Source organism: Pollicipes pollicipes, unplaced genomic scaffold (genome assembly GCF_011947565.3).
Source record: "Pollicipes pollicipes isolate AB1234 unplaced genomic scaffold, Ppol_2.1 Scaffold_5724;HRSCAF=6776_pilon_pilon_pilon, whole genome shotgun sequence".
Taxonomy (NCBI): Eukaryota; Metazoa; Arthropoda; class Thecostraca; order Pollicipedomorpha; family Pollicipedidae; genus Pollicipes; species Pollicipes pollicipes.
The window spans coordinates 6569408-6631113 of NW_023596746.1; the positions used below are offsets into that span (position 1 = coordinate 6569408).

The 61706-nt window shown below is 53.6% G+C and overlaps 1 protein-coding gene across 1 annotated transcript; it reads right to left on the bottom strand.

Moving 5' to 3' along the window:
* Window positions 1-41938: 41938 nt before the first annotated feature.
* LOC119103432 (chondroitin sulfate synthase 1) lies at window positions 41939-58573 on the bottom strand (the record flags this gene model as incomplete). The annotated part of the gene is given in 7 exon segments (XM_037226963.1): window positions 41939-44046; window positions 44440-44664; window positions 44982-45143; window positions 45396-45575; window positions 48486-48679; window positions 52782-52893; window positions 58433-58573. Coding segments are annotated over 7 exon segments (1485 nt in total), but the record flags the coding sequence as incomplete, so codon positions are not given.
* Between the last annotated feature and the right edge of the window lie 3133 nt (window positions 58574-61706).

The following is a 61706-nucleotide window of genomic DNA, read 5'->3' on the forward strand; positions in this document are numbered from 1 at the left end:
CAGCTGATCGCAATGTGTGAAGGTGACTTACTTAACAGAAGTAAATTCGAAACGCAGCCGAAGTCATCAAACACAGGTCTCACGAAATTCCTCCACGTTTAAATATATATATATATATATATATATATATATATATATATATATGTATGTATATATATACGTATATATATATACACATATATATATATATATATATATAAAGTTAGGTGTAGTGCGGAGGCCCGTTTTGTTTATCTATGAGACCACTGACAGTTTACTCTAAAGCTCAAAGGCTGAGCTTAGAACGTATTCAAAGCATAGAGCTTGGTCTGTGACTTCAAACTACAAAGCATAAAGCTTGGTCTATAAAGCTCTTGCACTTCAAAGCATAAAGCTTGGTCTATGACTTCACCAGAACTGCCACGCGAGTATTTCACCGACTTAATTTCAATTAACATGTCAAGATTACGCAGCAATTTGTACAGAGCACGGAGGACACGATAATTGGGCACGGACCGATCTGTTGTCGCTGACCGGGGATAGCGGCGAGTTGCGCAATTCACGCCCCTGGCGTTTGCTCCCGCGCCGCCCGCTTCGCGCCGGCACCATTTAGTTGACGACCGACTAACCTTATTTCCCTTATTTGGGTGGGGCCGGCGGGCGGACCTTGAGACTAGGGACTGGGGCGCGTAGAGAGGCTGAATACTGATGGACTGCCGGTCGACGGGGGGTCTACCGTCCGGTCTGGACCGACGGCACGGTACACTGCCGAACTGTGCGGCGGACACTGGGACGCGTACTCTGGACCGCCGGCACGGTACACTGCCGAACTGTGCGGCGGACACTGGGACGCGTACTCTGGACCGCCGGCACGGTACACTGCCGAACTGTGCGGCGGACACTGGGACGCGTACTCTGGACCGCCGGCACGGTACACTGCCGGACAGTGCTACGGACACTGGGACGCGTACCCCGGACCGCCGGCACGGTACACTGCCGAAACTGTGACTACGGACCACTGGACGGTACCTCTGGACCGGCCGGCCACGGCACACTGCCGAACTGTGCGGCGGACCCTGGGACGCGTACCCCTTGGACAGCCGGGCACGGTACACTGCCGAACTGTGCTACGGAGGACGCGGACGCGTACCCCGGACCGCCGGCATGTACACGTGCCGAACTTTGCTACTGACGCTGGGACGCGTACCCCGGACCGCCGGCACGGTACACTGCCGAACTGTGCGGCGGACACTGAGGACCGGCACTGATATGCCGGACTGTGCGACGGACGCTGGGACGCGTACCCTGGACCGACGGCACGGTACACTGCCGGACTGTGCGACGGACGCTGGGACGCGTACCCTGGACTGCCGGCACGGTACACTGCCGGACAGTGCGGCGGACGTTGGTACGCGTACCCTGGACAGACGGCACGGCACACTGCCAGACTGTGCGACGGACGCTGGGACGCGTACCCTGGACTGCCGGCACGGTACACTGCCGGACTGTGCGACAGACGCTGGGACGCGTACCCCGGACTCGGCTCGTCAGGTCACTCGGTGCCTCAGGCGCTGGCGCGAGTCATCTCAAGCCACCGCCTGACCTGCGTCATGACAGATGGACCCCTGAACCGGGCCAGCTCAGGCCCCAGACTGGCTCGGACATCTCAATATACCTCCTGACCCCGGCCATTCAGGGCAGTCTCCTGACCGTGACCGTCTCAAGCCATCTCCTGACCCGGGTCATCCCAGTCACGCGCGACCATCATCTGACCAGGCGTCCTCCTGTCCGGGCTCATTTGCCACCCGAGCCATCCAGTCGAAGAGGCTGTCGGGTCACCTAGTTACAGCTGGCGTCGCGGTTGTCTGCGGACACCTGGAGCTGGCTGACTGCCGGCTACAGGTCCGTTACGCTACCTCGGCCCGACCATACCGAGTCCATCGGCCACACGTCCTCCGCCAGTTCTGTTTATTCATGACTCAGTTCATGCATAAGCAGGACTTTTTACCAGCAGTCCTCTTGATGTCCTTTTTCAAGACACGAACAGAACCAACGGGGTCATGGTGTCGCCACGAACACTTCTTAGCGTTTCACAGCAGGCTAGGTCTTAAGTATTGGACTTCAATCTGCATAGCTTATGAGGGCTTAAGTCGCGGCACAATCGGTAATCCGTTGACTGATCACCACAAGACTGTGTTTCTCCGGCGCTTCGACCCTTCGCCGTGTTCTTCTCGACAAAAGAAGCAGCTTGACCCTGGCGAGCCGCACGCCGCCCGGTGCCGGTGGGTCGGCGGCTCTGTCCCCGGCTGAAAGGGAACGAGAGATAGCCATCTGCCAGAGGTCAGCTCGGAAGCCAGTGAAAGGCTGCCTGTCGGACATGGCAGCCAGTGTCGGGATCGGGCGCCGATCAGCGGAGTCCGCTCAAAATGGAACGTCACGTGACCCCGCGCCGGCGGGAGGCGCGGGCCGTCCTCGGCCAATTAAAACGCCGTCTGGGCGCGTGAGCTGTGGGCAGACCAATTGGAGCACGGCGTTGAGACATCGACCAGAGACATGAATGGAAGACATGAATGGCCATTAAAATCACCCCCATTTTAACGCTCTGACATTGACGTAGACCTGTCCCGACAGTCTTGCTACGCCGGCTTCACTCAGCGTTCCTCATCGGCGTCAGGCCGCTTAAGGCACGGCCTGGAGTCCAGCCAGGCTGGTCGGATTACAGCACAGTCTGAACATGGAGACATAGGCCGGGCATCAGCCGGTTAGAGCACAGCATGAAGACGTGAACCACAGGTGAGCGGCCGCAGCAGAGCCTGGCCACATCGACCAAACGGTCGCCAGCAAAAGCACAGCACAAACACAGGAGTGAGATGTGGCCAATAAGAGGGCGCGTAGAAGTCACCAGAACGATAAGGGTAATGTTCACAAAAATTTGACCCAACAGATTGATGAGCGAATTTGCACGATGTTCACCAGATAAGGTTTTTTCTGTTATTGTGATCAGCATATTACGTACTTTTTGCTTTTAGCATGTTACAAACATCATGCTATTTGTATTGTATTTTATGACATTCTCAAAAAGTCGCTTGTTTTCTCTGCCATCTGAAGGCGCAGAGAATGAAAACCCCAATACAAGCTTACTCTGTGCACGTTAACATGATCTCATCCAGTTAGAAAGGGCATAGTCTCAACATATAAATCAGGGATAGCCCGCTAGGTTTAGACTAGTCTAGTCTGGTCAAACACGGTCCAGGGACGTCATCATGAAGGCGGCGTATTGGAACACGGTCGCAGACATGGACTGCACTTCTGACGGTTGTGGCGGTCTGGAGACATTGACCCAAGGAAGGCGGGTCAGGGCGGTCTGAAGACTTTGGCCAGAGGTGGCCAATTAGAACAGACTAGGGCGACATGGAACAGGGGTTGGTCCATCGGGCACAGTCTGGGGCCATGGACCAGAGGGTGTGATATTACAGCACGTGCTGGCGACGTTGACCAGAGGATATTTCATTAGAGCAAGTAGTCGAGTAGAGTAGTTAATAAGAGCCCACAGTGTGGAAGCATACACCATAGGTTGGCCAATTGGGGTAGAGTGGATAACAGCCCAATGTCAGGATCGAGCTCAGCTGAATCTTCCTTGTCTGATAGCATACACCATCAAGTTACAAGTCCCAGTATACATTGGATGAAGCAGGGCAAGGTAGTTTGGAATCAAAGGTAACGAACTTTAAACTGCAATTGTTATCAAGAACGTCTGCACATGTCGCTGTGTTGTCAAACATCTAAAGTATTCAAATATATAACATATACTATAATCCCCACCCAATAATGCTCGCGCGGCCACGGGCCGCGCCAGCAATATTGGGTGGGAACTTTGTGCTTAAAAATGTTGCTATTCTTTTAAAGTCTTGAAAGACTGTTAGTGATTTTCGGTGAATCACAATCATCACGGGTGAAGCTTTCTGAAAATTACTGGAACGCTCAGAGGTTTAAGGTCGACTCTTTACGCACGACGCCCATAAGCATTATGCTAAAGCTCAGGGACATTAAGGCGGCACTCGGGCCCCACCGAAAATATAGGAAGTTCAATCCATGAACCCGAGAGCAATCTCCGCGACATAGGGGCACGAGCCGCCTCTCGTTATCCGACCGCACCAGACTAGAATTTCGGAACGTGCGAATTGTATGGCCCCAGCGGCATGCAAGGGTCACTTGGCAAGTGACATTAGAGGGTTCGCCCGACATGACGTGAGTGTAACATTCTGCGGCAGCTGAAAATAGCCCAATAGCATGCCTAACCTCGAGGGTGGGAAAGCATCGATAGTTTTATTTGAATCCCACCACATGAGTGGTGGGTACAAGCCCCATGACGCATTGCCAGCGTACGTGCTTAAGCGTGACAGTGGCCGGGCCATGGCGCAGGCGTCCAGAACTGCGATCCAAGCCAATACAAAAACCGCACGTCTATCCGGCACTTTAAACTCCGCTAACGAGAGCCAGACGGCGACTTCCGTTGGCGTGTCTGACATAATGAGAGTGGCGCGCGAACAGGGCGGCCAGACCGGCGGCCGCCTGGCTGCAGGCCGGAAACCCCTGCTTCCGGCCGGCGCTTCCCACCGCGGCCGCCAAGCCGGGACTGTGTGGGAGCGCACGGGGCAGACGGCAGCCGCCGAGGCCCCGTCTCCGGCCCGCGAGCCGACGGCGGCCGGTCGACACGTGCCAGACGTTTTGCAGAGCGTGCTCGCGTCCGGTCGGTCTGGCCGAGTGAAGCCTGTGAGCACACATCGGAGATACTTGCGATTGAACTACGCTCGTTTGACCGCTTGTCGACAGGATCTGATAAAGTCAGTTATCATTACATCTGTAGACCCAGCTACCTGCAGACCCTGCTGGCCGAAGATGGCTGTAAGGTGGAGCGCTGCTGAAAAACTGTCATGCATTCTAGATGACTGGTCATGCTAGTTAGATGATGACCCTCTGTTCCGGACGGTCGCCCCTGAATTACGGCAGACCGGCTCTGAAGGCGCACGCCGGACGGTCCACTGAGCCCGATCTCATCAGGTCCCTGCCTCGAGTCTCCAGCTCTGTCGGCTCTGATCAGACAGGGCCGGGCGCGCCTCAGGCGTCCAGGGCGCTGCGTGGCTCCAGTTCCCCCGGTATGGTTTCGCTGGTTTCGGCTGCCGCGTGAGAACTCGACCGCTTCCAATTGCCGGTAGGTTACCGCTGAACGTCACCGCCGATCGTCGAGGCGGCCGCCCGTCGCTACCGAGGCGGCCTCAGCGGCGCCGATCGTCGAGGCGGCCGCCCGTCGCTACCGAGGCGGCCTCAGCGGCGCCGATCGGCTGAACGGAGCGTCGCGCCGCCATACTGCCGTCCGCGTTCCTGCGACTGCGATGCAGCCCGACAGCTAAGGTAGTAAAAACCAGACGCTGTAGTGCGTTCGTGAGCCGCGGCCCATGCTACAGTACTGGGCCACGTTCTTAACAGTGCCACCGTCATGACAGCGGCCCACGGTTCGGTGCCACGGTCCTCAGAGCGGCTCCCGGTTCAGTACCACAGTCCTCAGAGCGGTTCAGGGTTCAGTGCCACGGTCCTCAGAGCGGCTCCCGGTTCAGTACCACAGTCCTCAGAGCGGTTCAGGGTTCAGTGCCACGGTCCTGACAGCAGCCAAGGACCGCGTTCCAGACAGCGGCCCACGGTTTAGTGCCACGGTACTCAGCAGTCCGTTCACTGCGACGGTTCTCAGTGGTCACGGTTCAGTGCCACGGTCCTGACAGCAGCCCAGGACCGTGTTCCAAACAGCGGTCCTACACTAGCCTCGCCAGTTCTGCCCCAGCTCTGCAGCAGCAGTGTGCCGGTGACACGCTGCTGCTCCGGTGATGGCTGACAGGAGTGGTCGCAGTTTCCCGTTCTGTCCGACCCCAGCGAGAGCCGCTAGAATTTCATGCAGGGTGAAGTGGTTAACTAGGTGTTCTGAAATGTAACTACCTGCTCCCCAGCTCCGAGCCATCAAGGCCCAGATTCATGTAGTGCTCTTCATTCCACGGCCTGTCCCTTGAAAAATGCAGAGCGGGCTCCCCATGGGTTCCGCCTGCGCTGAGCGGCAGAATGTGGCCAAATTATGCTCGGCAGCTTAGTTGTAGAGCAGCCTACTCCGCAGCTCCATAGCGCCCGCCCCAGCAGCCTGCTCCTCAGCCCAAAGCGTGCTCCTAAGCTCTGTCCGCTCTGCAAAACTTAGGCACAAGCTCTGTCCAAACTATGGAGGGCATTGCCGACAGGTGGCCATTGTTGACTCCACGGTCCCTTACTCAGAGTCACACATTATATGCATTTTGCACCCGGTGTTTGTCATGATTTCCACCGCTTGCCGCGTTCTTTATTTACGTCTTTGATGCATGGACAGCCAAGCACGGACAGTTCATCCCCAAGTGTGTTGAAAGCACGCATAAAGTTTGTGTTCACCCAATGAACGAAGACATGAAAGTCCATCGCCAAAGCTGTCCGCGTGTCGAAATGATTCAACCACAAACATTACGGTTGTTCCTACATTGTAAGTGATCGACCTGCTGCCCGCCGGCCATTATTAATTATACGTGTTTTCGGTTGTCTGCTTCGAGCCTTTAATGATCCTTCAAATGCCTACTTAGCCGTTGCTTCTACTCACTGTCGCCAGTTTTGAGACAATAACGACCCACTTCTATTGTGGTTGACCCCTGATGACGCGCTTCCCCTGACTGTGTCAGCTGGCAAGCTTAGGGGCCATGACGGGCAGTCTCTGCGCTCTCTGGTCCCTTCTTGCTCTCACAGTCCGCTGGCCGCCGCCCAGGGGTCCGACGATGAAAGGGGGTGTTAAAACTGAAAAAGCCATCTTGAAGATAATTTGGTGCAGTTCATAGCCTGACATTCTCAAGACCGAAAACTCTCTAGTTTCTGGGCCACACGTCGAAGATGTGCAGACTTTTTCGAAGACTATTTCGAGGTCACCCAAGCATTAGTGACGCCATAATAGCGCTATTCAGGTTTGGTCATTTCATTAACCTGGAACGGCGATCAATGCCAAGAAAAAGATAATTGTCGAGTTGTTCATATTTGCCGCTCGTGAGCACGATTTCCAGATGTAACGACCGTTAATTGACTCTCAATTAATGCTGTGCAAGGCACAATGATGCGTCCAAACAATGGCGTATTGAGAATCATGTTGCTAAATAAAGAAACTGGGTCGGCTAGAGCCGTCTTTTCCACTCAAAAGCATTTAATAGTCATAAGTGAGCTTACTCCGTTATGTCTGATGTTTGCTCCCGTATCCTCAAATGTGGAGCATTCCCTTTAAGCCCGTCTCTTGAGCTGCTCTCGGGATCAGCGATGGCCCGCCAGCGAAAAGTCCCTTCACTGGGCGCCAGTCGCCATGCTTGCGGGGGCGGCCAGCGGCGGGCACCCAGCAGTATTTGCTGGTCCTGACAAGAGACGCTGGCGATCAGCCACACGGCGGGTGTTTGGGCTGACGGAGGCTCCTGTTGTCCGCAGGCACTCGCTGTGCAGGCACAGGCACAGACGTCCGCGAATCGCCAGCATCCAGGATATATGCGCGTCACGTGGGAGAGCTTTGTAAGCGAGGTCTTCGGCCGTCTCGCATTTCCAATCGCGGTACACAATTGTTGGCGCGTGAAGCTGAGGATCGTCAGAGACAATCGCTGATAGCCAGGAATTCAGTTGAGTTTCAGAAAACAACGGCACTGTATTCGCCTGGTGGCGTAAGTGAAGAACACTTTTATGGCGATAGTGTCATCTTTTTGTTCCGGTGCGCGTGAAAACTTTGACTTTCGAATTGCATGAGTACGCTTTTGAACGAAACCGCACACCATTACCCATATCCAAGAGCACTTCAAAGCGCATTCCACACTCCTTGCCTTCTTCTCATCCCCTCCATTCAAACTGCAGGCGCTTTTCGGCAGGTTCTTTTCTCCTGAACCCAAGCGAGGCGCGCCGACACAAACAGCGCCTCCCCGCCGCCAGCTGGCTCGGCCAAAAATCAATCATCTGTGAGCGTTGCTCCCACGCTTCAGAGGCTGGGCTGAACGTCTCACTCGTGGCAGCGGAGAATGCCTTCAGCTGCGTCTGCGGCCCGGGACTGGTCTCGCGGCGAGGGCCGAGTGCGGCGCCCATTGTGGGTGATTGGTAACACCAGTGGTGCCAGTTTGGTGCTGCGACGCTCGCGCTCCACCACCGCAAGCTTCGTCACCACGACGCGCTGTAGCAGCAGCTTTCTCTATTGTTGGGACCCATCTGCCGGTCGGGCGAAGCAACATCTGAGTTGTGTGGAGGGAATGGTCGAGAAAGCCACCGCGCTGCGCTGGAGTTTGACGCTGCTGTCAGGGTGCTGCTATTTGGCGGCCCTCGCGCTTCACAGTGACCAACACAGGGTGTAGCACGTGCACTGTGCGATTGCATGCAGTCGCCACCTTGTTATCTCGAAATGTCATCCACTTACCCAACGCACAACGCGGCCCGCGTTACAAAACATAGGGAACGGGGTCACGCTCAGGCGAAAAAAGCACTAAAAATAATAATAAAAATGACAAGCAGTGAAAGGAAATCCAGCCTGAATAGGGCAAGCATGATATTTTCTTCTGACAGCAGGAAGCCTTCTCTCTGAGGCGTCGCTGGGATACAACGCCTGTCCTTGGAGCGGCCATGACGCGCCGTTTCCATTTACTGGCGCAGATGGTTGGCGCGCGCTCCCGGCGCGGAGCTCTCTTCTGAGCTGGCGCACGCCTCCCTGCCTGGCCCATCCTCGCTCGTGGAGCTCTCTTCTGAGCTGGTGCACGGCTCCCCATCCGGCCCGTCATCGCTCGCGGAGCTCTTAGCTGAGCTGGTGCACGCTTCCCTGCCCGGCCTGTCCCTTTTCTGAGCCGGTGCACGGCTCCCTGTCGGGCCCGTCCTCGCTCGTGGAGCTCTCTTCTGAGCTGACGCATGCCTCCCTGCCGGGCCCGTCCTCGCTCGCGGAGTTCTTTTCTGAGCTGACGCATGCCTCCCTGCCGGACCCGTCCTCGCTCGCGGAGCTCTCTTCTGAGCTGACGCATGCCTCCCTGCCGGGCCCGTCCTCGCTCGCGGAGTTCTTTTCTGAGCTGACGCATGTCTCCCTGCCCGGCCCCTCCTCGCTCACGGAGCTCTCTTCTGAGCTGACGCATGCCTCCCTGCCGGGCCTGTCCTCGCTCACGGAGCTCTCTTCTGAGATGACGCATGCCTCCCTGCCCGGCCCGTCCTCGCTCGCGGCGCGTACCGCCGTGCGAGCTCGACAGCTCGCCGGTAATTACCCCCCGGGGCACCGGCCGGCGGAGCATTTTCCGCTTCGCCACTTCACCGGCCGATGACCTTGAAGTGTGAAGCACGGGCTGCCCGACGCGGCCGGCCGGACTCGCTCGGAGTCCAGACGCTGCCGGCCGGACTCTCTCGGAGTCCGGACACAGCCGGCCGGACTCGCTCGGGGTCCAGACGCAGTCGGGCGGACCCTCGGAGTCCAGACTCCGAGTCTGGACATACATAATACAGGCCATATATACATGTATATATATATATATATATATATATACATATATACAGGCCATATACATATACATAATAAATACAGACCAGACATACGGCCGGACTCGCTCAGAGTCCGGCCGCGCCCGGCCTGGCGCTTCGGGACTCCCCCGATGCCTCGGGTGACGCTGCGTGGCGGCCGACACCCACCCCGCCGCCCATATGGAGGGCAGGGTGGGACGTATGGCGCACCAATACGGGGCACAATCGGCCAAACTGTTCCAATTGCTGTGAAGTGGCTGGGTTGGACAAAAATTGTGACCAATTACCGCATCTGGTCTGTTGGCCTCTCGCTCTCGCCACACACCTGTGAGAGTGGCGAGAGCGACACCCACACCACCGACAGGAGGTGGTCTGGCGTAAAAAGAAGCCGGCCTCTTGCGCCTAACACAATCTACAAAAGACCTGGTCTGTTTTGAAGGCCTGCCTGCCTCAGCAGGCCCCGCCGGCAGGAGACCGGGTCTGGCGTGGAGACCTGCTCGTCGGCTGACCCTGCGCCGGTCGTGATTGGCCCCGCTTGAGGTCGCATGCTTCCATTACCGATTCACGTCTGCCCCAGTTCTGGGCCGGAGGCCGCGATACTGATCTGCCCGCCCAGTGACCTCCCGATCAGAGAATAACAGGAACGAAACATGGAAACCGCTCGAGCAGCCGCCGCCAGCGCGGCCTTTAATATTCCCCTCACTCACGGCAGAATGGTGTAACAAGGCAAGTAAAAAGGCCGCTAGCGAGAATTGGGATAGCGCGTAAAAAACAAGGTGCACATGAATTCCTACGATAACCTACTTACTTGCTTACACATGAGTTAGTGTTGTCATTAGTACACATGTGTACAGCTGGAACTCATCCCAAATGCCACTCACTCTCATTCATCGTACGCAACACTCTTCCATTATAGCTTGTACCAAAGAACACTATGTCATGCTTCAATGAAACATCCAGCGTCGACGGGCATTGATCCAGCCTCCTTATTGTTCGGCAGTTGGCTACCTAGGAAGAGGGGTAGTTTGGGCCTGTCGTAAACTGGATGCCTGAGACACGCACAACACGTGACGTAAGACGGGCTGGTGCCACCTGTCGGTGAAATCATTTCCTTTCCTCGTCGATTTATGATACTCAGCGTCCACCGCATCTCTTTGCGTCGCATAGGCAGCGGGTTTGGCAAGAGACATTTGTGACGTACAGCTTGTGAGCTGTTGTCACCTGCCCATGGCTTTCAAGCTTTATCGGTAAATTCCCCTGGTATCTTTCACTTTCCTCCTGTTACTTCCACTTTGGTCCGTCTTTACAGTCGAGCCCCATCCCCTTCGTCCCCAGTCGTATGGTCGACACTGACTGACAGCGCCACCCCCCCCCCCCCCCCTCGACGGCTGGTGCCCTGGGCCTCCTGGATCGTGCGTCCCATCTCCCCGCTGCTGCCCGCTGGCGGCCCGGCTGGTGGGCAGAGCGGGCAGTGGGCAGCTCAGCCAGCTCAGCCACCTCGACCACACCGTGTGAGGACTGGGCCGATTCATCACGCGCCGATAATCAGGGCCGATGACCCCGCCGCCACCGGGCTTCGGTGGATCGATGGTCGCCGCAGGGAGTCTGACAGTCCGGACGACAACCGCCGCCGGCCAGCAGCCATCCGTGATATATTTAGTCTCTCGAACCTCAAGAGGTCCGACCTGCCCTGGTGCGCATCAGCTGGTCAGCTGTGCCGCAGACCCTTTGACACCCAGGAGTGACACGGTCTGTCGCCGCCGCGTCACGCGGCGTGCCGCTGGCTGGACCGCGGCACAGGTGCGTGAGGTGGACAGAGGCGGCTGCGGGGAGGGCCGATGTTTATGCAGCAGAGAGATGGTCTTAAGTCGGTCGAGCGGTGCCGGACAGTAACTCGGGACTTATCAGAAGACGCGCTGTCACGGCATGCTTCACCGCCTGAAGAGATAGTCAAGACACCGCTTCCATCACGATAATGCATTGTCTTTGTTTACGGCATTGATCGGGCCATGCATCATCCGTCGTTTTAGGTCAAATGATGAGCATAATTCTTCCGTGCGCACATGGGTTGTGGAGAAGGTACAGCGAAAGGAGAAAATATGTGGAAAAACTAACACGTTTGGCGGCGTGAGAAGGGTCAGGTGGTACCTAGCAACCATGAGGCTGTTATCGATATGGACATTATACGTGTATGCAAGTCCAACTTTTCTTCGATCGAACCTCTGAATTTAAGAACAAACGGGACCACACACGGGGAGAAAACCGTTTGTTGGCGTATTTTGGGAGAATGTTCAGTCATTTTTAGAGGGCCCCCAACTAATTTTGCGAATCTACGCCTGTGTTTGTTAATCCTTGCCCTAATTCGCCGTTTTCATAACGCAAAAAGCACCACTGGATTGCATTTCAAAGACATCTCTTGATTGGAACTAGTTTTTTATGTTGTTAGGGCACCCTTTGACCCCATTATGACAGATCAAAAGAAAGAATTTTCCTGAAAATCGTACTTTTCAGCTTAAAACATCATGCAGCTGAGACCATGCATTGTGACACACTCTAAGCAGGTGTGCTTCGTGCTCAATTCTGAGTACAATAATGTATTGTTGTATGTGTTCTGAGCGTACATGTATGATATATAGCTCCGTTAATGTAACAACGTTAGCCAGCCGCGCGTGTTCCGCGACATCCTCGGTTGCCCGCCGACGCACGCGTAGGTCGCAGATCGCCGTGTAGTATTCCTCAAAAATCGCCGCTGCTCCGAAACCAAAAAAGCTAGGAACACATCTACTTGCGTCAAAATACGCGCGGTGGATGCTCATAGGCTAGTGAAATTTGGGCGCCATTTCACAACATGGTGGAGAGGTATTCTAAAAACCTTATTGGGAGAGGTTCGCATCGACCCCATATCAGGACGAAGTAATTGACGGTCGTTGAAGCGCTCTCCTTCCGGAAGTTTAGCAGGTGGAGGCGCACTGACGCGTATAGACCGCGCACAAATATGCAAGTGGCATTGCTGGGATATTGGCCGGCTTTTGGTCTAAGCAGTGTAATGGCCAGCTGGCATTTTGTAACTGCGATGAGAGGAGTGAGAAAAACGTAAATATTTTTGGTAGACATTGGTCACAATGAGTTGTGATATACCTTGAAGTAGTTTTGAAGGTCCAGCTTTTCTCAGTTCGGGACATGGGGCCCGAGTCATTTCATCATCGGGACATTTCGGGAAAGGAGACATTTCTTGATCGATCACTTGCGCACCTATGGGTCTCACAGAAATCGCTGTGATTTGTTGATGGTACGTACACTTATGCGGCACGGCAGGTTTCACCTATCTATCTCCTCTGGATGCTGAGATAAACCATCGGTCTTGAAAACGCCCAAACCGGGCTGATCCGTTGTAAGCTCACCATAGCGTTTGCTCGTCAGCACACATTGGCCCACGCTTTTGCCTTTACGGTTTTCCGTTTTCTCCTCCATCTACATTGATTAGTGGCGTGTTGCTCCGACCCCCGGTAGCCGAGATCTGGACCTGTTTCCTATTATATCCTAACTGTGCTCTTCAGCTGCTTCGAAATGTAGAAATTTCACTTTCCGATTTCAACTCAACCAGAAGGTGACGTAGCGCTATATTGTAATGCAACAGAAATACGCCGTCCCTTCAAATGGCTCGCATCTGAATGCCTGCAAAATGTTATAGCACACTTCTCTAGAATGGAGGCACTTGATGCTGAGAATGTCACGTCTGCACGGAAAGTGTGCATAGATCCAGGTTGACCAGAAGCGTGCCTGTCCGGGTCAGTGAGGCTAAACAAATGTGTTATGTTGGTGTTAAAACTCACTAGGCCTGCAGCCTCAGTGGTAACCAGAGCTAAACGTGTGTCATATGTAGGGAGACAGGTCCTGAAAGAGCTAGGTCAGGTATTGCATGGACTGTTTATGAGTAATCTTTGTCCGCTGAATTCATCTTTTGGCATGAGTTTGCTGTTCCTAAGGTGCATAATCAAGGACCAGAGTTTTTAAACAGGAAAGTGACTCGCTCCAGTGGAACAAAAATGTCTGGTCTCTACTCAAACTCCACCCACCTTAGACTTGAGGCCGTGTCTGACAAAAGTACCCTAACCGATGAGGCCGGTCGGGTCGTTGGTGTTGATTGGTGCAAACGTGAACATTGAACAGGCTGCCTACATGTGATTGCATATATATATATATATATATATATATATATATATATATATATATATACTGTTCAATTTTCATGTTTGCACCAATCAACACCAACGACCCGACCGGCCTCATCGGTTACGGTACTTTTGTATGTATGTATATATATATATATATATATATATATATATATATATATATATATATATATCAGAACACGGAGTTGTGGGACGTCTGTGAAAGTTAAAGACGATACACATGCTACCCATATGCGTCTAACATGGGCTACGAAACCCGGCAGGGGGTTGGGGGGAGGGGGCAGAGGCTGCCGCTCAACTTCAAAATGCGAGTCAGAGATCGGGTGCCTATGAATGACAAATCCTTCAATTGATGCGCTTCTAAAGGTAAACTGGCTCCTACGCCCGGAATGCATTAGCGTACAACCGAGCACATTCTGCTGCATAACAGAACGATTACTGTGCGCATTTTGTTCCAGCGTGCATAACGACTCAATACCTGTTCTTCGTCATTCTGGCCTCGTTTGACCTATGAGCAGTCCCATTCAGCAACTACCATCTGTGCAAATATTATGCAGCAGAATGAGAACCCTGTGCAGGCGCTTTCACGTCGTCTTGTTGCCTTCAGCTCACGATAAAGGGGCACGTCTGGAGCCCGTCAGGGACACGCCGGGGGACAGGTCAGGGGCACGTCTGAGGCACGTCTGAAGCACGTTTGAAACACGTCAGGAACATTTCAGAGACACGTCTGGGGCACGTCTGGGGCACGCCTAGGGTAGGTCTGGGAACATCAGGGACGCGCCAGAGGCACGTTATGCTCCATCAGCGGGCCAACATGAAAACAGACACCCAGTCAAAGATCAAACCACAGGTGCACAAGGCGACCCACGCCGCGTTTCTCTCAAGCCGCCGTGCATCCATTCAGAAGCTAAACGAAAGCAGGCGCTGCGCCTGTCCCGGCTAACTGGAGTCCATCTGTTGGCGTCACATTTCCCACCCGAGGCACGCGGCCGGCTCCGCGGCTGCGCGGCGCTCTCCGCCGGCACCGCGCCGCGCCCGGCGTCGGCCGCACTCCTCGGCGGTCACTCGGCGCTTCCTGCCGACCGGCGGCAGACGCGGCCCACTTCGGAGCCCAGCCGCCGGCGGAGAGGAGGATTGAGGTTGCGCGGGCGGTGGGCGGGCGGCCGTCATTGGCCCGGGGTCACGGCACTCCGCGGGCATACATTGGTCCGGGGTCACGCCGCTCTGGAGGACAGGCACCGGTCTGGGACTACACCACTCTGGCAGCCGCACACTGGTGCAGGACCACACCATTCTGGCGGACGCACACTGGTACGGGACCACACCACTCTGACAGACAGACACTGGTATGGGACCACACCACTCTGGCAGACACACACTGGTCCAGGACCACACCAATCTGACAGACAGACACTGGTATGGGACCACACCACTGGCAGACACACACTGGTGCAGGACCACACCATCCTGGCGGACGCACACTGGTACGGGACCACACCACTCTGACAGACAGACACTGGTATGGGACCACACCACTCTGGCAGACACACACTGGTACAGGACCACACCACTCTGGCAGACACACACTGGTACAAGACCACACCATTCTGGCAGACACACACTGGTACAGGACCACACCACTCTGGCAGACACACACTGGTATGGGACCACACCACTCTGGCAGACACACACTGGTACAGGACCACACCACTCTGGCAGACGCACACTGGTACAGGACCACACCATTCTGGCAGGCACACACTGGTATGGGACCACACCACTCTGGCAGACACACACTGGTACAGGACCACACCACTCTGGCAGACGCACACTGGTACAGGACCACACCATTCTGGCAGACACACACTGGTATGGGACCACACCACTCTGGCAGACACACACTGGTACAGGACCACACCATTCTGGCAGACACACACTGGTATGGGACCACACCACTCTGGCAGATACACACTGGTACAGGACCACACCACTCTGGCAGACGCACACTGGTGCAGGACCACACCACTCTGGCAGACGCACACTGGTACAGGACCACACCACTCTGGCAGACACACACTGGTACAGGACCACACCACTCTGGCAGACGCACACTGGTACAGGACCACACCATTCTGGCAGGCACACACTGGTAAGGGACCACACCACTCTGGCAGACGCACACTGGTACAGGACCACACCACTCTGGCAGACACACACTGGTACAGGACCACACCACTCTGGCAGACGCACACTGGTCCAGGACCACACCACTCAGGCAGACGCACACTGGTACAGGACCACACCACTCTGGCAGACACACACTGGTACAGGACCACACCACTCTGGCAGACACACACTGGTCCAGGGTCACACCACTCTGGCAGACACACACTGGTACAGGACCACACCACTCTGGCAGACACACACTGGTCCAGGGTCACACCACTCTGGCAGACACACACTGGTATAGGACCACACCACTCTGGCAGACACACACTAGTCCAGGGTCATACCACTCTGGCAGACACACACTGGTACAGGACCACACCACTCTGGCAGACACACACTGGTCCAGGGTCATACCACTCTGGCAGACACACACCGGTACAGGGTCATACCACTCTGGCAGACAGACACTGGTCCAGGGTCATACCACTCTGGCAGACACACACTGGTCCAGGGTCACACCACTCTGGCAGACAGACACTGGTATGGGACCACACCACTCTGGCAGACACACACTGGTCCAGGGTCATACCACTCTGACAGACGGGCACTGGGCCAGGGTCAACACCACTCTGGCAGACAGACACTGGTATGGGACCACACCACTCTGGCAGACACACACTGGTCCAGGGTCATACCACTCTGACAGACAGGCACTGGGCCAGGGTCAACACCACTCTGGCAGACAGACACTGGTATGGGACCACACCACTCTGGCAGACACACACTGGTCCAGGGTCATACCACTCTGACAGACAGGCACTGGGCCAGGGTCAACACCACTCTGGCAGACAGACACTGGTATGGGACCACACCACTCTGGCAGACACACACTGGTCCAGGGTCATACCACTCTGACAGACAGGCACTGGGCCAGGGTCAACACCACTCTGACAGACAGACACTGGTGCGGGGTCACACCACTCTGGCAGACACACATTGGTCCGGGGTCACACCACTCTGGCAGACGCATGCTGGTCCGGGGTCACACCATTCTGGCAGACACACGCTGGTCCGGGTTCACACCACGCTGGCAGACACACACCAGTTCGGGGTCATGCCACTTTGGCAGACACACACTGGTCCGGGGTCACACCACTCTGGCAGACACACAATGGTCCGGGGTCATACCGCTCTGCCAAACACGAACTGGTCGGGGTCACAAACTGGTCCGGGCTCCACACCACTCTGGCACACACGGACTGATCCGAGGTCACAGCTTGTCCAGGGCACACTACTCTGGCAGACACGAACTGGCCCGGGGTCAAAAACTGCTCCGGGGTCACAATCTGGCCCGAGGTCACAAACTGGTCCGGGGTCACACCAGTGTGGCAGACGCGGACTGGTCTGAGGGCCGTCGCTGCCGCGGGGGACGAGTCGAGGGAGAACTCCAGGCCATTCCATCCGTTTTCTGAGACCATGGCTAAGCCTACCGCCCACTTGCATGGCATACGTCAAGGATCGTAATTACATTGCCCATCCGGTCTGCTGAGCCATGCACCAAATGCAAAGCTGATCCATATCACTGAAATACTGGTCGGTCTGTTTGAAACTGGCTTTTAGTTGTCTTCCTCAACCCAAGCCTGGCTATCAGCTGTTGACAGTGTAGCATTACCTTAGATCCTTCGTCCACTGATCGCGCTGTTTCCCCTGTGTTTTTGTTGACTCGTCATGCAGCTTGAACCTGACTAGGCCACACCTTACGAGCTGAACTGAAGCGCATCGCTTCGCGGAAGCCGCCGTGGTCCGGCGAGCAATGGACCCAGCCACGCCTGCCGTACCACGCTCGGCTGGCTCCGCGACGTCGCCGAATGGGGTTCGCGATCGGCTTCGCCCCGCTCGTGCCGTCGGCCGCCGGCCGGGTCACGTCTTGGGCTCCGCTCCGGCTGGTTCGCTGTGCCGGGGACCGGAGACCCGGGCCGCCGGCCCCCGATAGCGCACCGCCGCCGCTGGCCGCGCCCGCCAGCACGAGACCCAGATCCCAGGCGCCGGAGCGGCTCGCTCGGTGCCGTGGTGGTGGTCGGGTCCGTCGTTCGGACCGACGCGACGGCAGACTAGGGCGAACCAGGCCAGACCAGCGTGTGGGCCCGGCCAGACCAGGCAAGCGTGTGGTTAACCAGACCAGGCCAAGCAAAACAAACTAGGCCGGACCACACCAGACCAGATCAGACCAGTGAAATAGGCGGTTTGCGGTCGCCGCCGCAGAAGTTCGCTCCGGACCGGGTCCGATACCCGTCACCGGAAGGGCCGTGCGAGAGCTGACCGAGCCAATATTGACGTTACCTAGCGTTCCAAGGGCAGACTACCGTATTGTGAGGAGCGTGCCATTGTGCTAAGTTTGAGGGACGCGAGTTCGCAAGCTGCCACTCAGTCCCGTCCCCCAACCCGTCCCCGTCACCACTTGAGCTGTGCATAGTCTTACAAACTTGGAACAGCATACAAATTCATCCAATGAAAGCAAAAGCAAACATATTTTGCAACAATACTTGGATTTTTTGTTACTGCCCAACGTATATTCTCATACCTGATGGGAGCATTTGCGAACAACTGCATGCGGTTGGCCTACCTGCCGCACAGACCCTCAACTCGTTTTGCGAGCATACACCTCTTCAAGTCACGAATGTTCGCCAGTGGCTTACGGCACCAGCTATCCCGTCGTCGCCGGAACTCATAGCAAACCATCGGGCGAGTGAGACGGGAGAGCGCGCTCGTGTCGCCTGGCTGCCTCGCTGTGACCGGGGACTCCTCGGGTGCAGCGCTGCTCGTCTGGCGCGGAATGCGGAGAGGAAACAGGTCGGTCGGGGCCGGACGGGCGGTGCAGCCGGGCCGTCGAGCCGGCCGGTCGGTCAGATGTGTCCCATTGACCTGCAGACGGCGCCGGTCCCGGGCTGCACCGGCGACCGGCGTGATGAAGGCGCGGTGGCGGGGCGCGGAACCGCGCTCACCGTCCCGTGTCTCACCTCACCTGAGCGCGACGACGCCGGTGCATGAGCCTCGCGCGAGGCCGACGACACTGCGCACCGGCCCGGCGGCCCCACTCTGGTCCACGCAGTTCTCTCCTCACTGACGACGTGCGCCGACCCTTTCCGCAACCCTGCGGCTCCGTCCGATCCGCGCGCTCTGCCGGAGCGACGCCCTCGCGCCGTCGCGTCTCTCTGCGCCGCGGCAGCTCCCACCCGACTAGCGCGCGGCGCAGGCCGGCGTCGACTGCGGCCGCGGCCGCCGCCGGGCCGCCGCGGCCCACATACGCGGCTGGGCCGGGCCGTCGCCGGCGGCCGCGTGCGTGACAGAGCGCCGCTCGCCGCGAGAGGAGGGCGGCGCGGCCATCTCCCGCGGCCGGCCCGCTCGACGCCCCGCCGCCGCTCGCGCTCGGCTCGTGGGAGCAGGCCGCGTCGGTCACGAGCGCGGCAGGGTCAGGTGTCGGCTGTGCGGCACGGAGCACTGGGGCAACGCTGCAGTGGGATTTTATGGTTGTTATGCCCAGGCTTTTAACGTGCCTGTGCTGTGCGACTACAGTTTATCTCCATTTGAATCGTGAGAATTTATGTTAAGTTGGTCATGGAATATGATGTCGTTACATAAGAAGGTCATAACTGGTGGCGCGGTAATGGTATATTGAGGCAATTGGGGTCATTTCCTCTAAATGTGTAATGAACTATGAATCACAGTCTTGTTTCCTCATCACGTTCTGCCTCGCATGATAGCGTAATTGCAAATGCATATATATATATATATATATATATATATATATATATATATATACGACAAATTTGGGATATTTCAGGCAGTTCAAGGAATGCGATGCATGCCTCAAATTCGCCACCATTGCAGGAGCTTATAGTTCTCTGACTGCCTGATTGGTAATTTCCTTGAAGCTAGCGGTTACTAGAGCGTTAATCTTGTGCCTAATTTCCTGATGTTCTTGGGGTAGCACAGCCCACAAGATAATACAATGGTGCTGTACAGCGCATTACAGCTGACTCCAGTTCCTCCTTCAGTCCCGAGTTATGCTCACGACGTGACCGTGACGATAAGTGACGTGACTTGACGTGTGCTATGCTCACGACGTGACCGTGACGATAAGTGACGTGACTTGACGTGTGCTATGCTCACGCGTGACCGTGACGATAGGTGACGTGACTTGACGTGTGCTATGCTCACGACGTGACCGTGACGATAAGTGACGTGACTTGACGTGTGCTATGCTTACGACGTGACCGTGACGATAAGTGACGTGACTTGACGTGTGCTATGCTTACGACGTGACCGTGACGATAAGTGACGTGACTTGACGTGTGCTATGCTCACGACGTGACCGTGACGTGAAGTGACGTGACTTGACGTGTGCTATGCTCAGGACGTAACCGTGATGTGAAGTGTTGTGACTTGACGTGTGCTATGCTCACGACGTGACCGTGACGTGAAGTGACGTGACCTGACGTGCGTTATGCTCAGGACGTGACCGTGATGTGAAGTGTCGTGACTTGACATGTACTATACTCACGACATGACGTGTCTCGTTACGCGACGGTGGACGAACCAATGTTTAGGGTCATGATGCCGCGTGCACACCATGCCGCAGCACCATCTAAGCGCTCGCAGCGGAAGAACCTTGCTCGTTTTCATCTTCACTGGCTTCGATGGTTAACCCACCATGGAGGTTGATAAGACCCTTACGCCAATTCCACGTCTCCTATGCCAGATCATTATATCTTAAACGGACCGTTTCTTCCCAGGTCGTTTCAAATATTGCTAGACTCATTTCAAATTATGCCATCCTGCTGTCTGGCAAGCATCAGGGGCAAACGTAGTAACTTATCAGCAGTTAACACCGTCGAGGGTCTCTGCTATTGGGGAGCCACCGACTTAACCTTGCATTTTCTAACGCACACAATTATGTATTACGGTCTTGAAGCCTGCCAGGTGGACGCTGTTTCCGCTGACTGCGTCGACGAGGAGATGTCGGAACACTTTGGCCCAAATGAGATGCACCACTGGATAGTCTGGTGCATGAGAAGTTTAAAGATGTCCGGTTTGTCACTTGATGTCAACCAGCGACCCCCTCCAGGTCGGGTTACCTCATGGGAGTACTCAGGATTTTTCAGTGGGCGGACGGGACGGAGCCGAAACATTCCCACAAAAAATCGAACTTATTGCGTCAAAATGTGTCTTGGTCTAAAACAACGTAACACGGTTTAGACCTTCATATTCCAAGGGGCCACTGTATGAATGCGCTGCTGCTCAAGCTAATTCTTGCGAGTAAAGGAAAGCATACGAACTTTTAAGCAGGGGGCGGCCATCTTCCGACAAAAGTAGACAAACAGTCGTATTTTGAATCAGACTCAACGTGAAAAGTGACCTTAGACCGATCTAAGGCCGAGCAAAGTAATCAAAGGTCAGTGACAACAGCTGACCAAGGTAAAGTCATTGATCAACAGAGGTGTTTCACATGCCTTCGAGCAGCCATTCTGTACTGATTTTGCGTCCAACGCTGTCGTTTGCTTTAATGAAATAAAAATGCAAGGTTAATAAGGCTGGGCGTGCTACGCGTGCACATACATGGAGCTCACTCATTTTCTAGAGATCATATTAAATCCTGTGGTTTGAGGCAAGTGTTTGGGAACAACAGGCAAAAAAACACTCAAGTTGGCTGCTAAATACCATCAAAACCAAGCACAGGCTTAATTCCTAGATTATATACGGCTAGAAGCCTGGGCAACATAATCCGCTGATGGCTGATGACTAATGCATAATTGTTTTCTTTGTTATAAAAGAGTACAAAAGATCCTAGCATCCAAGATATGTTAAGAGCGTGATGCACGAGTACAAGCGTCAAACACTCAGCAGCGACGTCATGCACGAGTACAAGCGTCAAACACTCAATAGCGATGGGAAGTGACACATAAAATGTCAGAAGCAACATGCAAAATTACGTTCGACAACTGCGCGTAAAATCATCGGCGCATATCCGACTGCTGCTCTAGCGCTAAAGCACCAGTGCCGGGAGGGACGGAACCTGAGCTATCATGGGTGTTGCAGAAGGCTCCCGTCAACAAGTATGGGTTCCTCAAAGTAAAAGCGAAAGGCAAGCAAGCAAGCGAAAAGAACCCAACGCCAACTTAGTGGACCCTTAAACGATCGGCAGTGCCCCGGCAGGCTGACACATAAGCCCATGGACAAAGCTCAGGATCCTATGAACAAAGAGAAATTACTTAAGACCATGCAAAAATGCCCCTGTGCGATCAAGAGTGCCCGAAAATGTTAACAGAAAGAGCCTCGATAGAAGTAAAGAGTCCTCCGCAAATGAGGTCGAAGGGAAAGAGCCCTCGATCAAAGTCGGGAACCCCTGAGCATCGAGTGTTTCGGCGCGTTATCTTGTATGAGGCCTCGTAGCATAATGCCCTCCAAGCAAGTGGAAAGAGCCCGAGACTAAAAATGAAGGGCCTCTAAGCACCTGAGTGTACTCTGGCGTGTGGGGCCCCGGAAAGAGCGCATAGAGCCTTTCAGGCGCATGGAAAGAATCCGTGGAGGTAAACCCGCTCGATCAACAGAGTCCGGGCGTGGAAGTAGATAGCGTCCCAACAGCAGCCTTGGGCCCTGCGAGAAAATGCAAAGAGAAAATCAGATTGTAATCAGATTACTTAGTAATCAGATTGACCCGGCAAGTGAACATATATGCCCCGAGCAACAGCGTAATGTCTCTGGACAGTGTTATGAGTACCAACAGTCACCCCAAGCAACAGCTCAATCAGCGAATAATTAACTTTGTCCGCTTAAGAGCTTTCTGTTGTTGCTAGGAAACGTTCTTAGTTGTCTGTAGGCCCGAAGACATCCATTTTCTTGTGGGTTTATTTTGCTAGCAAACTGCGTCCGTTCGGTCGGTTATGGCACCTTCGGAGCCTGTGGGTCTCCTCTGTATGGTCCATGGGGGCATGGTCCTGCACCCCCCTCCTCCGTATCTGCCACCGGTCCGAGCAGCTTAATAGGTGGGGTCCGCCAACAGCATAAGGTCATCGATTCAAATAACAAGCACTCAAGACACAGCATGGAGGACTCCGGGATGATCGAGTGTACCCGAGCGGGTTAACAAATAGGGTCCCAACAAGAGCGTAGGGCCCTCCATTCAAATGAAAAATACTCACGACACAATATGCAGAGCCCCCGAACGATCGAGTTTGCCCTAGCAGGCTAACATACAGGGCCTCGTCAAAAGCGTGGGGCTCTCCATTGAAACAGGAAGTACCCAAGACCCGAGGCAGGCGTCCCCAGAATGATGGAGTGTGACCGAGCAGGTTATCAGATGGGGCCTCGGCAGGAGCGTAGGGCCCTCCATTCAAATAGAAAGTACCCCAGACCCGATTTGGAGTGCTCCGAACGACCGAGTATGCCCAAGCAGGTTAAGACATAGGGCCCCCGTCAAGAGCGTAGGGCTCTCCATTCAAGGGGGACGTACTCAAGACCCAGTGCGGAGGTCCCCAGAATGATGGAATGTGACAGAGCACGCTTTCAGATGGCATGGACCTTGATACAGATAGGTATCTCGATGGACCCCTGACAAGAGCATAGGGCCCTGAGCAAGGGACAGAGGATTGGAGGGGCCCTAGACCAATGTAGAGCATATCGTCATGGCATATCATGGGCATATCGCTAGTGTGGCTAACGTTAATTAGTAAGTTAACGGAGACCAACGCGCCTTAAGGGCCCCTGGGTAACCGAGAATACCCCGGCATGTCAACATATGGGGCCCTCCGGCCCTAGCGTATAAAGTGTTTCGGGTAAATGGAAAGTATCCGTGGAAGGCCTCTGATTAACAAGGACGCCCCGCCCCGGCACGCCAGCAGAAAGGGCCCAGCAAATGCAAAGAAATCAAGCTCAACGTGGCAGGCTGCTTAACAATCAGAATGACCCTGCAAGAGGGCACATAAGTCTTCTGGAAACAGCATGGGCCCCTGAACAGCGTAATAAGGTTTAATGTTTCCAACTAACAATTTTTCAATCATTGAGGACAAATGGTCTTCTCGTGTGTCCTTCACTTTCGCCTGCAGCTGCCCTTGGTCGCCTGGAAATCCAAAGATGTTCAATTTTATTGCGTTTTGTGTTTAAAAAACTGCACATGTTCGGTCGGCTATCGGGCACGTCTGGAGCCTATGGGCTCCGAAGGGGCCCATAGGCCATGGGCCCGTGACCCGTGTCCCCCCCCCCCCTCTCTGGATCCGTACCTGGCGAAGCCACAAGATATTCAGTAACTCGAGGCATATACATGATACAGTTACATGGGCCGAGGACATTCAAACAGTGCATACATCGAACCGTCACCTCGTCAGCTGTCAGAAAGTAGCAATAAAAGAGGGGGCATAGCCAGTAGCCGTCACGCATGAACATTGGAAGTCGCAAGCTAGTGACGTTTCAGACTCTGTGTTTGTGGAGACTCCCTGACCGAGATGTTGGCAAACTCCAGCGGCAAAGCATTAAATGCCGAGGCGGCTCAATACGTGAACAGCTTCTCGCCTGCCGCGGGGCCACAAACGCGGGGCAGACTGACCAGACCATAGTGTGTGCGTGTGTGTGTGTGTGTGTGTGTGTGGGTGTGGGTGTGGGTGTAGGTGTGGGTGTGCGTGTGCGTGTGTGTGTGTGTGTGTGTGCGTGGTTCGTTCGCTGGTAGTTTAGAACGGAGCCGCTCAGCGATGCGTCCGGGCTTGTTCGCCCGCCTGATGCGGGGGAGCAGCTGCGGAGTCTGATGGCCGAACATGCTCCGGGAGGAGGCCAGCCCAGGCTCGTATGCCCGGACCATTCAAGGTCTCGCGTTTGCTTGACGGAGATAACTCGTGCAGAAAAGTCGAGAATTGTCTGCGTAAGAGCAATTTTTAGACTTTTTGACCTCGATGCTACCGGAAACAGCGAGGCATGCCGGGCGTAGTATCGAGCGAAGCATAGTAACAATGTAGCGATGAAGCTGGCGTGAGAGGGCAGAAAGTGGCGGTCGGCGGTGGGATATACCATGGTCAGAATACCAAAATACGTGTACGTGCTTAAAAAACACCCGGGTCCCGTGTCACGTAACGTCCGAAAATGACTCCAAAGATATCGCCCTTTGTTTCTTGCAATAGTAATGTTTCGGAATGGGTCATAAATAAAACGGCTGTTTTTCTTTCAACTTTAACCAACTTCAAGGGAAGTGAGCATGAAGCTCATGCAATAACTTTTAGATCCTCTTGCATTTAAGCAGTAAGAGGATCTAAAGAGACCAGTGAAGTCCCAAGTTTGAGGACCAGTGCAAATACTCTACTGAGGCCAGTGCCCAGAGCCTGAATTTCGTCGGCGCATTGAAACATAGAGCACAGGAGGCATGCACATCATTAGCAAAAAAGGCGAAAGGCATCAGCATCAGAGACTTATCATGATTTATCAGTCGCAGGACCAACAGCCAGGAAGGATGGCTTTTGGACCGTTTGGAATCGATGCAGTAAAAATGCATCGAACGACATTTTGTTCTGAGCCAGATCAAATCACATTTTGTTGGATATGCTAAGGAGAACAGTTTACTTTTGTTACCTCTGCTCATCATCGTGGCTAAATGATGGCAGCAATGATCCGCCGCGTTGTGACGCATGCGCCCCAGTGCAATTTCGGCGCAGTCAAATAGTGCTAAAATATATTTCTTAGTGAGCCAATATGTTTTCTTTGACATGTAGTTTCTGCACGGATAAGATTTAAGCAAGACAGAATTAATAGCCTTATTCCTCGCAGGAAAACCAGGAGACTGGAGATATAGATGCGTTGATAATTCAGCAACATGCCTTTATCGAACCGAACAGCTGAAGCAAATTAAAAACTGCTTGCTGATGCTCCTACTAGATTTTTGCAGGTTTTTTAAACAGCCCGTCAGAGTTTTCACAGATCACCAACATTCAGGAAATTAAACAAGGAGCGATTGCCAGCCATTACTACGATGCAGTGCATATCTAAGAGCAAGAATGCGCGAAAAATGCGTGTACATGCAAGCGATTTCAAGTAAGCTGGCACCGCGCATCATTGAAATCGTTTGCACATATAATTGATACGTGATGCGTGATGTTTGTTTACTTGAAATCTCTTGCATGTTTGAATCAAGCGTTATGCGTGTTGCCTGTTTATTTGAATGTTTGTGCGCATTTTTCGTGTATTCTAATTCTTAGATGTGTACTGTATCGTAGTAATGGTTCTTGTTTGTTCATCAATTGCTCCTTGTTTGATCCCCTGCATGTTGGTGACCTGTAAAGACTGTGGCTCGTTGTTTAAAAAAAGACCCTGAGAAGTCAAGTAGGGTCATCGGCAGGAAATTTTGAATTTAGTGCTACTATTCGTTTTGATACAAGCATGCTGCCGAAATATCACCGCGTCCATATCTTTATTCCTCTTATTTTCATACAGGGAATAAGGCTATTTTTGCGTCTTATCTATATGTATAATGTTCCTCGCAAATGCCTTTAACAACTTAGGTTATTTTGAACCAAATACAATTTCAGTTTAGACCTTATTTTTGCAACATTAACAGGCCCCTGTCAAAAGGTCAGAAGATAAAAACACGCCGGCAAAAACAACAACGAAAAATGTAATACACAGACACCCATTCACCGGCTATCAAAAGCACTGGTGCTCAAGCAGGTGTGCTCCGACTGCGCATACGACACGCCGCTGCGTCTGTTGTGTGATGGCGGCTGGCAGTGCATTATACAATGCTGGCGCATGGTGCCCGAAACGTCTCCTCCCGGCCTCGGCTCTCGGCAAAGGGAGACGTAGGAGTCTGTCCCGCCGGACGATTTGTGCGCGCGTGTCGCGGTTGAACACAAAGATAGCCCTGAGCAAATCAGACTTGCCGTGCAACATCACGGCGCTCTTGTTCAGTTCGTCCTTGACCGCCGCCCAGGTCAGAGTTCGCGACCCTCGCTGCCCTCGCCGACCGGAGGCGTAAACAGCCATCTCAGGTCGAGCGCCAGTCGGTTTCGAAGCCTAAGTGTGACCGTTCGTGAGTAATAGCGGGTCGCACGAGTGACAGGCGAGTGACACTTGGTTTAAGGGAGACGTGGGGAGGAACGGAGGATAAGGGCAGGTGAGAAAATGAGTGCTCTGACTGAGGAGTTGCTGAAGCGAGCCCTTCTTGCCTGCTTCGACGACAATGAAGTGCGCAACACTCTGCGAGATATATTCAAGGAGGAGTTCAAATCTCGTGATAAAGAAATCAAGGAGTCCAAGAAGCAAGTAAGTGGGCAACAAGAAATCATCCGAGCTCAGTCACAGGTAATTGAAGTTATTGAGCAGTACTCCAGACGGAACTGGCTCAATTTCAACGGCGTGGCTGAAACCGCAAACGAAAAGTCTGGCCATTGACCTAGCCAGAACTATGGGCGTCCAGCTTCAGCCAGGTGACATTGATCGCGCTCATCGGGTCGGTAGACTTCAGCCCACCCCGGACGGCGGCAGCTGCATCCGACCGCTGATTGTCAAGCTTGTGTCCTACACGAAGAGGGAAGAGGTATAGAGTGCCCGTAAGCAGCTGCGGACAGCTCCCCACCTAGACAGCCCTGTCTGACTCCAGACTCCATCACAAGGGCATATGTCACTGAAAACCTAAGAGGAACCAGAAGGTGATGTATGTCGCTCGCCAGCTCAGACAAGACAACAAAACATGGGCAGCCTGAGCGATGGCTGCGTAATGAAAATAAATTCAGCGGAGGGAAGCAACGCACATAAAATTAAAACAGAAGAGGACCTGCACAGGATTGTCGGGGCAGCTGAAGCGACTCGTCGTCGCACAGCATTCGGGGCAACCGCCCCCACTGAGGACCGCGGACCGGACAACTCAGACGCCGCGAGTACTGCAACATACACTGTCGTTGCGACTGCCGGGGAAAGCTAGAGGTAAAATGCGGACGGCAGAGGTAAACCTCATATGCCAGTACGAAGTGCGTTTTGCCTACGCCGCAGCATTTGTAGCTCGTTCGTATTTCTAAGAAGTGTGTTGTCAGCTTAGTTCAGTGGTCCCAGCGGTCCTACTTATTGCTAGGATGTCACTTTTTAGAATGCACGTCGTAGCGGAGCTGACCCTATTGCATTTCTGATTGTTGCTCCAAACTGTGTGTTTATTGTGGTTGATGTTTGGCACTTATGCTCGCGGCCATCATGTCACATCAGGCAGGATGTGCTGACTATTTGTGTCTGCTTGACTGTATTTGCATTTGTTAACGGTAACTATATTCCTGTTGATTTGAGGTCCATGGCTCACAATGTGCTCACATCAGGTGTGTTTTGCCCCAGTGACATAGCCATGTTTGATACATGATTAGAGTAGCCATTTTGCATATTTGTTTTCTGTTCTTCGTCATAGCCTTTTTGTATAACTGCATTTACCCTATTATCTACACTGTCACTCGTACGACCCTCATATCGCCGTCCACTTGTTACCAGTTCCTGGATGCTGCTGCGTGCCCGCTGCCAAATTTAGCCTGCTGCTATCAGGGACTTTTTCTGACAGCATTTAATCAACCTCTTCCGTTGGGACATTGGAGGTGCGCTGCTCAGCAACTGCTGGTATTTTTCCTCTATCCCTTTCAACCCTCATGCTATACCATCATCCAATTCTCACCGACTCTTTTCCTTCAAGCACACATCTTACCTTCACTTGCTCAGCTCCTGCACGCAAATGCTCAAAGCTGTCACTTAAACTATATCCTGACATTGAAATGTGCTAAATAATCAGTGGGCTGGAAGTCAACCCAGGACCACTAGCAAACAATAATGTCACAATATCACATGTCAACATAAACAGCATCACATCTCCAGGACGCCTGGACGAGCTTGCTCTCTTCACCACATATAACGACATTGACATCTTGCGTCTGACTGAAACCAAACTTGACTCACAGGCCCATCCTAGCTTGTACAATTTACACAGCTATCACAACCCAATGACAAAGCACAGGACTCGACATGGAGGGGGAGTAGCAGCATACTTTAAATCAACACTCCCAGCAAAGAGACTACCTTATCTCATACTTGAAGGAGTTGAATGGGCTTGGTCCCTCACCAAAATCAAATAAGAAGTTCTTGTGGTTTGCTGTGTCTATGTCACACTCAATCTCTCTAGCAGTCAACTGACAGAGTTTTTAGATGTCTTGTCACACAGTGTTGCCATGGCACAAACATATATCCCCGCATCTATATTGATATTGGGAGATTTTAATGCTGGTAATAACTATCTAACTAAAGCTCACTCTACTAAACACAATGATATCTTTCCATTTGAAGTCAGTCTGAAATACACAGTTGAATCACTCAATCTGACACAATTAATTGATCAGCCATTATACAGGACACGCATTATACAGGACACAGCCAACTTACGAGACTTAATACTGACACCGAACGCAAACATAATTGCAGACAGTGGGGTTCTCCCTCCCCCCCCCCTTTCACTAATAGACCACATTCCTACCTTTGCCACTATCAAGGTTGCGTCGCCGCCCCTAACGGCACCAACCAGGCATGTATGGGACTACACAATCATGGATGCAGGCAAACTTTCACAACTTCTGGTAAACACCGACTGGGACAGAGTACTTGATCATGATATAGACACGGCGACAAATAACTTTACGCAGGTTATGCTCGCAGCAGCTGCTGAAGTCATCCCAACAAAGATAATCAGGATGAGAAACTGTGACAAACCTTGGGTCAATGCTGCACTAGAGAGATGAGGAGAAGAGACAGACTTTTCAGACTGGCTCAGAGGAAAACGACTGGTGACCACTGGAACCGCTGGCGACAACAAACAATTTTTACCACATGCATGAACAGACGACTTAATAACAACCACTTGCAACATCAAGTAAATAGCCTCTTGCCTGCAAAACAAAACCCACACAAGTACCATGCATTCTTAACAAATGATAGGACGGACACGAGCTGAGACAGTGTCACCGCCCGTAAGACCTTATTCAGCTCCATTGGCAGAGGACTTAGGTAAAGCTAACCTACTAGGTGACTTTTTTGCCAGACAATCACAACTCGCTACTGACGGCCTACCTGTCCCGAGACCGCGCTTGCGTATCCACCATCCACGTTGGCATAATCATTACAGAGGATGAACTACTGAGCGCACGCAACACCCTCGATCCAAACAAATCATGCGGTTCTGACAGCCTCCCAGCAAAAATATCAAAAATTACTGTCATATTGATAAAGACTACACTCACTAAACTATGCAACACGCCACTAAGCCAAGGTATTTTTCCTCCCACCTGGAAAGAAGCAAAGGTTCATCCCATTTTCAAAAACAAAGGATCAAGCTCGGATCCTGCTAACTACAGACCAATCAGTTTACTTCCTTGTGTGTCAAAAATTCTTGAAAGAATTATCTTTAATAATATCTATCAACACCTAACTGAGAATTGGCTGCTCTATGAGAAACAAAGTGGATGCCGTCCTAAACACAGCACACAAGTTTAGCTGGTATATTTAATTAACAATCTTTATACAGCTTTGGACCGAGGCAATGACTTTACAGCCATTTATTTTGGCATTAGTAAATATTTTGGCAAGATATGGCATAAGAGCATCCTACTCAAGTGCAAGGACTATTGTGGTTTGTCGGGAACTCTCCTAAATTGGCTGGAATCATATCACTGAGACCGTAAGCAGATAGTTAAGGCAGGCAACAGTTTCAGCACGCCTAGGACCATACATGCTGGGTGTCCGCAAGGGTCCGTTCTGGGGCCTCTCCTTGCGCTTATATATCTTAACGACCTAGCCGACAGGACTGATTATGACGTATTGTTCTTTGCCGACGACCCTACGCTGTACACAGCTTACTCACACGACCCAGTTACCGAAAAGCGGCACTCCAACATGACTTACGTATCATTCAAGAGTTTGGCCAAAGACTGGCTCATCACGTTCAACGCTACGAAAACAATTCAACAAACATTCACCAACAGAAATACACGTAACCCACCGCAGCTGGCATTTGATGGCCAACGAATTCCTTCCCTTACAAGCCACAAGCACCTTGGCCTGACGATATCTACTGATTTGCACTTTCATCAGCACGTTAATGACATCATCTCCAAAATCAGAAGAACCCTTGGACCTCTCTACCCACGATCGCGACTTCTGCCTCGGCATATCCTCAACGACATGTAGACGACTTACATTCTTCCTTTGTTTGATTATTGTGACGTAGTATACGACGGACTTTTGACAACCAGCGACTCCCTTAGACTTGACAGATTGCACTACAGAGCAGCAAAACAAATCACCGGTGCACTCTACAAAACACACACTCGCGCACTGTTGGACTATTTGGGATGGAATGCTCCCAAATCACGAAGAAACATGCACTAACTGACACTGTTCCACACCCTCATACACAACCAACATCTACTGCCAAAAAACGTCACTGCACTTCTACCTGACACACGAGCACTTGCAACATGACACTCACTACGCAATGCAATGATGCTCACATTACCACCGAACAGAACCTCAACATACCAACAATCCTATATTCCATCAACTACGAGAAGATGGAACCAGCTCCCGCTTGAGGTGTCATCTCTCCAGTCCTCTCGTTCCTTCAGACGGGAAATATACCAGCGCTGCGGTGTGGCCGCGCCTCCGGTGTATCACAGCTTTGGATCCAGGCATGGTAATATCCTAAATATTAGGCTGAGATTGGGAACGTCAGACTTGAATGCCCACCTGTTCGAAATTCAAAATCCAGCTACACCTAGTCAGTATTGCTAATGTGGCTATCCATATGAAGACCCTAAACACTTTGTACTGAACTGTCCTCGTTATCATGAAATCCGAATTTCAATGCTACGTAGAACAGATCGTGTCATTCCAAACTTTTCTGAGCTCACTCGCAACGAGCAAGTATGTATCTCAGAGCTAATGGCTTACAGGATCGCAATGGGCAGCACATAGCAAAATTTTTCCGCACATTTATTTTTCAGACCAAAGATTCGCCTAAAAACTTTCAGCGGGCGCGGGCAGCAGACGGGCCACTGAGTGGCGTTGTCGCGCCAGGCGTCCGACGCCGGCCCGAGACGGCTACATGTGTAGACTGGAGTGGCGGCGGGCGCCTGGCCTGTGTCGGCTTACGGATCGGGCGAGTGGGCGGTGGGTCGTGGGTTCCCTGGCGGCGATGACCGTATCTTGTTTTTGTTAGAAGAGGCGCTCAGATTTAAGCGCTACGCTTATGCGCCAATCCACTCATCACATTATGCACTGCTTAATGTCCATAAGCGAAAATAAACATCGAATCAAATCAAATCACCTCATGGCCAGGGCTACCATCTGAAGCTCTGCCATGTGTCGAAACGACATCCATCGGAGTGTCTCACTCAGGGCACACACATAATCAAATCTACGTCGACCTAAAATATCTGTAGCAGCAACGCTTAGGGCCTTTTGGATTCTTTCAAGTTTTTCTGTGAAGGAATAGTGATGAAATAGCATGAAGAGTAAAAGTCTTACAGAAGAGGACTTACCGTGTTGGCTAAGCTTTCCGGTATCTATATAAAATAGGTGACGGGTTCGGTTGGGAAAGCATTTTTGGAAAATTTCAGGTATGGGGCACGTGTATGGGAAAGACGTCCAATAAATATTGGTTAGATAGTTCCAGCAATGTTTCACATCGTTACCGCATGCACTTCGTTAATCGCAGAGTTATGTTGTCGCTACTTTCGCAAATATCAAAGAAACAACAAGCTTAGGTGCAAAATTTCCTAAGCCTTTTCCATAATTAAGAACTCAAGACCTGGAGAAATATAAACACGGGGGAAACGGGAGGGTGTAACTGATCAGGACTGTATAGTGAGTAGGCACGAACACAGCCAGATGGGCGACGGGTGGATTGAGCCAACGGAATCTTACCCGTGGCGGCCTCTAGCGCACAAGTTACTTGCACGCTGCTCACAAAACTTCGTACTTTAATGACGTCAGGGTTCACACTGGCCTGGAGCTTACTTGCCGTTTGATGGTCACTGCTTACCTTGGTGAGATCAGCCATGAACAGGTTAGCATTACCAACACCGGGGTGGCATTTAGCAAATGCAATACCAGCAGGTACAGCATGTTTGCCCGCTTGTCATGCCGCTCGCCATTGTTGTTTCTTCATAAATTTGCATTTCAGTGACATTTCATAATAAGTCCTTATAAAACAAAAACTTCCACGCACACGGCATCAATTGTTTTCAGAAAGCAGCATGATTTTCATTCTGCATTTATCATAAATAATTGCGATCATATACCGCCTGTGGTATATCACACGATAGCGGGACAATACTGGCGTATCAAGGTAAGATAGGGACAGAATGTGAGACGTAAACGACCGGAGAAGTACACCATATTTCCCAAAGGAGAACGTCGTAGTTTTGCGCCAACGAGAAAGGCTTATCTCCTTGAACATGATTTAGCGCGCGTCCGGGTGCCCGGTTGAATACCCTTCGCTCGGGTGGAGGAGTCAATTTGACCTCCCTGAGGTCTCAAAAACTGAGAGAGTTAGACACATGAAATTCACCGGGTGGGTAAGTCTGTATGTGAACTCACCTATGTCAACATTCGAGATTCCTAGGTCATCACCTTTATGTCAGATAGCCCAAACAAAGTCAAACTGCAGATTGATGCCCGAAGTACCCCCAGACCTCTCAATGCAACTGCCTTGGAACTGAGCACTTGCTCTAAGTGAAAGGTCACTAATGTCTATGTAAGGTCAGTGACCTTGTTTTATTTTTAGAGTGTCAGAGTGAACAAAATTTTGCGAAATTAGTCCGATTTTTGCACTTGAACAACCGTTAAGATTTACGCTACAAGGTATACCCCTTGAAAAAAATACTGAATTGTTATTTTAGGTCAGTGACCTACTAGGTTCTTCATAAGTTCATGGATGGTGTCTCGATGTCTGCTCCGGTCCCTGCCATTAACCAATTCAAAATGAGGACCAGGGACCATACCATACAGCAAGCTCTCGAGTGACAAAGCATGCTGGTTTTTATCTTTTGAAGGTCGGTCTGACTTTCAAACCTGACCCGAGGTCAATGTGATTTGTTATAAACCTAAATTTAATTACTTTATTGTTATAGCCTGAGAAACTACCCGAGAGCTTTATAGCTTTGTCTAACACTCCGCTGTCGCAGCAGATTGAACAATCCGCAGGAATTGTTTTCATTGACAGCCACGGCCTGACTTTGACCTGCCATGGGCCAGCGACCTTACAAGATACATCCGATGTTTTTTACCGGAGGATCGGATATTCAGCTTTCTGCAGCCATGCAGTCTGGCGCGTGGCTACGCCTCGCCGTTTGGAAGTTATTCTGTAAAAACCTGTGAGGGGTGCGGGGCAAACTGATCTCCCACCCTGGCGCGCGTTAAAGAATATAGTAACATGACGTAAGGTCGATACTTGAAACACATCGGTGGTACGTGGAGAGATGTACGGTACAGGGCTTCTGTCTTCAGCTTAGAGCTAGACTAGAGTGCGGTCTGAGGGCACCATCTAAATTATGTGATGTCGTGTCATCGGGTCCGGTGTCATGCAATTTGCAATTTGTTGCTTTATGCACTACCGTGAACGTGAGGTGCTTGTTCAAATTTACTTTTCCAGTAGGTGTGGTGCACATACTGGTTCAGTTGTCCGCATATTCCATCTCGTCCAAGCAATTGTTCATTCACAAGGTTACACGGATAGCTTTCACGTATATTTGTTTGCATTGCATGCACCTTCCGATGTTAATATTTGCATAACTTCTTTTATGTTTTAATCATTTCCTGGTTGATTCCTATTTTTTTCCTTATTGAAATTCAGATTTGGAATAAGTCGTATAGAAAAAAAAGAATTTAACAGAATTGAACATAACAGAATAGAAAAGAATACAAATATAGAAAGTCAGTCTGTCTTTGCCAGACTGTCGCTGCCATTGTCAATCTGTAACTGTCAGACTCAAAAACTGATCCGAATCACTGCTTGGATTCATATTGTTTCGACTCAAGTTATAATTGAGGTCTCAAAATTGTTCGGTCAGAATCGATTCAAATCACATGAAGACGAGCAGGACACCAGCGAAAGTACGGTTATCACTGACATAACCCGAGCGATGACTCTTTCGATGCCGGTGCATACCTACGGAAATTTCGGCAAGGTCACGTCAGAACTGGGAAAAGCAGAATTGGGGGATGGGGCCTACACAACAAGCACTGCTTAACGTGGGCTCCTATCTCAGAATTTCAGCCAGTTAAAAGTACTCGGGCTGAGTCTTTAATTCCCGCCCGGCCGCACTCGGCATACAGTGGCGCCACCTACTCGCCACACGTGGCCATGGCTGGGGTCAATTGAGACCTAGATGGCCGTAGGTCCATGGTGGGTGTCCGTTGCGAACATTATTGGGCACATTTAGTTAACGCTCGTGCGACAATTGTTTGTACGGTAAAACTCGCATGCCTAAAGCTCGTCAGGATAAAGCACGTAGAACAAAGTGTTAACAGTTTTTTTTCTCGTTTTTTTAGTTCGTTTTGTGAAAAATTTGAAGCATCACAAGCTCGTAACAAGAAAAAGTAGCATGTAGTAAGATTTGCGTGGTGAAAAGTTAGGCACGAAATCCTTTGTAACGAAAATGTTCGTACCCACAAAATTCGCATGGAAAAGTCATAGATAGCTGTTTGTACTCAGATATTCGTGAGGGAAAAAGTTCGTATGCCAACATTTCTTGCAAACACGTAGAGTCTGTGCGGAAATATTTATCAGTGGTAAAACTTATTCGGTATGTAAAAGCTTGCATGTGGATGCGTGGCAGACTTTTGGATGCCGATCCACGTCCTTGGTGCGTAGCCTAAGAAAATGATCGCTACAAGGAGCCGTTATATTCTACTGACCGAATGAGAGCAGGAGACCTTAGGGGATGGTGGTGGACAGCTACGATTGTTTAGGTAAGGTAAAACATTTCGACTAGCCAAACCCTCATGGCATGCGATTAAACGCCGTCCGGCGGCCAGAGAATGAGCCCGAACCAATGAGAGGAGTAATCACATTTGGCAAGCCGTTCAGAACATGCGCCTAATTGGTACGAAAACTTTGCTAGTGGCATCAACACAACTTCTGCGGTGGGTGCAATCGAGCGCCGACATGGGATCAGACCACATACAGTGACGTAGATAGCTTTAGCGGCCAGGCCCCGTGGGTATTCAGCACCATAGCTTGACTTGCATCATTAAATGCTATCGTTCGAAATGTCACATGCCATCTATCCTGATTTGACGGATGGAGTGCGTGATTGGTATAGCATAGGAACCGCTTTGTTTGCGTTGCTGGATGCTACTTTTTGATCCTAGGGCTAGAAGATCACTTTTTCAGTTCTGCTTGAAGAATAATTGGCGGCATATTAACATTCCTTGATCGTCCACAAATGCAGCCATGTACCCAAGTCCCGTTTCCAAAACATTCTGTGTTGTTCAAAGACGATTGGTTTTAACCTTGTTTGCACCCGACCCAACATTGCATGAGGCTTCAACTTTTAATCTGCCGATGGAACAGAATTACGTAAGTTGTGAAGTGCATTTGAGAGCATAGGCGTAGGAACGTTTCAAAAAGTGGGAGGGCCAAGGTCAGGGTGTACTTCACGAACTTTTTCTGGAAAGCGAGCCCGATGACCGGGCAGGGGGGGGGGGGAGAAGGGATGGAGACTGTTATCGCTCTTTATTCAAATGTTATGGCTGTTATGCTAGCTATGCATCTAGAGCTGTTTATTACTGGTGCACAATCTTGCCTATTCGACTCATCCGTCATTTGGCAAGTAAGGCTATCCAGCTTCCCTAGATTATTCGTCCATTTTAACATTGTCTTTCCTGGGGAAACGAAATTCCACGAGCGGGTAGGTATTTTGGGTCATTAAGGAAGCCTTTGCCTCCACAGTGTAGATGCCAAAATAAGACATGGATATAGGCTGGTAAGAATTTTGAAAGTGGATCGATGGCTCACAGTGCGCCAGGTTTTTCATGCACCTTCATTTCACTGGCTGCTTTTCAAGAAATTTGACTTGTCGCAGTATTTTAGGCGGAAACAAATTCGGGAGTTTGAAACTGTTGGAAACAATGTGACAAAATCCATAGAACTGGAGATTCTCTTTTAAGAATTAAGCCACATAATAAGACCCATCTGTCATGTGTTTCTCATCTGAGCCCCGCTTCTGTCCGCCGTCGGTGGTCACTGCTCTGGCCTGGATGCCTCCCGCATGACTGACTGCGAGCTGATCGTGTGGCTACTTTGTTGCATACTTTTGGATCAGCGTCACTTCTACATGGTATATAAAACATGTGTTAGACACCAACAACAGTATTTTTCCCGAATTATCTTCCCTTATACCACATAATCGCAGAAAAATAGCCTCCGGGAAGATGTCTGCCTCAGGTATGGATTGGCCCAACGGGCACTTCATTGCCCATTATGCAACGTATGCGATTTGATTTGCTTTTGTGTGTAGGCAGGGGCGTAGCCAGAGCCTTGCCAAGAGGAAACACAGGGTTAACAAAAGCCCATCTTATGGTGATCCCCCCACCCAAAAAAATCCCTGGATTTGGCTTGCTTGTTAACAAGTGACACGGTTTTCTTCGTTTTATTGCCATTCTTACCTTGTAACGAGAACAGAAACCAGGAGCTACCGTGAGCTCAATTCTATTTGCTTTTTGAAGTCAATAAATTGCAGAAATCAGGCGTTGAACGGCTGCATGGAAGAAATCACCGGCGCTCTTAATTTACAATGGTTAGCTGACTCTTTCTAAGCCGATAGAATTCAGAAACTGTGTCAATTTTTTATCTGGGCTCCACAGACATTGAGGACATCGCGAAGGTAGATTGTAGATCGATATGTTTGATCCAAACGTGAAGACGAAAATTTGATTGCAAATCGAGTGGTCAACGATGTGTATTAACATGGCCAGCCATGTTTGTTTGAAAATGTTCACCATTCAGTCAAAATCGATTAGCGATTCAATTCATGTACCGTGTTTTTTTAACATGCTCGCTCGCAAATCTTCGCAACAAAAACCTCGACACCAGGCATTGCAGTCTCCAAAACCGCGGAGTGTAGCGAATATTTAGTAGCGAATATTTAGCCGTGGCCCACCGGTGGACGGAAATGATGACGCTTCCGAAATGACTGCCTTTAAATACCTTAATCAACTAGTTATACAAGTTGCATGGCGTAATTTTGAGCATGCGCACTCTAAAATTTTAGAAACACAAGCCTCGCCCCCAGGCGTTGTAGTCTCCGTAGGCCGCGCCGAGTCCGCCTAGCAGCTAATATTAGTTGTGGCCAACGGGTGGACGGAAATTACGACGCTTCTGAGAAAGTATCCTTGGACGCTTCATGAAATCAGCTCTTGTATTTAGAAGGCAGTCTGAGGGCATATTTCGCCCGTGCAATTTTTAGATTGATGAAAAGAACGGATTGACCCCTTAAGCACCGCGCAGGGGGGGGGGGGGCCTGGAATCTGGTGGTTGAACTGGAAGAGTGAAGGAAAAACATCTATTTCGCAGCTATTTATCTGTCCAGAAGACAGATTAACACGGCGCCCGCCGTCTGGTGGGACTTGCAGTGGCCGAAACTTATCGGTTTTACGGAAGTTGCAACCCAGACCATCCTTGTCCTTGCTATCGAGGTTGCGGGCGGGCATGTTCAAGCCTTTTGATGTAATTTGTTTCAATAATACATTCTGAAAGAAATGAACGTTCTGAGGCAAACATGGCATGACCTTGCTCGTGTTTTAATTCACTTCCGCCCGCGCTTTTCAACAATAATGAGAGTCCTACTCTACGCAACAATAATGAGACCCATTATTCCCTTCCGGGCACGGAGCCTCTTGAGTAGAACACCAGGGGTACATTACCGTTTCCGGTCAAGGCCTGAAGGACCGTTCCGTTCCATGACGAAGTGTCTTCTGGCTATCATTCTGGTGGCACGGGGCGGGATCTCCTGGTCGATCCGGAGGTCATTAAAAGGATATATCATATCACATTGTTCCCATCCCTGACACGGGATCCTTCTGATCCGCGCAGGTAGCCTGGATCAGCACAGGGACCCTCAATGACGCAACAACATCCATGATCGCTACAGGCAGTCCGATAGTTTTCACATAGACTCCGGTTCCATGTTTTTTTATGTTCTTCAAAGATATTGAGTTCTCACTGACTGTAGATTGCAGATGAAATGGGGGTCATAATTTGTATTAACGTGGCTAGCCCATGTTCGTCTCATAATGCTCAAGATCCTGTCAGAGCTGATTACTGATAAAAAAAACTACGTAGTGTGGTGTTGAACATGCGTGCTCGCAATTCATAGCAATAACAGCCTCGACGCCCGGCGTTGCAGTCTCCAGGCCGTGCGGCGTGGGCCTCGCGGCTGTTATACTAAGTGATGGTCAATGAGCAAACGAAGAAGATGACGCATCTTAAGGGAGATGGCTGGTGAACTAGGTAAATCAGCATGCATGTTCAATGCAGCGCAAAAGTAAGCCAAATGCAACCTTAATCTGAATAGTAAGGGGACCAGTTAACATTGCTGGCTCCTGCTTCTTGAAAAGTGGGAGGCCATGGCCCTCCTGGACCCCCCCCCCCCCTGTTCCTACGCCCATGTTTGAGAGCAACATGGAAACATGGATGAGACAGTACTGTTAGCCTAATTCCACGCAGCAAAACCCGAAGAAAAAACATATAATATGTATGTTACATGTATATATATATATATATATATATATATATATATATATATATATATATATATATATAGGCAGGTACGAATGATGCGTGATGCGTGTTTCCCGTTTACCTGAATTCGCTTGCACATACACGCGTTTTTCGCGTATTTAAATTCTTAATGGAATATACATTGCATCGCAACAATAGCTGGCAATCGCACCTTGTTGAAAGTCTCTGAATGCTGGTGACTTATAAATACTGTGGCACGCTGTTTAAAAAAACAAACTTAAAAATCGAGTGGGATCGGCAAACAGTTTGAAAATCCCTACAAACACGCCTTTCGATAAAGGCATGCAGCCAAAATATCCATGCACCTATCTTCCCTTCCCTCGTTTATCGAACCATGATGAAATTGCGTAGCGAAATTCTGCTCGCTGGATTACCCATGGAGACTAAATTTCGGCCAAAATTTGAGAGCTAACAGTGGACAATTTGGTGCCCTGGTGACAGTCTGTCATGGAGAGCATGGGGGGGGGGGCCTCAGGAGCATTATTCCTACAAATGCATCACTATGTGATCAATGTTTACGAACTTTTACATGCGCACTTTTGTCAACCGAAGTTCTTCCGTCACGAGGATGTACGTGCGTACAGTTGCTCACAAGCTATTTGGGATTGGGTTAATGCGTACGGACTTTTTTGTACGCACTTAATGAGTAAGAACTTTTCATACAAACTTGCAGTTCGACAAAGTTTTGTCATTGCGAATATTTGATATGGATTCTTCCTACTTAATGAATATTTGCATACGAAATTTTCGTACAAACGTTTGTGCACATTCCTCTGTCATGCGAACTTTATGCTTTACGTACATTTGCGTACGAACAATTCTGTACGTACTTCATGCATACGATTTTTGCAAACGAACTATGGGCCCCAAACCATCCATGCTACATATTTTCAAACAGAATCCCGAAAACGATATGACTGACAGTCAAATAGGAAAGTCAGTCACATAATTAATATGCGAGCTGACGCACCATTCCCAAACCGTTTGCACCAGGACTTGATGTGTGTTCGGGGTGCCCCCCCCCCCCCCCAGCCTTCTAGCTTTGCCACGGTCAGACATTCAAATTTACCATGACGCGGTGTTCAGACCCCTGCACGCCGCTTGAACGATGCAACAGCATGTGCAACGGCAGTTTAACTTAAATCATTCTGCTAAGGTATTGTAGCAATCATAAGTTGTAATAATTGTAACAATGTAATTCAAATTAGTTTGCTATTCCGGCTGACTGGATGCGTGGAGCTCTGAACATCCGTGCGAGTCTGAATTTCTGATTTGCGCAAGTAGCATAGTGATATTCATGCGCTGTTCAATTTTAACGTAACGATCACATTAATACATTAGATCTTGCCAACGAAGTATTGCCGCGGGATGTAGCTTCACATTCAGTTGCGTACGAAATGAATTAGGAGAGGAGAATGATAGGGGGAGGGGAAGACCCCAGTGCTTTCAACTATGAACGGGGAAAACACGCATTTGGAACATTTTGGTGCAGGCTTGGGCCAATTTTCCCCCGCTCAGCCCCTTACGGGTTGCGAAACTGCTCCTACCCCCCCCCCCCCCCCACAGCCCTGCACAACAAAAACTCGGCAGCTTCAGTCGCGGCCATGTCACACAGTCGCCGGCACATGTCTTCACGTTGATATGAAGTGAGGCACATTTGAGCTGACCCCAAGGCGTGCTGGTTTTTCGTCTCGTGTTGGGTTATCTTACAGAAAGTATCAAGTGCGAGGGGCAAAGCCACAATACATTGTGTTCCAAAAGTTTGCGCTCGAGATGCAAGCCAGACTTGGCCCCCAACAGCCATCGCACCGTGTGTTGCTCGAAGAAGCTAAGCGGCCGGAACCGCGCGCAACTGCGCCCGACTTGGCATCCCTCAGACGTGACGTCCTCCCAGTCATCCAGACGCGGCGGCGCCACGAGTTATCCGAAAGATACGTTCCCGATTTGTCCGCTAGGTGGACATCTGTCAAGGCACGAGTTGCAGTCTACGCATGTGTTCCCGAAAGGCAATTTAAAAAAAGAAATGGATGCCGGCTATCTGGTATTGCTGAGCGCAGACCATACTGTTGGCCGAAGCCGAGAAGCGTAGCGCTGCAGGTGATGCAGCACGTAACAAGCTCACCGAGAGCTCAGCTGAACGCCGACACGTGAGGCCGGGCAGTCTTTTACCAATATCACGCCGCAAATCTATAGTACGTTTATTACACCACTACGTATACACAACGAAGTCGCACGCACAAGTAAAAAGTTATAAACCAGAACGACCCAATTGGCAAACAGCGAAAGACACGCACGGCCCATGTTATTTTCATTCGCAACGATTGCCAGCGACCGATGAAAGTTTGCGGCTCACAGGCCCCTGATGCGCTACGGACACCTGCGTAACACGCCAATGCACTTGGCGCGCCACCGTGCCGCGCGCCGCAGCAGGGGACACCGCACGCGCCCACCACACATGGCGAAGGACATCGATCGAGTACAACTGCGCGGCCCTCCAGCACCGGCAGCGCCGCTATGGACACGTGCCATGATATGTGATTTGATGCGGACAGAATAACGCGTGACCTGCAATAAAAACAAAAGCCATGCGATGGCATCCCAGCAAGGGGGCCCACAGTCGGGTCCGTAGACACCGGCGGAAAATGCCACTGCACGCCCACGCGCCGATCACGGGCGCCCATCACCGGCCTGTCTTCATAGTTCGGCCCGGCGCGTGTGTAGCACTCATACGGTAAATGCTCCGCGCCTCAGCGGTCTCAACACTATCGACATCACACAGCATGGGTCACCAAAGTCCCGTCTCTTGCGGTTAAGTCATCGACCTCGAGGAAAGGCCACCCTATCCTTTTCAAGGCAGAGCTGGCTCGATTTTACTCCAGCCTACAGCTAAGCACTAATATTAATTCGTTTGCAGCTCAGATTTGCTTGCAAAGCACCGAATTAACGTCAGCAGGCTAACAGCACCATTGGTAAATTATGAACAAACCAGGGCGCAGCAAGGAATGAGAACTCCTGAACTCAGAGGGAACTCACAAAAACAAGCATTTTGACACCCCTGCCCCCAAAGGCCGAATGACCTAGGAAGTGACCATGACTTTCTAAACACTTAGCCCCATCCAGCAGAACGTAGCATTGAGTAACAAAACATGACCCGAGTCTAAAAACGTGCACACAACCACAAAAATAAACCGCACAAAATTCCGGTACACAGTCGAGAGAGCTGGAAAAACGAAGCCCCTTTAAGACAAAGAATCCATGACATGTCCCCACCATACAGACGGGCTGAAAAGGATGTATATGTACATAAGCTAGAACGATGTTACACTCAAAAGTAAGACATGAGCATGGGTCCACCAAACCCCGGCAAGAGTGATGAGGAAACATTGCATAGGAAAAAACACTTACGGCGAATAGCAATGACCATGTCCCTCCCTCAGCCGTCAAACCTTGAGCGCCAGTATCAAACTGGAAACATACCGGCTGGTGAGGAGAAACACGGCACCAACATGGCACCCGCTCCCGCGCGCACACCTAGCATCAGCGCCCCCTGGCATCGCCGGTGAGGAGTGAGGTGAGCAGCCACTGCTCCGCTGGCGCCGGAAAGACCCTTCCACCGCGACCAGCACCGCGCCCGCGTCCCAGCGAGTCGTCGCAGTCTTGGCACCTCGATTCAGTAAGCTCCACGTTTCCAGAGCAGCCTGCAGTCCGCACCCCGACAATAAATAACCGGCGGCCCGCGCGCCGCGTTCGCAGCTCCAGTCCGTATCACAGTGGGACGCTCCGCGCCCCGGGCCGCTCCCGCACCTAGCCGCGCCGCACTCAGTGGCCGCTCGCCTTAGTCCGCGGCTTGAGCTCCTTCTTGGGCAGCGAGCGTGCGAACTGCAGCACGCGGTCGTCGCGGCACACCTGCCAGGCGAGGTGGGGCTGGCTCGCGGCGAACGAGTTGAGCGTGCCCTTGCACATGACCGTCTGGTCAGCCGGCAAGTCGCTGGCGCACACGATCGGGTGGTGCACGTGCACCATGCCCGGCTCGGCCGAGCGCATCAGTGTGTAGTTGCGCGGGTGCTTGAGCACGCGATCGACGAAGTCGACGTCCTCCTTGCCCCAGCCGTGGATCTCCTGGTTGAGGCCGCCCACTTCCTTGAGGTCGGCACGGAACAGCGCAGCGATGCCGAAGCCGTAGTAGCGGAACTTGCCGCGCCGCTCGTCCACAGGCGGCGTGTCGGCCGGCACCTCATCAGGCTGCAGGGTGGCCGGGTCGTACTGGCTGAACACCACCGGGAAGTACACCTGACGGGGACGGTCAGGTCAGGTCAGGCCACGACCCACGGCAAACGGGCGGCCCCGGGTAGGCTTGATCAGACAACGCCGGAATCACGACAAGCCAAGACGACGTTTGAGCCACAGCTCGGGGCAAATGACCGCTGATTAAACAGCGAGCAAAACTTCAGTCGGCGCGTGGTGGTGTGACGCACGTAATACCTGAGCCAGGGTGCCATCCTTTTGGGGTGTACAACAGGGTGCGACATCGCGCTCTGATTAATTTCAGCATCCTCCGCGAATAACTACCACAGCGGCACCGCAGAAGTACCGCACTTTCACCACAACGCAGCAGCGACGGAAGGTCTCGCCAGCGGCGACACTGCCGACTCCAGACGCTGGCGACGCCGCCGCGCTCCGCACCTGCTTGCCCTTGATGACCGATTGGCGGACGGCGTCCACGGCGTCATGGTCGAACAGCACGTCCACGTCCATGAAGAGGATGAGGTCGTCGTCGGTGAGCAGGCTGGCGCCCAGCATCAGCGACGAGGCGCGGTCGAAGGGTCGGCTCGAGGGCACGATCGAGATGGCGTTGGCGTAGCGCGTCTGCATCGCCTGTAGCCGCGCCACCGTGGCGTTCCGCACGTCCTGGAAACGAGCCGCATCACGCCGTGACTCGACTGTAATCCGCGGCGGCGCAGCCACGCAGCGCCGGCGCGACGGAGGGCGCAGCCTTCGCCTTGAGCTAGATATATAATTGGTGAAGACGGTTAGCGATGCGCAGTTGAACACGCTATCCTGAACAGTTTATGGTCGTTGAGGTAGGTAACAGCCCAATTAATCTCAATCACAGTGCGAGCACGATTGGTCCCAGGTGTAAAGCCATTTGAAGGTGTAGATGCCATCTTTTTTTATATTTTCTGATGGCGAAGACTGCTGGAACGGATTCAGTGGTCGCTCCTCACCTCAGGCACAGCGTTCTCGTGGAAGACGAAGATGACTCGGATGCCGTCCAGTCCCACCCTCTCCAGGTTGTCGCAGAAGCGCTGGAACTGCTTAACCTTTCCAGAGACGGCCACGACGACGTTCACCACAATAGACGAGTCTTGTCGCGGAACGCTGCGCGCCTGGCGGACGGACACGAAAACTCTAGTTACACCACCGGCCGAAGCATGGCGCACACACATCCGTGTTTCTATGCCAACGCAGCGTCGAAAAAGGAGAAAACCACAGCAGCACAAAAACACACCGCAGGCGCACTCGACCCCAATCCGGGGCCGTGAGGCTCGCTTCGTCTAACAATCGACCAGACGCCAGCAATTAACGGGGCCCATCGCCCGTCGCCCTGCGCTGAGCTCCCGCGCCGGCCCGGGTCGTACCTCGGGCATGCCGAACGCCTGCTGCAGGTAGGCGTGTCGGCGCACAGTCTGCACCACCCGCTTGCCGCGGAACCGGATGTACTTGAGCACCAGATCGAGCACCATATCCACGCCGTTCAGCGGGTCCACGCGGTGGTAGCCGTAGTTGAGCTCCTGCAGACTCAGGCTGCGTCCCCGCTCCTGCGAACGGGTGGACATCGGTCACCGGAGGCCGTGTCATCGGCGCCGGCGGGCCGAGCGTCTTCGGACCGCCCTCCGGTCCCCGGCGGCTCTTCGGCCCGCCCCTGACGCCGTCACCGGCCCGGGTCAAGCCGACGGCGCCCGCCTCGGCCCTGGTCGGGGACAGGCAGACGGCGGCGGTGCTGGGTCGGCGCCGCCGCTGTCTCTCGGAAGGGGAGCTGTCGGCACGCAGTGACAGTGCGATTGTCAGCGGCGCGTGCAGCGCTGCAGCTGCAGGGAGCCGTTGACACAGTCACGGAGCCCCTCCCCCTTCCCCTTCAGACCCTCCTTCCGGTGCTGGTGCTGGTGCTGGTGCTGGTGGTGGTGGAGGGTGGAGAGTTGGCTGCAGAACTGTGGCCGGATGCCGGGAAACAAACACGCACCGTCCAACTCGCCAGCTGATCAGTAGCAGACGTGTTCACCAGGCGCCTCGCCATCTCGCCCAAGTTGACCATCAAACCGGAAGTACGAAGACATAGTAACTGAAATCTATCATCAGATAAAACTCGAAAACAATGACATTTTCACCTGTCGCCGCTCGGGGGTTTTCGCCATCCATGACAGCCCGGGCAATACTTATACCCACTGTGATCTCACGACCTAATAATCGGAAACTGAAGCACGTATCGATTGTCTCGCATTGTCATCCATAAATCAGTAAGTTTATTTAAAGCCTCCAAACACACAGACTGGTGAAAACTTTAGTCAATGGCGTCACATCTCTGTGACCTGACAAAACATCAAAACATGCTGCTGTCAGGATCTGCCAGGTTGACCTGCCACGCCAAATTAGGCCGTCAAGTCCATTTTACAGCCACCCCAACTTTGATGAGTCAGCATATGGCCGTCTGGAAGCTATATCTGAAGAACAGAATGGGTCATTCTTCACCGGCTCAGTTGGTCGCGGTTCAGTGGCTCTGTGATCGTGCTCCACGCACGTAATAACTATTTGGTTGAACTATCTCGCTTCTTAAAGGCCGTACAGCATAACATAACTTAAACTAAGTAATCCGATTGAATAATTGATATAATGAGGTAAGGCCTGGCAGTCTATGTCATCACTTAGGGGTTCCTACACTCAACTTAAGTCAGTTTCCTATCTGCTCTGAGCTTACCAGCGTGTCGACTGCGACTTATTTCCCAAAATAACTATCCACGCCACGGCTTAGCCCGCCCGCTGAAGCGTCTGTCATAGTTGGCACCAACTCCGGTCGGATGCTCAGGCCGGATAACATGCGCTGGCTCATTGGCTCGTGCAATCCGCTGCGACTTCTCAAGGAGCCGCGGACAGCTGGATGTTGCCGCGGTTTACGATTCGCAGCCCCAAGAAGAAAAAGCGGTGGCATTATGACACAACGGGTTTCTGTTCAAAGGCAGTCTCGGGTCCACATTGATCAGCCTATTTCAACAGAGCGGGCCAGCACAGCCTCAGAGTGGAGTGGAATGTATCGTCCGAACGAGACATTCCGGACAGGCGGCGGACTAGAGTGCGAATCCTCAGGCGAAGGACACGCATCGCTATCGATAATCCGGTCATCACGATGATCTCGGCACCAATGGGGAGGGCCCGACTGCTGTATGGGCACTTCCATCGAGTCGATGCCGGGCAAGTACGGCGTGCGTGCACCAACCCTGGGACCGACACACACCTGACGGCCGATGACATCGCTTAAGGAACGCGAAGCACGACCGCACCGAAGTGCCATGCTTTACATGGCTTCGTGACCGACAGCACGGGCGACAGCAGCACAGCGCAGAGCCCGGAAGCCGTTACGAGAGCAAGCCATTTATCACGACAAACACCTGCAGTTCTGGTAATAATCGTCCCCGGCTCGCTGCGGCGTAACGGTGCACGCGGGGACCCGGAGCCTCCCAGCCCTATCCGGAGCCTCCGGTCGGCTGGCTGACAGCTGGGTCCACACCCCGCCCACGGTACCCGAGTCACACTGGTGACCCCTGAACGACACAGGGTGCGACGCATATGTGGCGCACTGGGAGTTCAGAGAGATCTGCACTTCACGGAGCACGGCTTGACTTGAGTTTGGCAATGTTCGGTGCTTGATGTGATGCGTCCTCAGCTCCGCGGTAAGATCGTGCGTTAGAAGCACTGCGTGCCTGGTGGAGCCCCGTCCGCACAACTTCGCGACGCCGGCGTACCAGGCGACACGACTCCCAAATCCCTAGTGTGATCGCGTCTCAAGGACAGGCCCCGGATACGAACTCCGACGCGACACGTCGTGTCCCCGTGCAGTGTCCCCATGCTTATATGAAGTGTCTTCAGGCCTGCCCGGGATGTATCGCTCCTCCATACACTCACCTCCGAAAAGACACATTCATTGATGGCTTGCAGCCCACACCGCTCCCATGTCTCGCCAGGGCCACAGGCTCCGAATGGAACAGCCAGGCACGCCACCGCGGCCAACACGAAGAGGGCTGGCGCTGCTTCGCATACAACGCAGGCATCCGTGACCGACAGCCAATTCCACGCGCAGGTGGGGGCTCCCGGGGCAGGCACAGCGAACTGAAAGCGCGGCCAGCACAGCCGAGAGTGACAGCACGCGGTCCCGCGTGATCCGCACCCGAGCGAACGGCAGCACGTAGGCCGCGGTGACCTGTGCCTGCGGGAACGACAGCATGCGGTCCCGCGATCGTACCTGCGGGAACGACAGCATGCGGTCCCGCGATCGTATCCGCGGGAACGACAGCATGCAGCCCCGCGATCGTACCTGCGAAAACGACAGCATGCAGTCCCGCGATCGTACCTGCTGGGAACGACAGCATGCAGCCCCGCGATCGTACCTGCGGGAACGACAGCATGCAGCCCCGCGATCGTACCTGCGGGAACGACAGCATGCAGTCCCGCGATCGTACCTGCGAGAACGACAGCATGTAGTCCATGAGGGAGCTGGTGGCGTCCCGCACGCCCTCGCGCAGGTGGAAGGCGGCGTAGACGCGCGGGTCCATCGTCTTCTCCGAGTGCAGCATGAAGTGAGAGCCGATGTGGGACCAGGCGACCGCCTGTTCCGGTTCCGTCACCGGCAGCTTGGAGAGCATCGGCGGTGACCCTGTGGCGGATGACGGCGTCGGGTCAGCGGTGTCGCCGCGGGGCATCGGCGGGCAGAGACTGGCCCTGGGGCGACGGCCCCAGGGCGCCCCGTCCGTGGACGCTGACAGCAGCGCTGCATTGCCGACTCGGGCTGCCGACATGAGTCAGCGCCCCAAAGTTGCGCTATGCTGCGGGCAGGCTGCGGAATGTATGAATAGTATGAATACTCGCGGGGGTTTACGACGCACGCCACGTCTCGAGCCATGCAAGGTAGGCCACTCAGCGTACCGATCGCAGCAGACCACGTCGAAACTCAGCCGGTGAATCCAAGGCCCGCACTCTGGCCGATGTGAGACAGGCGTCGCATTCGGCGACTGACCCACGACTTCCATCGATTGTGAGCGATTCTAAAAGGGTATAGCCTTCAGCCGGCTGCTAGCTTACAGAGTTGATGCAAGGGAACGAGACCAGGGGAGAAATCTGTCGCCAATATATTACACACATCGCATAACGACTCTCAACGAAGCGATGTTCTCGCTTTCTTGGAGGAAGAAACGTATCACGTCAATGTCACATGACAGCATTCGTTTCGTACCGTATCGAAGCCCTGAACTGGTATGACACCATTACGTCCCACAGCCTTTGATCACGTCAATTCGTCACCCCTGTCGCAAGCGACAAAGAAGATCGCCACGGGAAAGAAACCGCAAGCTATTTCCGTTTACAATGGCCTCGCCTGGCGTCCGCAGCACCCGTCTGGAGCTCCGCGTTTTTCGGCGCCCGTCTGATGAGAGCTAAATTAGAGATTGGTTCAAACAAGGAGGGCGGCCGCGCCGTGCAAGGCCACAATCCGGCACAAAACATCGTCTGCGCCGATTTCACTGAACTCAGGCGCGAGCCGGAGCGGCCGGAGGGGCTGGAGATAGGCCTGTTGTACCGCTGGACCACCACTGGGTGGCCCGCTCGCGCCTGCCTCGGCACTGGGGTCGCAGCCGCCGGGACATGAAGCGCGCTGCCATCGCCCGCTCAACCGTCGGGCACGAAAAACACTACTTTTCTTTCACTATTTCACGGCGTTAAACTGAGTGGGCAAGCCGGGCGTCCGCACACGTTGGTGAATAGCAATGAGCCCGGTGCGATGGCATGGATAGTCGAGGAGTTGGACATACATTGTAAGCAAAGGGGAATGCGAAAGGATGTTTTGAATGAAAGGAATGTGAGATGGGTATTAGGCACATCCGCAAGGATAAGGTACAGTTCAGGGTGAAAATATGCGACTAGCGGCTCATCGCCCATGGGTGCCAAGTTTCAGCGATCGACAAGAATGCACAACGCTACACTTTGCAGGTTTAGGAAAATGCTACGTTAAAAAACATTATGAATGGTTGACATGAACTTTGTTCACTGCTTTTTTCGCTGCCCCTGTCACATTGCCGTCGGGTCGTCCGCCTTCACCCCGACTGACTTAGATTTGTTGTCCTCATTTGTAGGAATACAATTCCATTTCATGTCGGTTCACGCAAACTTTTTCATCAGTACTTTTTGAATTCACCACCCCGTCACACGAGACTGAAATGCATTGCTCATGTGCGCACGACTGGCGATAAGTTTGATGAAATGACACCAAGGAAATCAGGCGACAGCTTGCATTGCCTACAAAAAAGGCGAAACTGCTCTTCGATAAGGTCTCAGCTTATTGCTTCTTCCTCACCCTAGCCACATTTGCACTGTCAAATTTTGCGGTTTTGAAACAGTAATACTGAAGAGCAAGCCTGAAATACCGTCATCAGCAGACACGCACTCGCACCCTCACCGACTTGTCGAGCTTTTTGCCAGCCCACAGAACGCTACAATGCTAAGAATAGGTCCTAAGGAACTCGTCAAATGCTTACAATGTTGCGTAACGAGCATATCACACATTCAAAGACAATAATTCGCTCTGCAGCTGCATTCCGGCTGCTGAGCGCTGGGACTCCCTACCAAAGGTGTGAAGGCGGACGGGGATGCCAATTTTGATGTCCACTCTTTCCATGCATCGCCATAGCGTTGAATGTTGAACAATCTTAAAAAGTGTGGGGGGGGGGGGGCGGGAGGCACCATCCGCCTCCAGTTCTTACGCACATGCCCTGCATGTCTAGCCACTAGCGGTCCATATTCGCTGCCTGATACTCTGCTTTCTAATGCATGTGTGCACTAGTACACGCTGGCTCATGCTGAAATGAAAGATGCTGCAGGAATGCACCACCTATCACCACCCACGGTGATGGCAAATGAATGTTTTCGTAACATGATACCATGCCTGTTAGCATGGATCAGGCACAGAGCGGCACCGAAAGCGAAATAAAGCCATAGCTTACCAAATTTGCATAGGGAAAATTAGTTCCAAAGTGTAAGTGCACAATCAAAGAAGTCTCTTTTGTGTTTGAGTGTGACACGTCATTTCAATTTCGGTAAGTGATTAGGACTCCTGATCGGGTGAAGATCAGTTGTTCCGTCCCAAGCGATGGGAAAAAATTGGCGACTAGTTCAGCAGTGAGCGGCTTTTTACATCAGCACCCAACAGGTTTTCTTAACAAGGTACCACAGTACGACGCAGAACATTAAAATATGCAGACGCTCCATTGAAGCTTCCACACTAAGGCCTACACGGCATTGCTTAAACTCGTGACTGACTGCTAAGTTTGCTATGACTGAACCACATTCCATCCGTCTTTCCTGAATAACACACACCGTACGTCTGGACCCGTCTGTGAAGTCTGGTCCGTCCCTGGCGTCTGACGTCATCACGCGAGGGCCGATGACGCCTGCGTTGACAACCCGCTCGCGTGTCGCGCGCGGCGGCGCGACGCGCTCCGTTCGGAGGGGCCCTGAGCGGCGCGCTCGCCGCGCACCAAGGTCCACCCCGCCGGGCGACCGGCCCCGAAATAGCTATCGGGGCATGTATCGAAGCAGCGACGCGCCGGTCCGCTGCAGGCCCAGCGGCGCCGGTCAGGGGTGTCTCGAGCGGCGCGGGTGCGCGTCAGCCGAGGCGGAGTCCAGCGCGCCGCTCTCACCTGTCCGTGGAGGTCGTCACATGTAGGCACACGATGTCGTGTCGGAGGTGGGGAGAGGAAACTGTTGCGGCGCGTCCATGCATCAATATCAGGTCAAGTCGGTCCATACCGCCTCGTGGTTGCTAGCGTCACTTCGTTTCCAGGCCATGTTGTGCATCTGGAGAGGGTGCTCGCACACTGGAATTCAGGTCCGCTTTGCCCCGGCATTCCAGGCCAGGATTCTTATGCTGGGGCGATCATGACTCTGCCAGGGCACTGTGACAGATGGCCGTTCCCCACGGACCGGGGCCGAGGCCGGCGCCAGCGTCGTTCGTGACGTCAGGCGCAGCAGCGTCTGGGTACTGAATGATACCCCGCCTGGGGCCATGCCCAGCCTGGCCCGCCCACGGTTGGCCGTTTCCGGCAGCGCCGTCAACAAACGGAGCTCGAGCCACGGCCCGGCGGTGGCAGGGTTCACAGGCCGACGGCCCGCCGTCTGGCGATGCCGCGTCGGCGGCGGGGCAGAGCGAGCGCCGCTGCGGCGAGGGGGGGGAGGGGGGGGAGGGAAGCAGCCGGCGGGGCTGCGTTGGAAGGGTGTCGACATCGCCGACCAGCCACCCCCGCCGACAGAGACACTCGAGGAGCCCGCTGCCAGACAGGGAACGACTCTGCGGAGAGGGCGAGCGATCCTCTCGGGCGGGGAGGGTGACTATGGTCAGCGTCTGCAGAATGGGTCGCGCGGGGCTCTTCCCAGGTAGGGCAGTGTGAGATGACCATCGTGATTACATGAGCTACAGGGCGCGCCGACTACCCTGGTCATATGGCGCCCATGACATGGGCATCCTGTTGAGGGCAGGGCAGACGGCGCGCGTTAGTTGCCGGGCGAGGCAGGCTGAGCTCATGCCATGACAGGGTGAAGTCAGAACGCACTGAGTAAGCTGGGGGCAGAGCTAGTGAGCGGTGACCAAGCCTGGACAAGCTGGTCATAGGGCTGAGGGAGCTCTGAACGCGGGCCGGGTGATAGGGCTGTTTACAGGGGGCGGCGGATGAGAGGGCTGCCTGCCGAGGCGGCGGGTGAGAGCAGCTTACCGAGGCGGCGGGTGAGAGGGCTGAGCTCGCTCTGCTGTTCGGGCGGCGTGCTGCGCACCACCTGACGGTAGCGCTCCACCTTGTGACGCTGCTCCTCCTGCACCTGCTGGCTCTGCGGATACGTGGGCACGGACTCGGTCACGCCGCGCCACGCCACGCGCACGCAGTTCACTGCAACCGCCTCGGCCGCCGCCCACGGTCGGAGGAGGCGCTCAAGGCTGGCGTGTGGTGAAGCGTGGGCATTTACACAGGAAAGACGTCGCGCTGGGCGCGTACAAATGTTCACAACGACGTCTCGGCACGCCAAGGCCGAACAAATGAAAACAAAACCACTGCACGACGCGGTCATGCACGCGTGCATCCACAGCATGGTGACAGTTTTAGAACAGGTTCTTTCCAGTAAGACATGGCCAGCGAAGGCGTCCGTTCAGAAGTCGGCTCCGGGACGCAGCGCCGCTTTGGCGACACGGGCTGTGACTCGGGCTGGTCTGACTCTGAGCCGGCTGATCTGACTCTGGGCCGGACTGTTCTGACTCTGGGCTGGACTGGCCTAGCTCTGAGCCGGGCTGATCTGGCTCTGCGCTGGCTAGTCTAGCTCTGAACCGAGCCCAGCCTAGCTCTGAGCCGGACTAGACTGGCTCTGAGCCGGGATGATCTGATTCTGGGCTGGGCTGATCTGGCTCTGCGCCGGGCTAGTCTGGCTCTGAGCTGCGCCGGTCTGGCACTGAGCCGGACTAGTCTTAACCCGGCACTGAGCCGGGCTATTCTTAACCTGGCACTGGGCCGGACTAGTCTTAATCTGGCACTGAGCGGGCTCTGAGCGGGCTCTGAGCCGAGCTGGTCTGACTCTGAGCCGGGCTGTTCTGGCTCTGAGCTGGCCAGTCTAGCTCTGAGCCGAGCTGATCTGGCTGCATCAGACTCTGAGCGAGCTCTGAGCCGGGCTGCTCTGGCTCTGAGCTGGGCCAGTCTAGCTCTGAGCCGAGCTGATCTGGCTACACAGACTCTGAGCGAGCTCTGAGCCCGGCTGCTCTGGCTCTGAGCTGGGCCAGTCTAGCCCTGAGCCGAGCTGATCTGGCTGCACAGACTCTGAGCGGGCTCTGAGCCGGCTGCACAGGCTCTGAGCGCGCAGCACGCAGGCCGACTGACTGCGCGGCCGCCCGCTGCCAAGCTCCGGTGGTGCATCGCTCTCAACTGATCAATGGGTGAACGACTGACAACCAATCTGGATATCGGGCGAGCTGAGCACGAGTTTGCGCGACTGTCTGCGCTATCCACCAGCCTTCAACCAGGCGTATTAAATAGCGCGCCGACGAAGAGTCGTAGGAAGTTTATTGCACGCTGGGCGCCTTGCTCACAGAAGTCATCGCGGATAAGGATAATTAACCTAAATCAAAAGCTGCTACTTCACTCGGCTGCTCGCACCCAGTGAGACACTCCTTTTAATTTGTACGCTAATCACAACGTGCACAACGCCCCTGGTGCACAAGCATATCCGGGTTCGTCGCAGGTGGGAAACGTAAGCGAGTAATCAAGTTCCCGGGTGAAGACGCTTTGGGGCATGAACTGTAACGACGCAGGAGCTTGGACAAACACGACCTTGGCAGCTCCTAATTGCTGGGAATGCCACAAGCTGACAATGCGGACATCGGGGACAAAGGAAGTCGATATGGCGTAGAGAGGCCACAGATCAGTCACATCGCCAATTAGTCGTGGCGGACCGGCTGCCAACCGTTCGGAAGCACACACACACACACGCACACACACACACACGCATACGTACATACATACGAGAATTCGCAGGAGAGGGACGTTGGACGGTGGTTGGATGACGTCAGTAGAAAGCACGCATGGACGCGTTACAAAGTCGCGTCGTCAGGAAATCTCTCTTTTCTATTACGATAAACACGCTCCCCGAGACAGCCCACTTGTGAAAAACGCGTGCGCTGACACAAAACGGAGTGAACGTCGAGGCCACAATGTAATTAACACAACACGCTGGCAGTTACCTAACAGAAGCGATGCTCATTACATATGCGAGGCAAGGAAGGTGCACATGAAAACAGCGTTGTCTTTCTCAAAATAGCCCCCCTATAAGCTAATAATAAACAAAGCTTCATAATAATTCCTTATAAAGCTTCAGCACAAGAACTCGTGCTGCCAAAAAAGGGAGGGAGGGAACAGGACAGCCAAATGAGTACAAATCTGCACCTTTTATGTTAATTAAGCTTGTTGCCTCTCATGCCGGTTGTTCCTTATTCCAGCACTTTATAGTACCCCATCATTGGGAAGACGACGACGCTTAAAAATAAAATGATATTACGGAGGTCCGTGTGGCTCAGAGATCAAAAGTGGCCACGAAATCTTAGCATAATAAACATACATATGTCCTTTACAAGAGACATGACAATGTATAACATATATTAACCTTGAAGGGGGTTGGAATTTACAGTCGGTAACTGAATTTCGTGCGTTGTTTCTGTCCATGCTCCGGTTGTGAAAGACCGCACTCTGCAGCCACTACAGTCACATTCTGCAGCACGTATGTAGATGATATTGTTCACCACAAACGGCTGCAGAGAGCAGTCCTTTACAGCCAGAGTCTGGAGAAAAAACAACACAAAGTATTAACCTTGTGTTAATCGGCTATTCGGCTGGATCTGTAGTCATCAGTGAAGTTCACCTTCACCTGCAATTTTTTTGTCTCAAACGGCTGCACAACCCGCCGCAAAGGTCGTTGCCGGCTTTTCCGTCCTCTTTCGCAAGCACAGAGAAGACTTGGACGGGATCGGCCGCTGTGAGCCTTCGCGGCCTCCTCCTTGGCTGCTCGACGAGAAGCGTGCCATGATACCTGGCTGCCGCCTGCTAGCAGGTGGTGTTTGTGGCCACTCGGCCGCGGTGTGCGAGGCAGGAAGCAGGGCCAGTTTCTGTGCTCTGATTCTGGACGAGCGGCGGAGACGCCCCGGCGCTTTCGGCTCAAACACATGCCGTCAGCTCCGCGCTATAAACACCCGCAGATAAAATTGGTCAGAAGCTTTACACACAAATCTGACATGATGGTTATAAACATTCCTGCCCATGAGGAGCGCAACCGGGGGCGAGATCCGGCACGGCCATGACCCAGCCGTTGCCTCCAGGTCTGGTCCTGTCCGGTGTCAATGTATGTCCGAACGTTGCCTTCGGTCCGAGTGCCATTCAGCCCAGCCGTTCAGATTGGCGGAATAGTTGAACAAGCAAAGGCTTCAGTCCAGCCAGGTTCATACGATGTTTTCCTCGATGTAATGGGCAGCGGGTACACTCTAGATTTCGCCGACCGCACGCATCGAATTGAGGAGTTTCAGGCCGCGGGCTGAAAAAACCTCACACGGCAGAGACTGACGGACACCTCACGTCCCAGCCTGACAACCAATCTGAGGGACCGGCGGATGTCTGACACGAGAGACTGACGGAGATCCACGCACGAGAGCTGACAGCCAAGCCAGCGGAGCGGTCGGGGTTTTCACAGCCGGCCAGCCAAGAGGAGCTCTCCGCTGACACGCCGAGTTCATGTCCCGCTCCTGCTTGGATCGGCGGCGATTACGCAAAAAGGTGTCGCCCATGTATAACCACGCTAGCAACGTCTCCATGACACATTGAGCAGCGTACCCGCAAGCATTGGCACATCGTGGACATGTGCGGTGGCATCCCTCAAAGACAGGAGATATAGGTCGGTGTCAACCAGGTCACAAGCCCTGAGCCCAACGCGTGAGCCCAATACGAAATCATCGCGCCGTAGTTAAGGATAGCAAGCTTCCATAGTTCTATCATTAATCGGAATACGTCTCCATGACAACAGGCAGGCGATTTGTCCAACATCTCCATAGCAGTACCCGAACCGCCACTGCACCTCGCGCTCGAGTCAAGTCCCCGCCGTCTCAAGGACTTCAGCCGCCTGATACGGCCATGCAGGCGTTGCAAAAATCGTCCTCTCGTGATTGGATGCCCCTTTTATCGTCGGGAGCTGTCCGACTGCGTCGAATTCCGAACCCGATGATGCGGGATTAGCCTGGAGCCACCGTCCTTGCTCTCACGGGTGCAGACTCGCCTGTGCCGGCCCCGCCGCCAGCACGCAACCTGCCAGCGAACGCCCCCTCCACAACGGGGCTTCATCCAGGACTCGGTCCGGCCTGGTAACGCTCTGTCCGTGTGTAAGCCTGCATGGATGGCTGACGTGAATTTCGCGCTGTCCGAGACGTGTGAATTGGGTGAATGTGGTGGATGATTCCATATCATCCTCGCGCTTTTTCACCGAGCGCAGCACCGATGACCACGTACACCATCAAGGCAAACGAGCCCTCGACGGCTTTTCTGCGAGTGCTATACCCCGGGGCGACGTCAAAAGGCGGCAACGACGACGCGAGAAGGTGACCTCGGCAGCCTCTCGCGCGTCCGCATCGTGACAGTCCTGTCCCAGGGAGGCTCCCGCCGCCCCGGAAGATGTCGAGCAGGCACCCGACGGGACAGGAGAGGAGGGGGGTTTTAAGGCGTCGCACCGCACCGACGTAGGACACACCCCGTGAGTGCCATCGACACCGGACCAGGCGTCGGCCGTGATATCAAAACACCGTGACGACACCGGACCAGGCAAACATTAAATACCCAGACATTCGAGAACGATACGACATGCGACAAATGCAGAGTTTGGAGCGGCAGGGTACAATGGATTGACATGAGGAACGGAGTGAAAATGGAACAAGTTCCGACAGAAGAGTAGGCTAGCTTATTAGCATGCTGACTGAAACAAGAGCCAGATTGTCACATTTGGTATTTCGAACAACTATGCTAGCTCAGTGTGCTCTCAACTTACGCAAGTGTTCCCAAGAAGACAGTGAGGTTATCTGGCCTGTAAACGCTCGGTCATGCGAGCTTGTACACACGATAGCCAGGGAAGGCGCAGGATTGTAACCGGCATTACCTGTCTTTGAAGGTGAACAGGCATGTGCAAGACCCGGGCGAGATTCATTTGAAACTAGCGCAAAACAGGTGTTCCACTTAGCTTAAGCGACTGTTTTAACGGTCGTTTAGTCTGAGCCTGCGCCCCGCCAGAAGAAAATCAAGATAAGCATGTGCTAATTTGCCCAAGCGTCCTTGAATTTGCAATCTCAAACCCTCAAAATTCGCCACCCTATGTGGAATGTCGGCACAAAAGGATGACAGATTACAAGCCCACAAGCGAACCGAAGGTGGTCGTAGGCCGTCATGGCGTCCCATCCATGGATGACAAAAGACGAAAGGATCTCCAAAGATAGAAATGCAAACAACGTGCTTTGGTTCGAAATGCTGTTCATTATCATGTTCCAAGGTCAACATTTCTGAGGCCAACTTATGGCACAAAAACCGGCAGCTGGAGCTACATGAATAACCAGCCTGCGATTCAGCGCTCACACGCCTGGCATACCCGTGAAGGCGACCTCTTCATCGACATTCAATGTTTAGCTCTGCCTTGCCAAACTATTCCCACGAGCCTTGGCTATCGGCCACAAAACACGCTTGAGAAGTTTGGCCCTGCGCTAATCGCACTTGTTCCAAGGATACCAGTGGCTTCAATCGGTAAACCAAGAGCCCCAGCGCGATACAAGGCACTCACAGATTCACGGGTCGGTCGTCGAACTCACCAGGAAGAAGTTGTGCAGCTTGTACAGCAGCGTGGGCACCTTGATCGGGTGCAGCGTCATGGCGGCCAGGATGTGACGGTACTTGAGCGAGCCGGAGAACGCTTCTGTGCCCTTCTGGTCGTGGTAGAATATCTCGCGCATCTGGAACGGTTAAAGACAATCAGATCAACATCCTGTCGCGACAACCGTAAAACAAGTTCCCTTTTTTAACATTGATCGCATCTGAAGCGCCCCGAGCAAGGCCAACTCGTTCGCGGACCAGCGGCCTGCGGCGGCCAGCGGGACAGGTCGGGACGTCATCCGAGCCTGGTGCGCGAGCCGGCCAGGGCGACCCGCAACGGTCGCCTTGACCGGCATTCATCAGCGCATAGGTGTGCATCATCAGCGCTTCAAAAGCTCTGTCGGGCGCGGGGCCGACAACCTGAGGCCAAATTGAGTACCGCTCGACGAATTCGAACCACACAATGGCCTGTTCATCAGCCCAAAATGAGACGATCAACGACGTCTATCACCAGTGGCTGCAGAAGGTGCGAGGGAGAAGCCGCCGCGCCTGCTTAACGGGACATCGGTCACGTGCTCACAGCCATAGAGATCTCGCGTGTCAGAGAGGCTCGACACTAGTCACCGACAGCTGGGCCGTTGCGCGCGTCCGGCGTCGCCTCGAAGCGACTCGGGCCGCGCCGCCAGCCGCCGCCAGCGCTCCTCCCGCCCTCCGCGCCGGAGCCCATCCGCCGAGGCGTGCGACGCCGCCGCCGCGACGCCGCCGACGCACCGCCGAGAACGGCCCGCCGTTGGCGTCACCGCGCGAGGGCGAAACGCGGCGCCGGTTGCGGTCATCGGCGGGAGGATGTCCCCACCTCCGCCTCGGCCGGCGCGGCCGTTACAAAAGCGCGGTAGCCGGCCGCTGGCGCTGCGGGCCTCCATTGTCGGCGCCACATTCCCTCTGCGAGTCGCCCGTTCGCGCCGGCCGCCGGCGGCCGTAATGAGAGCGTTCCCCGCGAAACCGTGCACGCCGTCCTGACTCACGGCCGACGTTCGCGGCGACCTTACTCGTTGCTCTCGAGGTCGGCGGGAGGGATATGGACGCACCGGCGCCTCGCGCGCCGTTCGTTGAACTTGAAGTGGCCATAAAGGTGGCGACCCGCGCCTGGCGCCGCCTGGCGCCGGCGCGGCGGCGCGCGCGTTTTCGCGGCCGCGCACAATTACACAGGTGACGAAATCCGACGGCGTGCGTTGACCTGGCGGGGCTCCGGCATGCGCCGTTCAGTTCCATGGCCGCCAGAGAGCGGCACATTCGGAAAAACAACGCGCCAGGCTAATAGACGGGCACAGCGAGGGTCGGGTTAGTCATCAGACACGCCGCCGGGGAGGGCGCCGGCGTCGGGCCGCACAAAACGAGCCCCTCCGCTCGTCACAAGAGAGCCCGCCCGCCGGCCAACAGCTAACCACGCACAAGCGGCGGGGGAAGCTGACCTCCACTGACCTTGGGTTGCACGATCAGTCGTTACGTTAGCCCTTAAACCAACAAGGATTCCAGAAATGACGACAAAAAAGGACAGCGGAAGGTCTGTATACAAGAGGCAAAAACCGGTTATGTGCGGGGAACGAGGCACGCTGGCGTCTGGGGTCTCAGTTCACCTACGGGGCGGCCAATACAGGAGCGTGCTGTCTGAAACGCCGAGTTCTGTCTTTGGGACAACTGATGTCGGTATTATCACAGTATCTGCCGTCAGAGACCCGGCCTCTGGCGTCAGTGTGTCAGTACTCAGGAGCGCACGCATGTAATAGCTCCGGGACAAGCACGTGACCAAATGCTGACAGAGAAACATTTCAAGTAGACATGCACAAATGAGAAAACAGGGAACATGTGATGTAGTATGTCGCACTTAAATTGTGCGGGCGTGTGGCACACCTACTCGGTTTCAGCGAAAAAGCTTGGGTCCCCCTCTGGCTTGGGTCCCCTCTGGCCCCCATTTTAAAATTTGCGTGCGACCTATCAGAATGTCTCGTCGGGGATCTCAGGGCTGGCCATTGAGCAACGGCATTGTTCGTCGCGCTGCCAGTTCCTCCCGTCAGAGCTTCAGAGCCTCCCGTCACGGCCTCACTTCCCCGCCGCCAGGGCTTCGGTGCCGGCCGTCAGGGCCTCAGAGCCTCCCGTCACGGCCTCACTTCCCGTCGCCACGGCTTTAGTATCCGCCGCCGAGGCGTCAGAGCCTCCCGTCAGGGCCTCACTTCCCGCCGCCAGGGCTTCGGTGCCGGCCGTCAGGGCCTCAGAGCCTCCCGTCACGGCCTCACTCGTCCCGCCGCCACGGCTTTGGTATCCGCCGCCCGAGGCCTCAGAGCCTCCCGTCACGGCCTCACTTCCCGTCGCCACGGCTTTGGTATCCGCCGCCGAGGCGTCAGAGCCTCGCGTCAGGGCCTCACTTCCCGTCGCCACGGCTTTAGATCCGCCGCCGAGGCGTCAGAGCCTCCCGTCAGGGCCTCACTTCCCGCCGCAATGGCTTCGATACCCGCCGTCAGGGCGTCGGAGCTCCGTCAGGGCCTCAACTTCCCACCACCAGGGCTTCGGTAGCCGCCGTCAGAGCGTCACTCCAGAGAGGCACCACCGGGGGGGGGGGGGGGGGAGGGGCGCCACCGGGTGTCAATGTACAACCGACCGTAACGCTACTCGACAGGTGAGGTCAATGCCGGCTCGGCGTGCGACGCACAGCCGCGCTGGACACGGCGCATACCACGCCGGCCTCAAACGGGTTTCAGTCGCTCGGTGAAATTCCGCCGTCAAATCGGCAGGCGGAAGACACGCGCAGCTCCGCGGACTGTGCGTCATGTCGCAACCTGGGCTGCGTCCTGGAGTGGCGGGGTCCCGGAGTGGCGGAGGCCTGGAGTGGCGGGCCTGGAGTGGCGGGGCCGGAGTGGCGGGGCCGGAGTGGCGGGGCCCGGAGTGGGGGGCCCGGAGTGGGGGGCTCGTGGTGGGGGCTCGTGGTGGAGGATCGCGTGGCCGCGACCCGAGGCCAGCGCGCGCCTGAGCTGTGGGTGATCTGGGCGCGCTCTCCAGACACGCAGACGCGCCGAACGAAGGGATGGTTAGAAGCAGGGCGGTGGACGCGTCGTCAGTGGACAGAACGCCCAGCACCATCGAAGCAAAGAACAACGGGTCCTGACCATGCCAGGGAGGGACAGTCGGGCCACGGCATAGCACGTAGCATAACTGATTCGAGGCAGCTGCACTGCAGCAGTCGGCCTGCCATACTGAATAAGCTTGTGCCGACCTCTT